General features: G+C 49.6%; 1 long non-coding RNA gene and 3 other non-coding genes across 4 annotated transcripts; 2 read left to right on the top strand and 2 right to left on the bottom strand.

Moving 5' to 3' along the window:
• Positions 1-25,681: 25,681 nt before the first annotated feature.
• LOC120384939 lies at positions 25,682-52,279 on the top strand. Its single transcript, XR_005589181.1, has 2 exons — positions 25,682-25,718; positions 52,132-52,279. It is a non-coding gene; the product is annotated as an uncharacterized LOC120384939 (long non-coding RNA).
• A 485-nt stretch (positions 52,280-52,764) lies between these two features.
• TRNAQ-CUG lies at positions 52,765-52,837 on the bottom strand. The gene has a single exon. It is a non-coding gene; the product is annotated as a tRNA-Gln (tRNA).
• A 13,642-nt stretch (positions 52,838-66,479) lies between these two features.
• On the bottom strand, positions 66,480-66,551 carry TRNAQ-CUG. The gene has a single exon. It is a non-coding gene; the product is annotated as a tRNA-Gln (tRNA).
• Positions 66,552-70,821: 4,270 nt separating this feature from the next.
• On the top strand, positions 70,822-70,895 carry TRNAT-UGU. Its single transcript has one exon. It is a non-coding gene; the product is annotated as a tRNA-Thr (tRNA).
• Positions 70,896-71,702: the final 807 nt, after the last annotated feature.

Here is a 71,702-nt window from a genome sequence, read left to right as displayed (position 1 = left end):
ACTCACTTTCCTGCTCAGCCCCAGCTCTTTCCCCCAGGTCTCTCCCCTCGACGGCAGGCTCCGGCTCAGCGGCTGACTCCAGCCACCGCAAAGAGTCCGAACCCTCCCTGCCCCCCAGAGCTGGGCACAAAGGGGGCTAATGCAGATCTCTCCCCCATACAGACCCGGCTGGGGCAGTAGCAGCAGCCCAGGCACCCACCGGCCCCCCAGCAGCCCCCACACTCCAAATGCCCTGCACCACACACACCCGCCGGCCTCACAGCTCCTCCCCACCCTCCCATGGTCTCATGGTCTCATAGACTCTAAGGTCAGAAGGGACCATAATGATCATCTAGTCCCACCTCCTTCACAATGCAGGCCACACAAACTCACCCATCCACTTCTAGATCAAACCCCTAACCTATGTCTCACTTACTGAACTCCTCAAATAGTGCTTCGAAGACCTCAAGCTGCAGAGAATCCTCCAGCAAGTGACCAGTGCCCCATGCTGCAGAGGAAGGCGAGAAACCTCCAGGGCCTCTGCCAATCTGCCCTGGAGGAAAATTCCTTCCTGACCCCAAAGATGCTGATCACTTAAACCCTGAGCATGTGGGCAAGACTCACCAGCCAGCACCCACGAGAGAATTCTCTGCAGGAACTCACATCCCCACCCATCTAACATCCCATCCAGACCACTGGGCATACTTACCTGCTGAGAATCAAAGATCAATTGCCAAATTCATTGCCAAAATTAGCCTATCCCATCATACCATCCCCTCCATAAACGCATTAAGCTTATTCTTGAAGCCAGATATGGCTTTTGTCCCCATTACTCCCCTTGGAAGGCAAGTCTAAACTCCCTAGTGTCCACTTGATAGCCACTGGTTCTTCTTCTTCTGCACATCATCACTCGTGGAGAACAGGGTCCTGCAAATCTACAGTCGTACTCTATCTTTGTTTCAAGAATAAAAAAAACTAGCGCCTCAGAGGACTGGAACAGATTTCAGCTGATGCACAGCTTTGCTCAGTGTTTGTACATTTTAACAGGAAAATGTTGAATGGTGAAATTAATTTCACCTCCCCATTCAGCGGAACTCCTGAACATACAGGAGATGGATATGAAAATATAGATCAATTAAAAAAAGGGGACATGTAAGAGAGCAGCTGGACTTGAACCAGAAACCTCTTGATCTGCCATCAAATGCACCACCACTGAGTTCCCTGAGGCAGCTGAGTGTTGGAGCCAGTGATCTTGAAGAGTATGAAGGGGACACTTATTTCAAAGAGCTTCTCTTCCATTCCCAGACATGAGTGGTTTTAAAAATGGAGTTTCATTACATTTTCTATGTGCATGTAAACACCACAGCTTGCACAATCCCCACAACTGCTCAGTCTCACCAGAGCACAATAACTTTGGAGGCCCCACACCCAGCTACCCAGCTCTGCGGCCTTTAACCTCTTCAGCAGTTCTCCAATGCCTTACAGCCACAGGGCACAGCATGGAATTTGACCCCATTAATCCTAAATCAATTTGGATGACAAATCTTTGCAAAAATATTTTGTTTTCCAAACCAAAAGCATCTCCCGTTTGTGGCGTCCCCTTAAACTGTCTCTTCGCACACAAAGAGGAGACACTTAATTTGGAAACGAGATAAGATGCTTCAGTCAGGGTAAGGAGTTGCTCCCCTTCATGATTGAAAGATCATAAAATGCCAGTCAAATTGACTTTCAGCCCTTACACAGCAGACCCCACTGACGGCATCTCCCCGGGGCCTGGTGGAGCCAGCTCACCTTCTCAAACCTTCCCATACCCGGGGAAACGGGAAAGTGCGAGGCTGCAGCGCCACCTAGCGGCCACAGGACAAATCGCCGGCTGCTGCACCTGTGGGCACTGGGAGTTCGCTTAACATGGAAAGCTGCCTAATGCAAGGTTGGCAAAACGGGGGTCTGCTGCACTACATCATCATCTGCAATGACTCAACCCGATAGGACACCTCCTGTGCTACGCTGCTACTAGTGACCCTCTCAAACAGGTCCCCACAGCTCCCCAGCCTCCCCCCAGCAGGAGGCAGCTAGGAGAGGCTTGTTACACTGCTCTACAGCCAAAATGCTTCTGAAATAAATGGAGTCCAACTTTACTAATTCTGGGTCACTGAGAACGAAAATGATGCTTAAAATTCTTGATTGGCTCTAGTTTTCAAGATATGCTATTGGGTCAGTATTTATGACCCTTGACTTGGGAATGGCGGAGAAGTGAGTTATAAAGGGACGGGATCTCAATTTAAACCAGTAATGACTGAAATCCATCTTTGACTGGACCCATGAATAAATCTATGAATGGGTTTGGACAGTACTTGCTTTTTAGGCAAAACAATGAAGGGTACAATCTGATGCTGATATTGCATCATACATGATATGAATTGCATCATGTTATTCCTAGAAGTCATGGATGATGCAATCATAATGAAGCTGAACCAATTGCCCTTTATCAGCTCTAGAAATCATACAGTGTCGTGCTGTCTTATTTGTCAGTGTTTGATTTTGCAAAGGGACCCTTTTCTTTTTAGCCAAAGTGAGCAGAGATGCCTCGTACTTGTGTGAACAGTGCAGATAACTTCTGCTATGTTTGTGGTGAAGTGACTTTTGCATCACAAAAGTGCAGTAGAACCACTATGGTTAAGAAAGCCTATCACTTTTCTTTTGGCTGCAAAATTGGAGATCAGGACAAGAGGTGGGCCCCACACTTATGCTGCAACACTTGTGCAACAAATCTTCGCCAGTGGTTGAACAGGAAAAGGAAATCTATGCCTTTTGCAGTGCCAATGATGTGGAGAGAGCCAACAGATCATACCAGCAAATGTTACTTCTACATGGTGCCTCCAGTTGGGAAAGGAGTGACAAAGAAGAAAACGTGGATGCTGCATTATCCAAACATTCCATCAGCTCTATGCCCAGTACCCCACGGAGAAGGACTGACACTTCCTGATGCACCAGAATCATTCTCACTTGAGTCAGACGAGGAAGAGGAAGAGGACGAAACTTCTGGTCCTGAACCATCAATGTCACAGGACCCACATTTTCTCCCATCCTTCTCCTCTGAACCACACCTCATAACACAAGGTGAAGGGAATGACCTTGTCAGGGATTCGAACTACCCAAGAGTAAAGCAGAGCTGTTGGGCTCCACACTACAGCAGTGGACTCTCCTGGCAGGTGATGTTAGGGTTTCCATGCTCCGTGACCGTCAAAAGGATCTAGTCCCATCTTCTTCACGGAAGGCCATCTTGTATCGTGTAACAACATTGATGGTGTGATGGCAGCCCTCAACATCATTCACAATGCACATGAGTGGAGACTGTTCATTGATTCATCGAAGACGAGCCTTAAAGCTGTTTTATTGTATAATGGCAATGTTTTGCCATCAATTCCACTTGGTCATGCAGTCCATATGAAGGAAACCTAGGACAACATGAAACAACTTTTGAGGTGCATAAAGCAGCTTTGTGGCGATTTGAAGGTTCTTGCTCTCTTGCTTGGTCTGCAGACTGGATACACAAAGTACTGCTGTTTTCTCTGCGAATGGGATAGTCGTGCAACAGATTCCCACTACATCAAGAAAGGTTGGCCACTCCGACAGTCATTGGAGCCTGGGAGGAACAGTGTTCAGCATGCACCACTTGTTGAATCAAGGAAGATTTTGTTAACACCCTTACACATAAAGCTGGGGCTGATGAAGAACTTTGTCAAAGCCATTGACAAAACACAAGCAGCTTTCAAGTACCTCCGTGGAAAATTCCCAAGGTTAAGTGAAGCTAAGATAAAGGAAGGTGACTTTGTTGGTCCTCAGATTCATGAACTTCGAGATGATGCATTTGACCATGCACTGCGTGGCAAGGAAAAGACGGCATGGAAAGCCTTCCACTTAGTGGCAATACATTTTCTCGGAAACAACAAGGCAGACAACTACAGGTTGTTGGTGGAAAACCTCCTCAAGGCTTACAAAAGCCTTGGTTGCAACATGTCACTAAAGAGACATTTTTTGCACTCTCATCTAGATTTTTTTCCACCCAACTGCGGAGCAGTGAGTGACGAGCACGGTGAGCGATTTCACCAGGACATTGCAACAATGGAGAACCGCTATCAGGTCAATTGGAGCCCATCAATGCTGGCAGACTATTGCTGGACAGTGACAGGAGATGCTCCATTTAATGAATACAAGAGACAAGCCAAGAAGTGCCGAGTAGAGACTGAATAGGACTAAAATATGTACAGAATAGTATTTGCCTTTTGTTTCATAATACATTTTAGCTAGATAACCCTTTTGCTGATTTTTAAATTGTTACATAAACAGGAGAGGTGAAATACTATCATGTAAAGCGACCATAAACACAAAAAAAGACCTAGGTTTAAAATTGATGATTAAAACTCTGCTATCTACACAATATACATAGACATAAAATGTAAAAACTTAAATATCTTAGAAACAGAAGCCAATCAGTTGTTTTGTCATATTTGAATTGAGCACATCAAAATACATTCTAAATAGCACATTTGATCTCTGAAGCAGACGACCTCTGAAAAATTGTAGCCCAGTGTAAGCCAAGCAACCCCCTCCCTTGCTTTGTGCTGGGTGCCCAGCTGTGGGCTTGTGTGTGTGTGTGTGTGTGTTGGAGGGGGGGGGGGTGTTGTGAGCACACTCCAGTCAGGGAAGGGGTGGAGTTGTCCAAAGGGGCAGGTTGAATCTTTAGCAGAGAATTCCTTTCTCCTTTGTGTTAGCTAAGCGTTGCTGTTAAATGTCAGTCGACGGATGCAGCATTTGAAACAATCTGACTCTAACCCCCCTCCCATCTCTGTTGCTGTAGTTCTCACACCCTCTGCTCTTGTCATGTCACCACAAAGCATGGTGTCTTATTCCCATAGCGTCCTGTAGGTTAGACAGGACTTAAGTTTAGAAGGGGAAAACTGAAGCATAACTTCCCAAACCCCTCATTCCCAGCCCCAACCCAGAGCCCGCATCCCTAGCCGGAGCCCTCACACCCCTGCACCCCAACCCTTTACTCCAGCTCTCAGCCTCTCATCCCCAACCCCACCCCACACACTGCTCCCCCAGACAGAGCCCTTTCACCCCACCCTCTGCCCTACCTCAGACCCCTCCACACTCCTAAGCCTTCAGCCTCACCCCGCCACACACGATCCATCTGCAGAATGAAGTTTGGAATGAGCACCAATAGACAGGTGAGGTGTCACACCTCACCTCCGTATTGGTGCACTCAGCAAAATTCATTCCGCACACGGACATAGCAAATTAGAGGAAACACTGCTCCTGACATTCAAACTCTCTCTCAGATCTTGAATTTCATACATTGACTCATCAGAAGAAAGTGCTCTCAAGTGAGCTACAGACCAACAGTGGTTCAGTGGAATTATTCAGCAAGTATTTTAGAAGACCTAGAACATTAGAGGAAATCATCACCTGCTAAGAGACAATTAATGGAGAGAAGCAGCAAGATTAATCCCGTACATTGGATCGGCTGTGACTTCTTTGCCTGATTTGAAAAAAGACCAAAAGGACCTGAGTCTCCTCACTCTCAATAGCCCCCTGCTCGGCCAATCACCACTGAGACTCTGAGGGGCAGGAGGCTGAGGGGTCTCACCAGATGTCCCAAAGGACGGCCCAGGTCACCATCACAGGGGATCACTCTCAGATCCAGCCCCACCTCTTGGTGAGGACCTCTGCAATGAGAGCAATACCCCTCCCCTGCCGCACTCCACACACATCCCTCTTCGGTAGAGGGAGGGAAGCTGGGAAAAGGGAAAAAAGAAGCAAGAGAAGAGGGGAAAGGAGGGAGGAAAGAGGAAAAGAGAAACCAAAAAGGACAAACCCCAATGTCCCCAGGGATTCCAACCATCAAAACCTAGGGAGGAAATCAAATTCTGCCACCTGAAGCCAGCGCTGTCTGTGCCTAGAATGCTGCCTGCGCCAGGTGGATCAGACTGAACAGGTTCCAAACCTCTCTGAGCCTCTTACCTTCTCAAAGGGAAGTTTCTTTTCAGCACAATCCATGGTAGGAAAGGAGAAAACTCCAGTGTTTCCTCCTCATGCTCACATCCATGAATCTGAATTCTCTCTCAGCCCTCGAGGAGAGACCTCCCGAAGGAGACTTGCGGCAGCAGAGCCGGGGGCTCTCAGAGACAGACCTGGCCCTGCACCTCTGTCCTGCCCGGCTGATGTCGGGGTCTCTGTGAGGTCACCCCCTCCCCATCACCTTTGCCCAATAGGCTGCGGTCCTGCAAAAGGCCTTTGTGATGTCACTGCCACACCCACCCCTCCCCTCAAAGCTGATGTCCTGCCCCTGGCCAGACTCATTGGGTGTTTGAGTTGTTTCCCCTGGATCTGGGGTTGCCAACTTTCTGACCCAACAAAACTGAACACCCTCATCCCGCCCCTTCGCAGAGATCCCGGACCGCTCAATCCATCTCCCTCAGTCGCTCGCTCTCCCCCACGCTCACTCACTCGCTCCTTTTCACCGGGCTGAGGAGGGCTGGGAGGGTCCTTTCAACTGGGTGTTGTTGGGACAGACCTGGGAAGGAGGCTGCCTGCCAAACACCTTTGAGAGGTGCTGTCCCTCCCTGTCAGAAAATCATCTCCCTCCTTCACTTCAGTGACGGCCTCAATTGTTCCTTATCCCGGCAGTGAGGGGTATGGGGTTGTTAAGGTAGACAATTGGGGAGGGGTTTCTTTTTTGGTGAACAGTAAGGGGGGTTCAATAGTGGGGTACAACACAGTAGGATACAATACAGTGGGTAATCAGTTAACACTGAGGTATAAATGTAACAGGTAGCTAGCGATTTCTATGTAAAAAGGTGTGTCACAGCAGCATATAACCAACTAACAGTTATGGGTAAAATGTGTTAAATAACAAACAATTTCAGGTAAAAATGTGTCACAGTGGTGTAAATGTAGAATGTGAGGGGTATCAGAGAGGAAGAAAGTAACCAATGGGGTTTTATGCTAGAGATTTAAACTTAGTGAGACAGAACAAACAGGCTGCAAGCTTAAGCAGCAGAGAGAGTGTAACAAGGTAAACAGACACAGAGAAGCTGGGCGGGGGGGATGTTTGCAGTGGGAAGACAGACAATTACAATTATACAGAACACAGCAAAATCTGATCTATGAGCTAACTTAACCAAGACTACACAAATTAAAACACAATGCAACAATTCTCTAAGCCTAACTTACAAAGTATAATGCTAAACTTAACTTAATGGGTGCACCTTATGCTAAGGATAGTTCCAGAGGGCTGAGTGGTGTGTGTCCAGGACACAGCTCCAAAGAGGGGGGGCGGTGACTGCAGCAGTGGATACAGCTGAAAACAGTCCAAGGCAAAGCCCACAGGAGCAGCACTTAGCAGCAGCACAAACTTATTTTCAGTGGCAGAGTGCCACGGGGTTTAAGAGAGAGATTTTAAAACACAGACCAAGGTTTAGCTTGAGTCTGTGTGCTGGGGAGACAGAGCCAGCAGCCAGGATGCGGGGGGGTTGTTTGTAAGAGAGGTTTTAGGACACAGACCAAGGTTTAGCTTGAGTCTGTGTGCTGGGGAGACAGAGCCAGCAGCTAAAATAATAAAATAAAAGTATAGAAAGTCTCACAGAGGGATTCTTACCATCCCCCAAGTCAGCAGCAGAGGCAGAAACAGCAAGCACATCAGAAGGCTCGGTACAGTCTTGATAATCAGGAGATCTCTCAGGCAGCCATTTGTTCTTCGTGGGGTTTAAAACGGGGATACGCTCAAAAATAAAACGAGAGCAGAGAAAGGACCCCCAGAACCCCTGGTTGATCAGACCAGGCAGCAATGCAAGAACCTTTCTGAAGTCTGTTCAAAAAATGTCTGTTTTTAAAGGCAAACCCTGGCAGCTTCCCGCCAGTAACTCTGATTGGCTCCCTCTTACAGGGAGGAGGGAGGCAGAGAAAAACTGCAGGCAGCCACAGAGGCATGTTTGGACTAGCCCTGAGCCCAGAGGTATGACTCATGCCCAGGATCCTAAAAACACAATAGGTCTTGCAGCTCTGGACAGTGGCCACCCTACACCAAGCCCAGGTTTTAACAAGGTGATACCAGGACTAACCCTTTGAACAGGGCAGTGGTCCCACTTAGCATAAGTGGCCATCCCTTTGAGACGGGCAATGGCTCTGGTTAGACAACTTAAGGGGCCCTCCTTTGAGAAGGGCAGAGGCCCTGGTAAACAACTTAACAGCCAGGGAGGGCGGCCATAGAGGAGAACAAGAACAAAATGGAGTAAGGGGACAGCTTTAAGAAACAAAATGGAGCTGTAACAGACAGGATATATTACAGGGGTAACAGTGTAATGGAGGACATGGCAGGGGCAGTGGCAACAAGGTGCCTTTGGTACTTGTCATTTAAAATCCAATTAGGGAGGGCAATACATGCTGAAGGATTTATCCAAAACACAGGGCACAGCCTGTAAAATAAACCCCAACATCCAATCAATACCACATTCCCAAGCACGGGTCCCACAAATTTCTTCCTGCTAGTGTATAATTCTTTGTTTCTTCACCAGGCTGAGTTCTTAATGTCCTTTCTAGTCAGGAATTCCTGGACTTTGGCAATTTCGGTGGAGCAAGTGTCCCTTCTTTTCCCGAAACAATCGTGGTAGGGCATCCTACAGGGGAGAGGTTACCAGCACATCACCCTGTCATGGTTTTGCTTCTTCTAGAAAAATCCAAAGGCACAGTAGGTCTGTCAGTGGACAAGGGAGAGGTTACTAGCACTTCACCTTGTCCTTTTCCCTGCTGTCCAGAAGGCACAGCAAAGCTAGAAGGAGAAATCGGCCAATCATCAGTAGGAGAATCCTCCCAAGGTGGAGGGTCTTTTGCAGTGAGAATCATGGGTCCAGGCAGGTAGTCCTTGGCACTTCATGGAAGTGTTGGTGGTTAACAGGACTCAGAAAGGGCCTTTCCAGTGTGGAGCCAGAGCAGTCTTTCGCTGATGGACCTTTACATAGATCCAGGCTCCTGGTTCCAAGGAGTGGCAGGGCTGCTAGGGTCTTTGGGCAGCGCTTCTTTACTTGTGAGAAAAGAAACCTAACTCATTTCATTGATGCCTGGCAGTGTTTTGCAGATCTCATAGCTGCTTGGGCACATTCAAGCCCCCCCTTTTCTTGGTTTTCAGCTAAGTCTTAGCTGCGAGCAGTGTCCTTGAATGGGGCCAATGTCTTATCTTTAGACTGAGCATACTAGCTATTTTTTCCCCAGTTAATTCGTTCTGTTCTTTTCCTTCTCCCTTCTTGGCTTCTTTTAACCTACAAAGGAAACTTCCACTCTTCACTCATACACCTTTTCCCAACAATGAACACATAAACATTGCCACTATACAGTACATTAGTCTTATTATTCAATGTATGCCACATATACCCTTCCAGTAAAATAACTTTATTACAGAGCTTTGGAGCAACAAGCCAGGACAAGCACACCCACTTTGAGGAGTCCACTCAGTACAACCTCTTGTGTCCAATGGCTTCCCACCCACCCCACCCCACAGGCTAGAAAACTGAGGTAGCCAGAAGGATCCCATGTGCAATATGGGGAGTGGGTTAACTTTTCATGTCCTTGCTTCCAACGACTGTTGGTATGCAAATTTTAACAAGAATTTTTCCAGTTAAAAGATCTGGCCAATGAAGTTTCTTTTTCTTACTTAAGTAAATGTATTAGACTTTAGTATATCACGTTCTCCTGATTTATCCAAACACTTTGTATTCCAAGTTGAATAAAACAAGTATCTGCTTTTTTTTTAATTTAACCCTCCTGTTTGATTTTAAACTAGACTATTTGATGAAAATATTAAACACAGCAATTCTGGCCACGAGACAAACCCCACAAGACAGGACATAGAACACAGAACATAATTCCTATTGTGCCAGTAAATGCATGGTACGTTGAATGCTGTTCAGCTGGCAGCAGTTTTCTCTGATTATCTGAAAGACAAAAAAAACAGAGGTCTACCCTTCTGGGCAGTCAGTCATTGCTTAAAAGATACAAATACCCTTGTTGATTTCAGGCAAAAGAGGGAATTACCCTGTATTTTCTTGTATATGTTTCATAGGCAGCCCAGGTTTCAGTGGCTTCTACCTTATCAGTTAGCTAATTTGCATTAATGGAGATGCTTTCTGGCTTGCTTCTGGATCCAAAGCTATTCACAGCTTAAAGATTCTTACCTTAAAAGGGACATAATTAACTTTACCAGAATTTTGATTGCTTTTTACTTTTAACTCCTGCTTTCAAACACTGAAAGAAAATATCACTACTTATAGTGGCCCCTTAGAGCCTAATAGGGTTTTAATTACATAGCACTATATACATTTCTTTAGCTAATTCGACTACATTGTTCATAGCCAAATAATTGCAATCAAATAATTTCTTGCCTGGATTTATTTACAAACATTTCAAAGACACCAAGAACTTTCCTCTTTAGCATTTTTACAAAGTTCAACTGCTGTTCCTCTAGCAACTACAGAGTTAACTTCTCACTTCTTCCTTAAATCACTTGCTTGTCTCCCAACAGCCAATTTTATCAACTCACATCACCATTTCAAGTATCATTTTCAAGTATTTCTCTTCCATTTTGGTGGCAAAGCCCACCAAACATCTCATTGAGATGGACGTGTTCCCAGGGAATGTCTCAATTACAAAGAATCAACATTTCCCAGCTGAAATAAATGTTCTGCTGGAAAACTTTCTTCTTTTTTTTCTTTCGAAAGGACTTTTGGCTTCAAATTTTATTTTATTTTTAGACTGTGGCTTTTATGTTTTGTGGCACACAAGCAGACAAGTTAGAGAAAATATAAAATACTGTTGCTGAAAGTTTGCAATATCTTGTCAATTTGTTTATTAAGACCAGAACAACAGTACATAGGAACCCCCAAATCAGAGGGAGAGAACATAGGCTACTGTCTATAACAGAGAGGCACAACTCACTGGGTACCTGCTGATTGACTGCTGCTAAGTCCCAATTTTGTTCTGCGTTACTGAGCTGCCTAGCATGCAAGCACTTACAGAAACCCTTCCCAACATGTAAAGTCACAGTATTCAATTTTAACACAACTGCAAATACACCAGAGCATCAATGGAATAAAATTGTCAGACACATAGAAAAACATAAACTCTTGAGCAATAGTCAACATGGTTTCTGTAAAGGGAAATCGTGTCTTACTAATCTATTAGAGTTCTTTGAAGGGGTCAACAAATGTGGACAAGGGGGATCCGGTGGACATAGTGTACTTAGATTTCCAGAAAGCCTTTGACAAGGTCCCTCACCAAAGGCTCTTATGTAAATTAAGCTGTCATGGGATAAAAGGAAAGGTCCTTTCATGGATTGAGAGCTAGGTAATAAATGGAGATATACCAATCTCCTAGAACTGGAAGGGACCTTGAAAGGTCATCAAGTCCAGCCCCCTGCCTTCACTAGCAGGACCAATTTTTGCCCTAGATTCCTAAGTGGCCTCCTCAAGGATTGAACTCACAACCCTGAGTTTAGCAGGCCAATGCTCAAACCACGGAGCTATCCCTCCCCTGGTTAAAGGACAGGGGACAAAGGGTAGGAATTAATGGTCAATTCTCAGAATGGAGAGGGGTAACTAGTGGTGTTCCCCAAGGGTCAGTCCTAGGACCAATCCTATTCAATTTATTCATAAATGACCTGGAGAAAGGGGTAAACAGTGAGGTGGCAAAGTTTGCAGATGATACTAAACTACTCACGATAGTTAAGACCAAAGCAGATTGTGAAGAACTTCAAAAAGATCTCACAAAACTAAGTGATTGGGCAACAAAATGGCAAATGAAATTTAATGTGGATAAATGTAAAGTAATGCACATTGGAAAACATAACCCCAACTATACATACAACATGATGGGGGCTAATTTAGCTACAACGAGTCAGGAAAAAGATCTTGGAGTTATCGTGGATAGTTCTCTGAAGATGTCCACGCAGTGTGCAGAGGCGGTCAAAAAAGCAAACAGGATGTTAGGAATCATTAAAAAGGGGATAGAGAATAAGACTGAGAATATATTATTGCCCTTATATAAATCCATGGTACGCCCACACCTCGAATACTGTGTACAGATGTGGTCTCCTCACCTCAAAAAAGATATTCTAGCACTAGAAAAGGTTCAGAAAAGAGCAACTAAAATGATTAGGGGTTTAGAGAGGGTCCCATATGAGGAAAGATTAAAGAGGCTAGGACTCTTCAGTTTGGAAAAGAGAAGACTAAGGGGGGACATGATAGAGTTATATAAAATCATGAGTGATGTTGAGAAAGTGGATAAGGAAAAGTTATTTACTTATTCCCATAATACAAGAACTAGGGGGTCACCAAATGAAATTAATAGGCAGCAGGTTTAAAACAAATAAAAGGAAGTTCTTCTTCACGCAGTGTACAGTCAACTTGTGGAACTCCTTACCTGAGGAGGTTGTGAAGGCTAGGACTATAACAATGTTTAAAAGGGGACTGGATAAATTCATGGTGGCTAAGTCCATAAATGGCTATTAGCCAGGATGGGTAAGAATGGTGTCCCTAGCCTCTGTTCGTCAGAGGATGGAGATGGATGGCAGGAGAGAGATCACTTGATCATTGCCTGTTAGGTTCACTCCCTCAGGGGCACCTGGCATTGGCCACTGTCGGTAGACAGATACTGGGCTAGATGGACCTTTGGTCTGACCTGCACGGCCTTTCTTATGTTCTTAACATTTTCTGTTGTACAAAGTCTCTCCTTTTTTGGAACCCTTGTTTCTAAAAAAGCCATGCGAGACTTGAATCAAATTTCAGTGACTAATTATCGTGTGTGGCATCATCATTAATGCGTGTTCTATGTAGTTAGGTTATTGTCTTCTTTAGGAAATTTGGGGAAACAGGAGCCCTGGGAAACCCTGTTCCCCTCCTCCCCTCATACACACTGCACATTTGCTGCTACCTGGTGCTGGCTGAGCAGTAGCATTGTGACATCAGAGAGGATCCACCACTCAGCACCCCGTCCCCTCCCGTTCATTTGCAGCCCAGCTCAGCCCCGGTCCCTCTCGCCAGGTGGGGCCGGGCAGCTCCCCTGCGCTGCGATCCAGCACCGGGCACCGCGGAGCACCGGGCAGGCTGGGCAGGGTGGGGAGGGATACTCGCATTGCTGACACCTGCCTGCCTCAGGGCTTTCTCCCTGCCCGCCGCGAGGATCGCCAGGGAGGGCAGCAGCGTGCCGCTGAGAGCCGTGTCCAATTGGCCGGGTGGCTGCCTGCAGACAACACGGGGAGAGAACCAGACAGCCCTGTAACGCCGCCGCTGCTCGGGACCAGGATCCACGCTGCTGTGCCACCGAGACCCATCAAGTGCCACGGGAGCGGGGGACACACCCCCACCCCAGGGAAGTGTCAGGGGCTGCTCGGGCTGGGAGCCCGGCGGAGAGTCCAGCTGGGGAGAGGCTCAAAGGGGGGGGGGTAAAAACGTTGCACCAAAAATATGAAAAAGTTGCCAGACAAAAACCCTTTAATTACAGCTCGGACGGGCCCCTCCGGAGCAGGGGGGCGGGGCCAGCCGCGGTCCCGCCGCCGGGCAGCAGCAGCAGCAGGGGGGGGCGGCGCGAGACGGCTCCCGGGGATTCCCTGCTCGCGCCGCTGCCGGGGGGAGCCGCTGCTGCTGCGAGCTGGTGCGCGAGGGGTGGAGGGGGGGTGTCCTCGCGGGCGGGGCTCGCGCCCAGAGCGCTGACACTGTCCGTTGGGAACTGGGACGCCGCGCGACCGGGCCGCCCCCTTGTGACGTCACCGCCCTCTGTCGCCGCGGCAACCACCAAAACAAACGTTCTCGGCACACGTGGGGGAGGGAAGGGGGGTAAGGGATGGGCCCTGACGCAGGCAAAGCAGCTGGCGGGGCGGGGCTGGGGGGATGAGGGGACGGAGGGGACGAAGGGGGCAGGGACGGATGGAGACAGGGGACGGGACGGAGGACAAGGATGGAGAGACGCAGGGAAGGGAGTGAAGGATGGACGGAGCGGGAGGGTGACCAGATCGCAAGCGTGAACTATCAGGCCACGTTGGTGGAGCTGGGGGGGAGACAGACAGACACAGGTGCGCAGCCCCGTTGGGAGCCAGAGGCACACTGGTCCGCCTGGCCGTGTGCTACCAGCGTGCCCTTTCCTATGTGCCCTAAGTCATTCCTATGTTATTCCATAACATTCCTATGTGCCATAACATTCTTATGTGCTGAATAAGAGCACATAACATTCCTGTGTTCCCCTCCCAACACCAGGAGGGGTGTGTGTGCCCTTTCCTATTCTTATGTGCTGATCAGTGCTGTGGTAGCAGAACTGAAACTGAAAAGGTAGCAGGCAGGACTATGCACAAAGAGAAAAGGGATGTAGACCTGCCCTTTGTACCCTGCAGGACCTGTGGTCACAGGCCCTTCCTAATTTGGGGGGAACCAAGGAATATAAAAAGTAATCTCTTGTAAATTGAACCAATGTTGTCTGACTGCTAGAGTTGGAATCTTGATACTAATTTTTCCTAATGATTGTAAGTTATTTGCAGTCACCTGGCTGGCCTTTGAGGACTGACAAATCACAGCCAGAAGCTCTTTGATTTTTGGGAAGGCCCCAGATCATTTTGCAGCTGGAGTGGGCAGCACCACTCAGGCTACCGTTGATACACTAGGACTATCACAAGTTCTTCTGCTGAGCATCCAGCATGACGTTTGACCACAAAAAGGGGCAGACAAATAGAAGAGGCAATATAGTATGTAGTGGGCTCAGGGATGAGAACAAAGGACTAATCCTAGCGTTGACACTGGCTCCCACTGTGGCCCTGGTCAAATCACATAGGCCAAAATTTCCATACTTGAGTGCCTATAGTTATGTACCTAAATCATTGACTTTAATAGGGTATTAGAGCAGTGGAAGCTACTCCAGCCATTGATCTTTTCCCATTTTGCATACTGAGGAGGGACAGTGCTTCCTTGTGTCCCCCCTTGCAGGATTCCCAGCACCCACGTGTTACTCATGTGGGTATTGAACATAAAATTTTCCCCATGCAAAAATACATTTTGTTTTCAAACAATCCAAGGACTTAGTTGACACGGAGAATTTTTTTAGAAAAAGGGCAAAATAGCTTGACATTTCAAAAGAAATCACTGTTTAATTTTCTTTATAGTTCAAACATTATTTTAAAGGAGTTGAACTCAGATGTTCCTGAGGTTTAACAATGACTTGTATACATAGCTCCCAGAATGGAACCTGTGCAAACAAAAAATAAACAATAATAGTGTCTTTTAAATTCACTGTATTTTTAAAGACACACAGAGGAGAATCAGCCAGGCTGATTCATTGTCTTTTCCCTGTGCTGATGAAGGAATTAGAGACAATAACAGAGCTTGACAAAACCAGCTAAAGCCACCAAACCAACTGGAGGGTTAAATCTATCAATCAGCAGTAAATATGAAATATAGGGGGGTGGGATCAGGGCGATGCCCTGGGGAGAATCCCAGAGAACTCCTCTTCCCCAATTGTCAGAAGAGGGAAGGTGCTAGGATTTTTATCCAAATGCCCTCCCTGAGTCCTATTTAGAGATTCAGGTTCTTTAACATTATAGCTGTCCCAAGTTCGCATAGTGCAATGCTTGAATTTACATGAAGAGAAAGTAGAGAGTAAGTAGGAAAGTTCTTCCAATTTTAAACTAGATGTATATTAAATTAAATCTGTGCTAATTAATCAGATGCATAAAGAGTATTTAAGACAACAGCTCAGCCCCTCTCACCCACCCTCTCTCCATCACCATTGTCAACTTTCTCTGGATGTGTTTTTATGAATAAACTGAACTGATCTGACTGGCTGAATCAAACAATAAGTTGTTCTAAACGAATCACGATGCTTCAGGGCAATAACTGTTTGGGAAACATCTGTTACTTTACTGCTTCAACATTCAGCTGAGAAAATTATTAGATATATATTCTGATAATTTGAACAGAAACAAAGTCATCGTAACAGAACATTGAGAGAGGATCAAAGCCTTAGGTTTTGAAAATAAATATCACACGTCAACATTTTTTCCATAAATGCTTCGCAGCGGAGACCATTATCCTAAGATAACATTCTCCAGCAGAGAGATGATCTCTTAATTAGAGCAATATGTAAACTACTTTAGGATGCTTGATATAAATCCTGCAAACTGATTCATTGATACTTTTACTAAGATGAATTTTGATATCATGGGATGAAATCCTGGCCCTATTGTAGTTTATAGAACGAGGAGTACTCGTGTCACCTTAGAGACTAACACATTTATTTGGGCATAAGCTTTCATGGCTAAAACCCACTTCATCAGATGCATGCAGTGGAAAATACAGTAAGAAGATATATATACAGAGAACATGAAAAAATGGGGTTGCCATACCAACTCTAACAAGATTAATCAATTAAGGTGGGATATTATCAGCAGGAGAAAAAAACTTTTGTAGTGATAATCAGGATAGCAAACAGTTGACAAGAAGGTGTGAGTAACACTAGGGGAAAAATTAGCATGGGGAAATTTTTTTGGAAAAGTTATTTTGTTGAAGAATTGCGACTTTTAGGTCTGTAATCAAGCGTCCAGGGAGGTTGAAGTGTTCTCCGACTGGTTTTTGAATGTTATAAATCTTGACGTCTGATTTGTGTCCTTTTATTCTTTTATGTAGAGACTGTCTGGGTTGGCCAATGTATATGGCAGAGGGGCATTGCTGGCACATGATGGCATATATCACGTTGGTAGATGTGCAGGTGAAGGAGCCCTGATGGTGGGGCTGATGTGATTAGGTCCTATGATGGTGTCCCTGAATAGATATGTGGACTGAGTTGGCAACTGGCTTTGTTGCAAGGATAGGTTCCTTGGTTATTATTGTTGTTGTGTGGTGTGTGCTTGCTTCAGGTTGGGGGGCTGTCTGTAAGCGAGGACTGTCCTGTCTCCCAAGGTCTGCGAGAGTGAGGGATCATCCTTCAGGATAGGTTGTAGATCCTTGATGATGCGCTGGAGAGGTTTTAGTTGGGGGCTGAAGGTGACGGCTAGTGGCGTTCTGTTATTTTCTTTGTTGGGCCTGTCCTGTGGTAGGTCACTTCAGGGTACCCTTCTGGCTCTGGAGCACCTGGCATTGGCCACTGTCAGTAGACAGATACTGGGCTAGATGGACCTTTGGTCTGAGCTGTACGGCCGTTCTTATGTTCTTATACTTGGGGAAAATGACTAGCAACCTGGCTACCATGGCATGAGCTACCTTTGACAACTGATTGCCTCCTTATTACCAGAACATCATTACAGAAAGGAAGCTTGTAATGAAACAGGGCCAGGGCCAGATGTGGATAGCCGGGATAGCCTCCTGCTGTGCTCATTTGGGTTTGTACTGTAGTACGGTGCAGTGTTTCTTTACAAAGGGCAATTGTTTGCTACTTTCCTTAGTAGGGACTAGGTGAAAATAAGATGAAAAATTCCAGCTTTTTGTTGGATATTGTTTATCTGCTCCTTGCACATTCAGGGTAATAGCTTAGAACTTTCACTGAAACTGAAGTTGCATAAAATGAGTTTTGTTTTAATACAGTTTAATTTAATTACTTTCAATTCTCTGATAAACACAGCATTGAGTGGTGAAAAAGGGACTGTCACAAAGATAAGAATGGCAATAAAATATATACTGAAAACAACAGATGAGTAAGAGCTTCATTGTTTAAACAGTACATAGAAAGAAAAAACTATTATATATTAAGAAAAAAATAGGGAAATTAACAAACCAAAAAAACCTTCATTTAACGTTACTTACGTTTGCTTTCATCAATAAAATAAACCATAAAATAATTAGGAAATACAAAGTCAAAATTTTCAAAAACGATTAAAAGGTTACGAAATTTTACGTTCTCTTGTTAGCAAATGTCCAAATAAGTGTTGCCCTGGGCACCCTTAATTCAGTCCTCTTGTGCATTTCCATGATGATGCAGACTTTCATTACCTGATCCCAGGAAGAAGATCAGCAGGAAGAAATGGAATAAGAGGAAAGAGAAGATGAGAAAAGAGGAAAGGAGGAAGAGGGAAGCCCAAAAGGACAAATTTCAAACACCCGCAGCGAGTCACAGATTCATAAATTCCAAGGCCAAAAGGAACAACTCTGGTCTGACTTTCTGTTTAACATCGGCCATTGAATTTCCCTGAAAATAATTCCCACAGAAATTAAAGCAGATTGTTTAGAAAATCACACAATCTTGATTTTTTTTAAAAAAGGCCAGTTGTGGAGGATCCAGCACAACCCTCGGTGAATGGCTCCAAACCCTGAGGTTAAAAATGCGCTTTCTCTCTAGTGTGAATTGGTCTAGGCTTCAACTTTCAGCCATTGTCTGCTCTTAACCTTTATCTGCTAAAGTGAAGAGCTCATTAGTAAATATTTCTTCCCTTATGCTCACCGCTTACCCTTCTCTTTGAATGAGCTCCTGTACTCTGTCAGCACAAGGAGGGTTTTCTAATCCTTTCATCATTCATGTGGCTCTTCTGTGAACCCTGTCCAATGTGAGAGCATCTGTCTCAAACTGTGGACACCAGAAGTGGACACAATTTTCCAGGAGTGGTTGCACCAGTGCTCAGTACACAAATATGGAACCTCTCTATTTCTACTTGAGATTCTGCTCTTTGTATGGCTCCAAGAGTCACATTTGCCCTTTGGCCACTGGGAACTCATGGGGAGCTGATTATCCCCCATGACCCCAAGTCTTTTTCAGAGCTGGTGGTTCCCAGGTTTGAATCCTCTATCTTGTACACAGAGCCTATATTTTGTCTTACTTTCTACACAGGTGATGACTTCTTTCGACAAAATCTAAACACAGAAATGAAAAAAACTCACAAAGTATCTCCTCCCCACCAATCCCCTTGGTCCTCACAGAGAGACAGCAAAGATGGAGGCTTGCTGCAACCAGGCTACAGGGGTCTCCGAGCTTCCCCCTGCCCCATCCCTGTCCTGCCTGGCTGTTGTCAAGGGAGCTGTGTGAGGTCACATCCGCCTCATCGTCTTTGCCCAATAGGCTGAATTCCTGCCAAAGGCCTTTGTGAAGTCACTGCCACACTCACCTTTCCCTTGCAGGCCTGATGTCTGCCCCTGGCCAGCCCGGTTCGATGTTTGAGTTGCACCCCAAGATCTCCCCACTTGGTCATTATTGATTCTGGGGAGCAAGCAGGCTACCCAGTAAAACAGCAGAGTCTGTTCCTCACCCCACAATGAGTTTTTCACAGAGGTGTCAGTTGAGAAACAATGTGATGGCCTAATCCGGCCTCTATTTCTCAGGCTATGAAATTTCACACACTTAGCACCATATTAAGCCCAATCGCTTGTAGGAATTCACTAAAAGGCACCTTCCAGAATGATAACAAGTTGTGATGTGAGGATAGCTGGAAACAGAGAATCCACCTTTCCCCTAGGTAATTTGTTCCAGTGGCTAGTGTCTCTCACTGTCAAAAATGTGTGCCTTACATTTCATTTGAATTTCTCAGGCTTCAGCTGACAGCCATTGGTTCTTGTTGTGCCTTTCTTGGCTAGATTGAATTAGCCCTGCCCCATGAAATCCGATCTCCTGTCCTGCTGGGAGCCCTCAGGCAGGAGCACCCCAGTAGGTGCCTCCTAGCTGTTTGTCTTCTGGATTTGGGACAGGACTTCCCTGTATGGATGCTCTCCGTAGGGATATCAGATGCACCTCCAGAGGCAGTGCAGAAGCAAGTGCACTGCATCAGCCTGTCATTGGGATCAGGGCTTTGGCCTTGGCAGCTTCTGCTTCAGCCACATCTCTGGGTGCCCAGGCTCAGGGCTTCTGACCCTGTGGCCACCTCCACATTTGGGAATGTCTTGTAGTTTCAGAACGGTTGGTGGCTCCTTCCCTCCAAGCCCAGGTCTGAAGGCAGGACGGCAGTGAGGGTGGCAAGGCTGTGACTCTCCTACAACAACCTTTGAACTCTTCCACTCTTCCATTTTGGTGGGGAAGCCCACCAAACAACATCTCATTGAGATGGACGTGTTCCCAGGGAATGTCTCAATTACAAGGAATCAACATTTCCCAGCTGAAATAAATGTTGTGCTGGAAAACGTTCTTTTGGTGCTAAGTCCCAAGTTTGTTCTGCCTTACTGAGCTGCCTAGCATGCAATCACATACAGAAACACTGCCCAACATGTAACGTCACAGTATTCAATTTTAACACAACTGCAAATACATCAGAGCATCAACATTTTCTGTTTTATAAGGTCTCTCCTTTTTTGGAACCCTTGTTTCTAAAAAAGCCATGCGAGACTTGAATCAAATTTCAGTGACTAATTATCATGTGTGTGGCATCATCATTAATGCGTGTTCTATGTAGTTAGGTTATTGTCTTCTTTAGGAAATTTGGGGAAACAGGAGCCCTGGGAAACCCTCCTCCTCATACACACTGCACATTTGCTGCTACCTGGTGCTGGCTGAGCAGTAGCATTGTGACATGAGAGAGGATCCACCACTCAGCACCCCGTCCCTCCAGTTCATTTGCATACTTGCGGAGAATGAATAGCAACCTGGCTACCATGGCAAGAGCTACCTTTGATGACTGATTGCCCCATTATTACCAGAGCATCATTACACAAAGGAAGTTTGTAAAGAAACAGGGCCAGATGTGGATAGCCGCGATAGCCTCCTGCTGTGCTCATTTGAGTTCCTTGAAAAAGGGACCTTCACAAAAATAAGAATGGCAATAAAATATATATTGAAAAGAACAGATGAGTAAGAGCTTCATTGTTTAAACAGTACATAGAAAGAAAAACTATTATATATTAAGAAAAAATAAGGAAAGTAACAAACCAAAACCCCTTCATTTAACGTTACTTAAGTTTGCTTTCATTAATAAAATAAACCACAAAATAATTAGGAAAAGAAAGTCAGGATTTTCAAAAATGATTAAAAGGTTACGAAATTTTTACGCTTCAGCTGACAGCCATTGGTTCTTGTTGTGCCATTTTGGCTAGATCGAATTAGCCCTGCCCCGTGAAATCCGATCTCCTGTCCTGTTGGACCCCCAGCCAGGAGAACCCAGTAGGGGCCTCCTAGCTGTTTCTCTGCCCGGCTGGGGACAGGACTTCCTCTCCGTGGGGATATCAGACGCACTTGCAGAGGCAATGCAGAAGTGAGTGTGCTGCATCAGCCCGGTGTTGGGCTCAGGGCTTTGGCCTTGGCAGCTTCTGCTCCAGTCACATCTCTGGGTGCCCGGACTCAGAGCTTCTGGCCCCCTGTGGCTGCAGCCAGGGCTGGGGCACTGGGCTCAGGACTTTCATGCCCTTCCCAACTCCTGACGGCACTCTGGGTACCTGGGCTCAGGGCTTCTGCCTGGCATCTGAAGTGAGAGCTCTGGGCTTCCCTTGCAGTTCCTTCTGGGGCTCAGGGGTCCATTTCTCTGAATGCCCCGAAAATGGTAGGAGCCGAGCTGTTCCCAAGTAATAGGTAGGAGCTGAGGTGCTACAACATGAAACCTCTCTGAGGCTCTTATCTGCTCCACAGGGACATCTGTCTTCTCACCAATTAGCAGTGGAAAGGGAAAACCCCAAGGAGGCTCCTCCTCGCGCTCACAGGCTGTCGGGGGCAGAGAATTCACCCCAAGCCCACGCTTGTGAGTCTGTATCATAACACGCATGCACAACAGCACTGCACAAAGTTTATAAACGTCACCTTAACTCTGATGGTTCCTAACGTTTAAAGGCCCCCCGGGGTGCAACTTGGAGCTGGGGTACCGCTGAGCTCTCTGTCTCCCCAGCCTGGGCTCCCTCTCACACTGCTGCTGGGAGAAGATGCAGCTCGCTCCCGTCCCTGCACTCACACAAACCTTTGCACAGGCAGGGACACACCCAGCTGCAGGGACCAGGAAGTTTCTCCCCAGCTCCCCAGCCTAGGTCCCCAGTGCTGCAGCGACTTGCCCTGGCCAAAAGCCTGACGGGATCACTTTATTACCCAGTCTGCTCCTCCCTCTGCTTTGGCCTCAGCGGCAGATCTGGGGCGGTGAGAGCTGAAGCTCCAGACTCACTTTCCTGCTCAGCTGCAGCTGTTTCCCCCAGGTCTCTCCCCTCGCCGCCAGGCTCCGGCTCAGGGGCTGGCTCCAGCCACCGCAGAGTCCGAACCCTCCCTGCCCCCCAGAGCTGGGCACAAAGGGGCCTAATGCAGATCTCTCCCCCATACAGACCCGGCTGGGGCAGCAGCAGCAGCAGCATCCCAGGCACCCACCGGCCCCCCAGCAGCTCCCACACTCCAAATGCCCTGCACCGCACACACCCGCTGGCCTCACAGCTCCTCCCCACCCTCCCATGGTCTCATGGGCTCATAGACTCATAGACTCGAAGGTCAGAAGGGACCATAATGATCATCTAGTCCCACCTCCTTCACAACGCAGGCCACACAATCTCACCCATCCACTTCTATAGCAAACCCCTAACCTATGTCTGACTTACTGAACTCCTCAAATTGTGCTTTGAAGACCTCAAGCTGCAGAGAATCCTCTAGCAAGTGACCAGTGCCCCATGCTGCGGAGGAAGGCAAGAAACCTCCAGGGCCTCTGCCAATCTGCCCTGGAGGAAAATTCCTTCCCGACCCCAAAGATGCTGATCACTTAAACCCTTAGCATGTGGGCAAGACTCACCAGCCAGCACCCACGAGAGAATTCTCTGCAGTAACTCACATCCCAACCCATCTAACATCCCATCCAGACCACTGGGCATACTTACCTGCTGAGAATCAAAGATCAATTGCCAAATTCATTGCCAAAATTAGGCTAGCCCATCATACCATCCCCTCCATAAACGTATTAAGCGTAGTCTTGAAGCCAGATATGTCTTTTGCCCCCAATACTCCCCTTGGAAGGCAAGTCTAAACTCCATAGTGTCCACTTGATAGCCACTGGTTCTTCTTCTTCTGCACAGCATCGCTCGTGGAGAACAAGGACCTGCAAATCTACAGTCGTACTCTATCTTTGTTTCAAGAATGAAAACAAACTACCGCCTCAGAGGACCAGAACGGATTTCAGCTGATGGACAGCTTTCCTCAGTGTTTGTACATTTTAATAGGAATATATTGAATGATTAAATTCATTTCACGTCCCCGTTCAGCGGAACTCCTGAACATACAGGAGATGGATATGAAAATATAGATCACTTAAAAAAGAGGACATGTAAGAGAGCAGCTGGACTTGAACCAGAAACCTCTTGATCTGCCATCAAATGCACCACCACTGAGTTCCCTGAGGCAGCTGAGTGTTGGAGCCAGTGATCTTGAAGAGTATGAAGGGGACACTTATTTCAAAGAGCTTCTCTTCCATTCCCAGACATGAGTGGTTTTAAAAATGGAGTTTCATTACATTTTCTATGTGCATGTAAACACCACAGCTTGCACAATCCCCACAACTGCTCAGTCTCACCAGAGCACAATAACTTTGGAGGCCCCACACCCAGCTCCCCAGCTCTGCGGCCTTTAACCTCTTCAGCAGTTCTCCAATGCCTTAAAGCCACAGGGCACAGCATGGAATTTGACCCCATTAATCCTAAATCAATTTGGATGAAAAATCTTTGCAAAAATATTTTGTTTTCCAAACCAAAAGCATCTCCCGTTTGTGGCGTCCCCTTAAACTGTCTCTTCGCACACAAAGAGGAGACACTTCAATTTGGAAACGAGATAAGATGCTTCAGTCAGGGTAAGCAGTTGCTCCCCTTCATGATTGAAAGATCATAAAATGCCAGTCAAATTGACTTTCAGCCCTTACACAGCAGACCCCACTGACGGCATCTCCCCGGGGCCGGGTGGAGCCAGCTCACCTTATCAAACCTTCCCATACCCGGGGGAATGGGACAGTGCGAGGCTGCAGCGCCACCTAGCGGCCACAGGACAAATCGCCGGCTGCTGCACCTGTGGGCACTGGGAGTTCGCTTAACATGGAAAGCTGCCTAATGCAAGGTTGGCAAAACGGGGGTCTGCTGCACTACATCATCATCTGCAATGACTCAACCCGATAGGACACCTCCTGTGCTACGCTGCTACTAGTGACCCTCTCAAACAGGTCCCCACAGCTCCCAGCCTCCCCACCAGGATGCAGCTAGGAGAGGCTTGTTACACTGCTCTACAGCCAAAATGCTTCTGAAATAAATGGAGTCCAACTTTACTAATTCTGGGTCACTGAGAACGAAAATGATGCTTAAAATTCTTGATTGGCTCTAGTTTTCAAGATATGCTATTGGGTCAGTATTTATGACCCTTGACTTGGGAATGGGGGAGGATAAGTGAGTTATAAAGGGACGGGATCTCAATTTAAACCAGTAATGGCTATAATACATCTTTGACTGGATCTATGAATAAATCTATGAATGGCTTTGGACAGTACTTGCTTTAGGCAAAACAATGAAGGATACAATCTGAAGCTGGTATTGCCTCATACATGATATGAATTGCATCATGTTATTCCTAGAAGTCATGGATGATGCAATCATAATGAAGCTGAACCAATTGCCCTATATCAGCTCTAGAAATCATACAGTGTCTTGCTCTCTTATTTGTCAGTGTTTGATTTTGCAAAGGGACCCATTTCTCTTTAGCCAAAGTGAGCAGAGATGCCTCGTACTTGTGTGAACAGTGCAGATAACTTGTGCTATGTTTGTGGTGAAGTGACTTTTGCATCACAAAAGTGCAGTATAAACACTATGGTTAAGAAAGCCTATCACTTTTCTTTTGGCTGCAAAATTGGAGATCAGGTGTGTGTTGGAAGCAATGAGTGTGGCAATCTCAGTGAACCGACGGAGGGTGACGGTGGTCAGAGAGAGACAACGGAAGGTTAAAGGGGCAACGATGGGCATAACGATGATGATTGTGTTGTATTTCATTCCTTAGATCTGGTGCCACGGCCGGCCCTTTAGCCTTGTAGTTTACCAAGAGTAAAACTAAATATCTGTTGAGATACAAGGGAGAGTCTGTGTCCATTCCTGCTAGCTGCACAGGGGTTTGACATTGCTGCTTTCAATCCTCCGGCTCTGCCGAGACAAGGAACAATTCAGGCGGTCACTGAACTGAAGGAGGGAGATGATTTTCTGACAGGAGGGACGGCTCCTCTTAAAGGTGTTTGGCAGGCAGCCTCCTTCCCAGGTCTGTCCCGACAACACCCAGTTGAAAAGGGACTCTCCTCAGCCCTCCTCAGCCCGGTGAAAACGAGCGAGTGAGTGAGCGTGGGGGAGAGCGAGCGACGGAGGGAGATGGATTGAGGGGGCTGGGACCTCGGTGAAGGGGCAGGATGAGGGTGTTCAGTTTTGTTGGGTCAGAAAGTTGGCAACCTCAGATCCAGGGGAAACAACTCAAACACCCAACGAGTCTGGCCAGGGGCAGGACATCAGCTTTGAGGGGAGGGGTGGGTGTGGCAGTGACATCACAAAGGCATTTTGCAGGAACTCGGCCTATTGGGCAAAGGTGGTGGGGAGGGGGTGACCTCACAGAGAGACCCCGACATCAGCCGGGCAGGACAGAGGTGCAGGGCCAGGCCAGTCTCTGAGACCTCCCGGCTTTGCTGCCGCAAGTCACCTTCGCGAGGTCTCTCCTCGAGGGCTGAGAGAGTATTAGGATTCAGAGTTGTGAGCATGAGGAGGAACCTCTGTGGAGTTTTCTCCTTTCCTACCACTGATTGTGCCGAAAACAAACTTCCCTTTGAGAAGGTAAGAGGCTCAGAGAGCTTTGGAACCTGTTCCGTCTGGTCCACCTGGCGCAGGCAGCATTCTAGGCCCAGACAGCGCTGGCTTCAGGTGGCAGAATTTGATTTCCTCCCTAGGTTTTGATGATTGGAATCCCTGGGGACATTGGGGTGTATCCTTTTTGGTTTATCTTTTCCTCTTTCCTCCTTCCTTTCTCCTCTTCTCTTGCTTCTTTTTCCCTTTTCCAGCTTCCTCCTCTACCTAGGAGGGACGGGTCTGGAGTGCGGGCAGGGGAGGGGTATTGGTCTCATTGCGGGAGGTCCTCACCAAGAGTTGGGTCTGGGTCTGAGAGTGGTCCCCTCTGATGGTGTCCTGGGCCGTCCTTTGGGACATCTGGTGAGACCCCTCAGCCTCCTGCCCCTCAGAGTCTCAGTGCTGATTGGCTGAGCAGGGGGCTATCGACACCAAGGAGACTCAGGTCAGTTTGGTCTCTTTTCAAATCAGGCAAATAAGTCACAACCAATCCAATGTATGGAATTAATCTGGCTGCTTCTCTCCATTAATTGTCTCTTGGCAGGTCATGATTTTCAATAATGTCCTAGGTCTTCTAAAATACTTGCTGAATAATTACTATGAACCACTGTTGGTCTCTAGCTCACTTGAGGGCACTTTATTCTGATCACTCAATGTGTGAAATTCAAGATGTGAGAGAGAGGCTGAAAGTCAGGAGCAGTGTTTCCTCTAATTTGTTATGTCCATGTGTGGAATGAATTTTGTTTTGGGCACAAATATGGAGGTGAGGTGTGACACATCACCTGCATATTGCGCTCCTTACAAAATTCATTCTGCACATGGATGGTGTGTGGCAGGGGTGAGGCTGAAAGGTTTGGAGTGTGGGAGAGGTTCGGGGGGGGGGGTTGGGGCGCTGTGATGTGAGGGCTCCGGCTGGGGGTGCAGACTCTGGAGTGGGGCTAGCGATGAGGGTCTCAGCATTGGAGCAGAGGGTAGGGGCGCAGGGGGTGAGGGCTCTGGGGTGGGGCTGGGAATGAGGAGATTGGGGAGCAGGTTGGCCCAGGGAGAAAGAACTGCCCCCTCCAGCCCTCTCTCCCCACAGCAGCTCAGGGCCAGATGAGAGGGTACCTGTCTCCAAGCCGCAGCAGCACCGGTGGGGCTGGGTTGGGACTGAGGGAGGCGACAGGATTTATTTTTCCGAAGTCAAAAGGAGGAAGGGATATAGTTATGCTTCAGTTTTTACCTCATAACCTTATTCCTGTCTAACCTACAGGACACTATGGGAATAAGACACTATGTCATGTGGTGACATCACAAGAGCAGAGGATGTGAGAACTACAGCAACTGAGAGGGTGGGGGATTTAGAGTCGGATTGTTTCAAATGCTGCATTTGTCGGCTGACATTTAACAGCAACGCTTAGCTAACACAATGGAGAAAGGAATTCTCTGCTAAAGATTCAACTTGCCCCTTTGGCCAACTCTGCCCCTTCCCTGACCGGAGTGTGCTCAGAACAGCCCCACCTCCCCCCGCACACACACACACACACACAAGCCCACAGCTGGGCACCCAGCACAAAGCCAGGGAAGTGGTTGCTTGGCTTGTTTTACTTTTTGCTTTGCAGAAGGTTTTTTCAAAAGCATTTTCTGCTCCTGTTCCCCATGGTGAGGAAGCAGATGGTTGTGGGGAAGGGAACCTGACAGCGGTGGAGCCGGGGCAGTGGGGGAGGGGAGTTGGGGGAGGCTGAGGAGGGCAACAGGAGGCTGGAGGTGACTGGGGCGATGGGGGAAAGGGAACAGTTTGGAGGAGGCTGAAGGGGGAGATGGGGAACAGGACATTTGGGGCGCTAAAGGGGGCAATTGGGGCAGTTGTGGGAGGCTGAAGAGGCTGATGGGGAAGTTGGGGAGGCTGAAGAGGGCAACGGGAGGCTGGAGGTGACTGGGGCGATGGGGAAGGGAACAGTTTGGAGGAGGCTGAAGGGGAGATGGGGAACAGGACATTTGGGGGCTAAAGGGGGCAATTGGGGCAGTTGTGGGAGGCTGAAGAGGGTGATGGGGAAGTTGGGGAGGCTAAAGGAGCAATGGGGAAGTTGGGGGAGGCTGAAGGGGGCAATGGGTTGAAGGAGGCCGGGGCAGAGAGGCTGTTGGGGGGCTGCTCGTCCCCACGGGAGGGGAGGAGGAAGAGGAGCTGCCCTTCTTTCTGAAGCTGTTTCCTGTTAGATCTTGCAACTTCACTGTTCCTGAGCAGGGTCCTGTGATGAAAAGGAAACTAGAGAGATTCGTGGTCCTGCTTTCAGCAGGGGCTTAGGCTGGATGACCTCCTGGGGTCTCTTCCAACCCTCATTGTCTAGGATTCTGTGTTTCTGTGGAGGACAGGTCCATCAGTGGCTATGGGCCAGGGTGGGCAGGGATGGTGCCCCTAACCTCTGTCTGTCAGAAGGTGGGAATTGGGCGACAGGGAATGGCTCCCTGGATGATTCCTGTCTGTTCATTCCCTCTGGGGCACCTGGCACCTGCCGCTATCGGCCGACAGGACACTGGGCTAGATGGAGCTTTGGTGTGACCCAGTCTGGCCGTTCTTCTCTTCTAATGCTCTTCTCACATGCTCAGTAACAGCTGCAAGCTGCTGCCCTCACGCACCATCAGAATCTGCTCCCTGCAATCAAAGGCCGGAAAATCCCCCTGAAGGGGGGAATCGGAGGGGTGGGATGGGCAGAGGGACAAAACTGGGAGAGGATCAGGGGTTCAGACGGGGGCTGCCCTGCCAGGTAGGTGCAGAAGGGAAAACCCCCAGCTAGAGGGAGGCAGAGGGGATAGAAGTCCCCACAGATGGGGTGAGCCGGCAGCAGCAGTTCCAAACCAGGGTGTGGTGGATGGTAGAAGGACTCGTGTTCCTCGCAGGATGGTCCATCTCAGCCCCCCCTCCCCAGGGCTGTGGTGTTAAAGGCCCCGAGTGGCCCAGTGCCCAGGCTCCACCGCTCTGCTCTAGCTGAAATGGTGACTGAGCTGCCAAGGAGATGTGATTCAGGAAATAGTTTAAACCTCCCTCCCCCCATCCCCTCATCATAAAGCAAACTGATACTTTTAGACGTGTTTACGCCGTTTCAAAGAATTCCTGGCCAGTTTCCGTCTCGGTAACATGTCTGCTTGGAGCCTCAGAGTAGCTCAAGATTTGTCTTATCTGCTGCTCTGATTGCCTGAGTTAGTCTCCCTGTCCTGAGCTCCTGGAGTTCTGCACCTTTTCATTGTTTATTTCTAGCAATGGTATTTGGATGACAGTGTCCAGTAGTTCAGGCACCCAGCTGAGAGGCAGGAATTAGGACACACCGGGGAGCTGATCCCCCTGCCCCACTCGCGCTCATTAGTTAGCCCCAATGAACCCCCTTCAAAGGGAGAGCTGGACAGAGCCCCACCACGGCACACTGCTTCGTGCACTGACCTGAAACATGGGGGACCCTGGTTCAAATCCTTTCTCCCTTGTGGATAGTGGCGGGGGGCGGGGGTGATGCTGGCAGCCCCAGCTCATGCCTGTGGCCTCAGGCCTCCCTGAGGCACAGATCTAGCCCAAAGGCAGACTTGCCTAGGTGGCAGGATAGCCCCGAGTGCCCAAGGGGACTGTCTGTGACTCCTGCTCAGGCTGTTCGTGTGCCTGGGAGTTCGCTCTCAGGGGTGGAAGCTCCCAGTCCCCATGGGGGTGCCCTGGTGTGTAACAGTCTGCCCTGAGCTTGGTACTCACGTCCCTGAGCTACTCTCTGCAGCTGGACAGAGGAATTGAACCTGGCTCTCCCACATGGCAGGTGAGTGCTGGGAGCACAGGACCTATCTGTGAGAGAGGGCAGGGCTAGGACACCTCCCGTTGTCAGTGTCTCCTGGGCGGGCTTGGCTGGCTCCCTGCCTGGGAGCTGGTGGCTGTGAGTTGTGTTGTAAGGTGCCTGTGTCGCCCGTGCATCGTACAGGAGTTCAGGCCCCTAACTCCGCTTAGTGGATCACTGGGTTGTTCCTGTAAAAGCAGCAAAGAATCCTGTGGCACCTTATAGACTAACAGACGTTTTTGCAGCATGAGCTTTCGTGGGTGAAACAACAATTCGGTTGTTCCTGGATTTTCTCGCTGCTGAAACCAGGTCCTGTGACGCTCAGCACTGCCCCCCCTCAGTCCCGTCACGGGGTGTAGCCAGTCCGGTCTCTGCAGAACCCAGCTGAGCAATGCCTGATTGACATGGGTGTGCACAGGAGAAGAGACAGAGCACAGGCTGGAAAGTGACACATCACAGCAAAGCCCAAACGCTCCTCCTAGGGGCACGATATTCCCTGTGGGTGCTGGGGGGACACGCTGTGATGGGATCCGCTGTGCCCCCGAACCCTCTCCAGCCTGGGCTGTCTCCCACAATGCCCTGCTAGTGACCAGCAGCAACCCCTCCAGGCGCTGTTATCCCTCGGCACAACGGCATGTGGAGCGGCTTGATTGCATGGATGCTCCCGGAGCCACTCGTGAATCCCACAGTGAGGTGCCCGCCAGATCCCCCCAGCTCCCAGCACTGCGCCTCAGGAATATGCTGTGTGTGTTAGTAATTGGTTCCCCACTTCCCCACTGGAAGGTGGAGCTACACCAGGAACGTGGGGTCTGTGGTGTCGTGGTTTGGGTGGGTTATTGGAAGAGCGGGGAGGACTAGTCTATGGCAGAAGCCTGCGATTTGCCTTGCCTGCCCGGCTTGCGCTTTTGGCTTCACTTTTGGTTGTTGATTTTTCCTCCACTGTCATCAGTTCATCCCTTCCCACTGAACTGCCCAGTGCCTGGCTTGGAGGTGGAGGCAGGAGGAGAGAGACAAGAGTGAGATTTCAGCATCTCCAGTAGCCCCAACAAACACTGTGGGGTTTTAATTCATAGCTGTTGTCGGTCTGGGGGAGACCCTGGTGCACCAGCGGGGGAGGGTGTCTGATGGGGTTGGTGGTCTGGCTGGGGGCAGACATTGCATCCCCTTTCCCACTGCTAATTGAATGAGAAGACAGACGTCCCTGTGGAGCAGATAAGAGCCTCAGAGAGGTTTCATGTTGTTGTTTCATGTTGTCCTAGGTTTCCTTCCTATGGACTGCATCACCAAGTGGAATTCATGGCAAACCATTGCCATTATGCAGTAAAACATCTTTAAGACTTTGTCTTCGATGAATCAATGAACAGTCTCTACTCATGTGGATTGTGAAAGATGTTGCAATGTCCTGGTGAAATCGCTCGCCCAAAACTGTGGAGCTGCAGTAGTGCTGGGGCAGTGATCCCCACCAGTGACCTGGGCCACCCTTTGAGCTCTCTGGTGAGACCCCTCAGCCTCCCATCCTCAGTCTCTACCCTGATTGGCTGAGCAGGGCGTTAATGACAGGGGGGAGACTCAAGGCCTTTTTGTTCTCTTTTAAGACCAAGTAAATAAGTCATAACCAGTTATATGTTTCATGGATTGTGCTGCTTCTCTGCATTAATTGTCAATTCTCCTTTTTCAGCCTGAGCGTCTCCCTCTTTCAAGTAGGGATAATAATGATCTGCTCCTACCTACCTCAACACACTCACTCTTCCCCAACACACACACACTGTCTCGCCCCACACACAAACAGTCTCCACACTGCAGCTGAAAAGCAGCTGGCAATCTAGTAGGATGACCCTGGAACAATGGGATAGAGAAACCTGCATCACTGAAAGTGCAGCCACAAAGACACCACACACCAGCTTCCCCTAGCTGGCAAGAATCAAACCTCCACAGAAAGATCCCTATGGTATCGTAGGCCAGCTTCCTAAGGCCTCAGCCTCAAGCACTTAACACAGGGAACTTTCTACACTCTGGTTCTGTTCTAACGGGAGGATCTTTTCCAAGTGTTCGCTCAGACCAGCTTGCCCAGCACCCTCACTGCTGTGCAGCTCTGGATGTGTGGCCATGGCTGAACAGCAAGAATTCCTGCCCATTTCCATTCTGGCTGGAGCATGGTTAGAGTGTGTTTGTGGTTAATGATTTTGCTGTAGATTGTTGGCTTCCTGCTTTGGCAATTCAGACAGTCCCTTTTCCCAACATATCTCCAGCACATCAGTCCCTGGCTGAGTCTCCTGGGCAATGGAAAACATCCCTTGTTTGGTGCTGCCAAGGGGATCATGCAGAGCTGAGATGTCTCTCGGCTTGGATCAAAGGGGAATATTGGATGGAATTTATCACACAACCCTCCCTGCTCCTCAGAGCCCCATGGGGAGAATGTAGAGAAGGGGGAGTCATTCCTCCCCTGCACTCCCAGAAGAGTTGCTAGGACTCCTTCCTGCCAACTACTCACCCCTGGATTCATGCTTAGCTCCTAGGATCTTTCTGCTCCAAAGGCTCCATAGTCCTGGGGTGGGGAGGGTGTCACTGCACAGTCTGAAAAACAAGGGAGGTTTCTGAAATTGAAGGAAGGAGCAGAAAACGGAGAGGAAAGAAACAGAGAGAAAACGCCTCGTCTCTCGCCCCTCCCCCTGCCTCCCTCATCAAGAAATGTTACCAAGGACCAGCGTTAGGGGAAATAGTGTCCTGGGCAAAACTTGTATTTTGGCAAAGTTCTTGGTTCAGGCTTGTAGCAGTGATGGAATAAACTGCAGGTTCAAATCAAGTCTCTGGAGTACATCCACAACTGGGATGGGCCATTCAGTCCTTTGTACAGAGCTTCAGTTTGTAGCAAAGTCCCTCCAGAGGTAGGAAGCAGGACTGAAGACAAGATGGAGATGAGGCATCAGTCTTTTATAGTCTCTTGCCATGTGGTCTTTACTTTCTTTGTCCCAAGGACACTCTATCCAGCACGTGACATCGAAAAACCTTAGATTTCTGTCCATAGGCAGGTCCCTGCACACCTTGCTGAGCCACAAGGCATATCTGCCTTCTCTCAATGGGTCAGTTGTGTAGCTGATGGTCCTTAATGGGCCATCAAGCTGGCAAGGCAGAACTGACACCAATTTGTCTGGCTGGGGTGTTCCCCAGAAGCATAGCACAAGTTGGAAATACAGGCAGCATAGAGCCAATATTCATAATGTCAACTACAAAAATGATACATATCTAGAGATAGCATAATTATAATCAGCCAATCATAACCTCTCCCTAGACCCTTTATGTGACCACCTTTATGCAATATTGGCTGCAAATATAGAACAGTGGTCGCAACGGTGATCTATACAGTTACAGATTATGTCAAGAAGGTCACAGGAGGTGACATGGTATCAGTGAGACTGATACTGGAATACTGCCTCCAGTTTTGGTGTCCTCATTTGGAAAAGTTGGTGTGAAACTGGAGTTGAGGCATAAAAGAGTCACCAAATATTCTGAGGGCTGGAGAAAAATGCCTTCTAGTGAGCTATTGAAAGAGCTCAATCTGTTTCGCTTATCCAAAGAAGATTGAAAGGTGACTTAACTGAAATGTTGAAGTGCCTTACTGGAGAGAAAAGATTGACTATTAAAGGGCTCTTTAATGTAGCAGAGAAAGACATAAAAAACCCCAATGGCTGGAAGGTGAAAAGAGACAAATTCATATTACAATTAAGGCACAAATATTCAACAGCGAGGATGATTCACCACAGGAACAAGCTACCAAGGAAAGTGGTGGATTCTCCGTCTCGTGACGTCATTTCATGAAGACTAGAGGCCTTTCTTGAATGTGTTTACCCGAAAGTAGCTAGTGTGTCATACAGGAGGCCTGTGATATGCAGGTGTCAGATTAGATGCTCTAATGGTCTCTTCTGGCAATAAAGTCGACTAATTTCTTTAGAACTGAATGTAGCATTGGGAGCAGCGTCTGATGTTTTCCTGTCTAGCCGGCTTGCTTCCTAGAACGAATGCTCCTTGAGTGGGGTGATGCACAGGGAGTAGCTCAAACCTCCAAAGTGCCTGGCCAGGGGCAGGGCATTAGCACAGCAAGGGAGGGGTGTGGCAGTGACATCACAAAGGCCTTTTGCAGGACCTCAGACTATTGGTCAAAGGTGGTGGGGAGGTGGTGACCTCACAGAGAGATGCTGACATCAGCCAGGCAGGACAGGGGCGAGGGGCCAGGGAAACCTCAGAGACCCTGTGGCTTTGCTTCAGCAAGTCTCCTTCTCCAGGTCTCTCTTTGAGGACTGGGGGAATATTGGGGTTCCCGTACCTGAGCGCCAGGAGGAACCTCTTTCGAGTTTTCTCCTTCCCTTTTAGTGATTTTACTTGATAACAGCCGACCCTGTCTAGAGGGTAAGAGCCTCCTCGAAGTTTGAAACTGTTCAGTCTGATCCATCTGGTGACAGTTGAATTCATGGAAAACATGATCTTAAGGAGGCAGAATTTTATTCCAAACCTGGGATCTTGTCCCTTAGAATCACTGAGGACATTAGGGTTTGTCCTTTTTGTTTCACCTTTTCCTCCATCCATCCCTCCTTTCTCTTCCTCTCTTGCTTCTTTTGTCCTTTCTCCTGTTCCCCTCCTAACACCAGGAGAGGGTGTGTGTGTGTGTGTGTGTGTGTGTGTGTGTGTTTGTGTGTGTTGCGGGGGAGTGCTCGGCAGCTCTCACTGTGGGAGGTCCACCCCAAACTGTGGAGCTGCAGTAGTGCTGGGGCAGTGATCCTCGCCAGTGACCTGGGCCATCCTTTGAGCTCTCTGGTGAGACCCCTCAGCCTCCCATCCTCAGTCTATATCCTGATTGTCTGAGCAGGGGGTTAATGACAGGGAGGAGACTCAAGGCCTTTTTGTTCTCTTTTAAGTCCAAGTAAATAAGTCATAACCACTTATATGTTTGATGGATTTTGCTGCTTCTCTGCATTAATTGTCTCTGAGCAGTTCATGATTCTCTCTAACATTGCAGTTCTCCTAAAACACTGGCTGAATAATTACTGTGCATACTTGTTGGTCTGGAGCTCATCTGAGAGCACTTTATTGAGGTCATTCAATGTATGAAATTCAAGATCTGATGTCAAGTATCAGAGGGGTAGCCGTGTTAGTCTGGATCTGTAAAAGCAACAAAGAATCTTGTGGCACCTTATAGACTAACAGACGTTTTGCAGCATGAGCTTTCGTGGGTGAATACCCACTTCTTCAGATGCAAGATCTGATGGTTAATATGAAAATCAGTGTTAGGGTAAATGGTGCCCTGGGCTAAACTTGTACTTTGGCAAAGTTCTTGGTTCAGGCTTGTAGCAGTGATGGAATAAACTGCAGGTTCAAATCAAGTCTCTGCAGTACATCCACAACTGGGATGGGCCATTCAGTCTTTGTACAGTGCAGGGGGTTAATGACAGGGAGGAGACTCAAGGCCTTTTTGTTCTCTTTTAAGACCAAGTAAATAAGTCATAACCACTTATATGTTTGGATTTTGCTGCTTCTCTGCATTAATGAGGCAAGTATGAAGCCTCATTCAAAGACCAGGGGTCACTATATTACTGCACAGTCAATCAATGCAGTCAATCAATGCAGTTGTAGATAAATCTCTGTATTATGCATTTTTGTATAACTTGTATATGACTTTGTATTGAACCTTGGTAATATGTTATAGCGGGCCCCTAAGGTAGTGTAATTAAGGTAAAAGAAAAGTGTCTTTTTGCTAGAAGTAGAATAAGATCTCCCCCCCCCCCACTTGGTAATCAACTGCCCTATTGCATGAATGAGGTGTGACTGAGGAAGGCGTGGAGGGCAGTACCTCCAGACAGCTGCAATCCTTGGAGAGGGGCTGGCAGCCCAACCAAGGACAATCAAGCTTGGCAAGTGGGCCAAGACAGAGCAGACATACTGATGGCCTCGGGGATAAGAAGCAAACACCTTCCTGTGGGAACAACTCCCAGCCCAGAGAAAAGCAGCTAGAAGGACCAACAGACACAGTCACAGATTTTGAATCTGGGAGATTTGCCCCTCTCCATCCACCGACTCGCTGCTTGCCTCCTCACCCCCCCACCCCAAGTATAAAGCCTCATTCAAAGACCCAAGGAGTCACTATATTACTGCACAGAGCCCTCCCCCCCCGACGAACTCTGCCCCTCACCTGCCTCAGGCTCTGCAAGGGAGTTTGGGTTGGGCGAGGAGGTCTGGGGTGCAGGCCCTGGGTTGGGGCAGGGGTTTGGGGTGTGGGATGGTTGAGAGGTTGGGCTCTGGAATGGAGTTTGGGTGCTGGGTGCAGGCTCCAGGCTGGGGCACAGGGTGGGGGTGCAGGATGGGTGGAGGCAGGGGCGACTCTAGGCACCAGCAAAGCAAGCACGTGCTTGGAGCAGCCCATTTGCAGGGGTGGCAGCCAGCAGGGATCCAGCCTGGGAGCTGAGAACCAACAGGGGGCCCTGGGAGCTGTAGTTCCTGGTTAGCTCCTGCCTATAGAGCCAGCTCTGGAGCAGGAAAAAAACTACATTTCTCAGCATTCCCTTGGCCGCTATCAACAGGAAAGGGAGGGGGAGGGAGTACGGTAGCTGAAACCTCAAGCTGCAGCTTGCTGTCAATGGAGAGCTCACTGCTAGAGCGGGGTGGCACTGTGAATGGGGAACGAGTGTGCCCAAGTTGTAGAAGGCTTTGCCCTAGATATCCCCTTCAGAAGACATCCCCAGACTGGATTAGAGATACTGGTGTGACCTCACCTTGCAGCCCCAAGGAAGGAATTGGGTGGACTAAATGGACAGTTCCCCTCTTTATCTGAATCCTAGCAAGGGAGGTACGTGGATCCCACTAGAATTTAAGAGTAAGGGAGGAGAGGCTCTACTGGACCTGGGCAGCTTTAGATACAGTACCAGGCACGTAGAGGATTTCCACTTCTGAGCCATCGAAGCAGAAATTGACTTTTCCTTTCCAGATTTAGCTAATATTCAGAAAGGGAATCTAGCACCTGCCTTCCAGATTTGAACACCCTCAAAATTCAGGAGTGCTGAAGCTCAATTTGGGCAGCTGTTACTTCATTTCTCCCAAATCAAATATACTGATTCACTGTAATTTGCTGTAGAAAAAGTTGGATAAACTTGAGCAAGAAATGCTTCCCAGTGGTTTTTAGGACTGGAATTGCTATTTTCAACAGACATTGCCTTTGTTTGGTTGTTTTATAGTTTTATTTGTTTAAAAGGAAGACAGGGATATTGCATTGGCAAATTGCCCATAGAAACAAAGAATGGAACATAAGAATAATAAAGGCACCTCAACGTTTCCTCATTTCTGTAGGACAGTCTTATAATATGCATCCAGATATCCTTTAATCACACAAGCTGGAAATTGTTCCATGTTACTGCAGTTCTGTAAGCATATGGGAACCAATCCTGTCTGTGTTCTGTGCACATCCAAAATTCCTGCTGAATGACCCACTCTGGGAGCAAGTTACCAGTGACCCAGGGCTGGGGTGGAAGGAGGGTGCAAGTGGGCAGGGGGAGCCCAGAGCTGGGGCAGCACGGGGTGCATGTGTGGGGAAGATCCCAAGGCTGGGGTGGCAGAGGGTGCTGGTGTGTGTGGGGGAGAGCCCAGGGCTGGGATGGCATGGGGTGCGGGTGTGTGGGGGAGAGCCCATGGCTGGCAGCAGGGGGGTACAGGTTGGGGGGGGGAGGCCCAGAACAGGGGCAGCAGGGGGTGTGGGTGGAGGGGGCAGAGCCCAGGACTGGGGCAGCAGGGAGATTCAGGGAGGAGCCCAGGGCTGGGGTGGGGGCAGTCAATTTTTTTTTTGCTTGGGACAGCAAAAAACCTAGAGTTGGCCCTATATCCACCCACCGTGAGATAGGTAGGAGCGGATCATTATTATCCCTACTTGAAATAGGGAGAAGATAAGGCTGAGAAAGGATAATTAACTTGTCTTAGGTCGCATAATCAGTGGCAGAGTTGGGAATAAGACCCAAGAGCTCTGATTTTCAAACTAAGCATCGGATCTTAAATTTCCTACATTGAATGATCTGAGTAAAGTGCTCTCAGGTGAGCTCCAGACCAGCAACAGTGCACAGTAAATATTCAGCTGGTATTTTAGGAGAACTGCAATGTCAGAGAGAATCATGAACTGCTCAGAGACAATTAGTGCAGAGAAGCAGCAAAATTCATCAAACATACAACTGCTTATGACTTATTTACTTGGTCTTAAAAAAGAACAACAAGACCTGAGTCTCCTCTCTGGCAATAACCCCCTACTCAGCCAATCAGGGTAGAAACTGAGGATGGGAGGCTGAGAGTTCTCACCAGAGAGCCCAAAGGATGGCCCAGGTCACTGGTGGGGATCACTGCCCCGCAACACACACACACACACACACAACCCTCTCCTGGTTTTGGGAGGGGAACAGAAGAAAGGATAAAAGAAGCAAGAGACGAAGAGAAAGGAGGGAGGGAGGGATGGATGAAAAGGTGAAACAAAGGACAAACCCCAATGTCCCCAGTGAATCTAATGGACAAAATCCCAGGTACACAATAAAATTCTGCCTCCTTAAGCTCGTTTTTTTCCATGCCTAGAATTCAACTCTCACCAGATGACTGAGACTGAACAGGTTTCAAACCTCGAGGGGGCTTCTGGCTGTGATTTGTCAGTCCTCAAAGGCAGCCAGGTGACTGTAAATAACTTACAATCATTAGGAAAAATTAGTATGAAGATTCCAACTCTAGCAGTCAGACAACATTGGTTCAATTTACAAGAGATTACTTTTTATATTCCTTGGTTCCCCCCAAATTAGGAAGGGCCTGTGACCACAGGTCCTGCAGGGTACAAAGGGCAGGTCTACATCCCTTTTCTCTTTGTACATAGTCCTGCCTGCTCCCTTTTCAGTTTCAGTTCTGCTACCACAGTACTGATCAGCACATTCTTCAGTAGCATAGGGAAGGGCAGGCACCATCACACAAGGACTATTACACAGAGACCTGCCAAATGCACACAGCAAACAAATGAAAACAAGAGATGAAAATGTTATTTTGTCATTAATCCCTTTCAGTGACAGCAACCTCCGTGGCTAATTGTAACAATAGTAGATGCAGCATTTTCTGATTGAAATGATTTTCAAGTTGTGGGTGCCCCTTTATGAACAGTAATTGCCTACATCTGTGACACAAGTACTTTTCAATTCCATTAAACCTGGGGTTTTGCTCAATTACACACGATATCTTGGAATTTTTCTGGCATATTCATCATCACATACATCACCTACAAGACTCCTGCCATAACAAGGGGTTCTTTATAGGGGTTTGAAATTATTAAAGTGACCCAGCACTTTTCAATTGTAACAGCTCAGGACAAAGTAGATCTCCCTGATCCCACTTATGTAGCTATTTAAATGTAACCTAGTTATAAGGTGGCCTAACTTACTGATATTTTTGACACGTTTTCAAAAAGTGGCCTCTATTTAAATCCATGCAAATATCTGTATGCACACTTTCTGAGCACTGCAAGTCTGAATCTATCACCTGTGCATGCATCTGCTGTTACCTGAAACATGCACATGCTGCTATTTGCATGAAAACTTCTACACGCCTGAATAGAGGAGGATCCTTTGAAAATGTGGCCTTTTAATTATATTTCATACTCCACAAGAGTAGCCTAAAAACAACAGCGGGATATAATAAGGCCCTGGCATCAAATGAATAAGGAACAATATAAAAATCAGCAGCACTTTATAAAGAGGACAGGAACAAAATATACAGTAACCATAAAACCAACAGATAAAACAAAACCCAGATTTCCCCAGGTGCAATCTAACAGGACAATTTTGCCTTCATAACTCTAGCAATACTCATCTATTTCAGCATGTAATGATCCTGTTTAAAGTATCCAGGAAACAATAAACTCTGGCCCCGGTGCTTGTACATGTTCACTTTGTTGAGTGTGGCTCACATATCTGGACCTCCCAGCTGTTAACAGCTTCACCAACCACCCCTCTGTCTTTGCTTCTGTGTATGTCACTTCATTGTGGCTCTGCAAGGTGTCTGAAGTCCCAAATGCCACTTGTCCTTCTGTAAACCTATCCCAGCGGTATCCCTCCCCCAACTGCCTCCTTTGGGGTTCAATTCTACACCATTGAAATCAATGGAATTTTTTCCATTGACTTCAATTAGAGCAAGATCGGGCCCTTCAGCAATTTCCACCCAGTTCTTTCTATTATGATTTGTACCATTCAGGGTTCGGGGCCTCATTGTTCTAGGCACTGTCTAACAAAACAATGGTCCCGTGCCCCAAATATTCTTCAGCATCATGCAAAAGATGCCAGAAATGCAGTCCAGTGAATTACCTTGATAACCTCTGGTGTAATCTTTCTTAATATCTGTGGTTTCTAATTCTATCAATTACTAGACAATTAAATTAAGGGGGTTAAGTTACACAGTGGTTTCTGAGAGCAACTGTTTTGAAAATCCAGTTAAAATGTATTTTAAAGGTAAATAAATGCCTAATCTTTGCCTGAAACACAAGCAATATGAAATTTTTTTTAAATGTGTGCTACCATCTCCAAGCCTCATCCTCTCTCCAGTGAAATCCCTCTTCAAATGCCTGCACTTTTCATTTCCACCCATGCCCTTTCCCTTTTGCCTTTACAGAGCTATTAAATTTGTTAGTCTCTAAGGTGCCACAAGTACTCCTCATTCTTTATGCTTAATGATGTACTTCTAATAAAGAATTTAATTCTATTTTTGCCTAGAGTGACTCTGACTTTCAAATTATATTTAAACATAGGAACTTATGGAATGGTTTAGGAATAAAAATAAATTAACATGTACAGAAATATGAAATAGAAAAACAAATAGGACAATTTCACTGCTCTACATGGGAAAAACCCACACAGAGCTTATTTCATCTTGTGAATTTTTCTGCAGACTAAGCTAAGGGGGGGAAAAGAAAGAGTTTCTCTAATTGTTTTAAACCACGGATGAAAAGAACCTAACATGATCACCCTTGATTAACATGCTTATTATATAATATATAAACAGGGAAACCAGGAGACAACCCTGGGCCACGAAAATAAATAAGGAAGCTTTCACAAGAATCAAAACAAAGCATCATTCAGAATCTGTAAACAACTGAGCCCGCTGATCCTAAAACTCATAGTATAGGTAGACATGTACCTCTTTCTCTCTATTTGAAATATTTAGATAACATCCTTAATGTTTTATTATTCTTCATGTCTCCACATTAATCCTTTTATATTGATAGTTCCCAATGTATCCTCTGCCAAGAAATGGACTTTGTGCAGAGAAAATCCATTTTCTAGTGCCAAAGATATTGATAATTAACATTTATGTCATGAAACTTGTAATACCAGTTTGCTAAAATAAAGCTAAGCTTTTCATTATTATTTTAGAGTTTAATTTAGTCATCCAAGGTTACTCAGCTTCATGTTTATAAATTATACAGGGCAGGGACTTAACTCCTCTTGATCGACCTGTTTTGGAATTATGACTGTACAAGTAAGGAGGTTCATAACCTTGTTTGAATATCTGATCCGGCCTTGAAAGAAGGTGATTTATGGGATCGACAAACCCTCATCATTTCAAGAATCGGCATCTGAGAACAAGATTTTCCTCTATAACACAAAGAGCGGAGCAAATCAGTTAAGTCTCTACTAGAAGCTACAACTTTGTTTATGTAAGAGTCATACAAGGTTACAAGGTCTGAGAATAGTCTGCCAGTAAGAGTATGGATTTTAGAACAAATAAATAGCTACATACTGCATAAAAAATTGGAAGTTTTGAAACTACTTCTCTGATAATTCAGCACTAGCCATGCTACAGCATGTTCTAATTTACCATTTGTTATATGCTTTTGAAAATACTGAAAGTACATGCCAGTGGTCAACTAAATCATAGAAAATTCAAGCCCTATTTTACATGATGGGTGAGACATTGAAAACTGCATGACTTAGAAATGCCAGTCCCATTAAAAGTTAATGAGACTTATGTTCCTAAATCACTTACTCTCTTTTGAAAATCTCACCCATTTCCGTTTCCAGTGCTACTGCTGCCAATCACCAGTATTTTTAAGATAGTACATTTTTTGTAATTATCTGGCATAATAAAAGCACCAAAATTGTTTCCTGGAGAAAAACAAATCCAGAAACCCTAAAATACTGCAGCACTTCTGTTTCACTTTCTGTACCAATGATGAGAGGATTCTGCGAAGACAGACTTTTTTTTACAGGATCTGAAAAATTTCTATAGTAATCAAACATATATGCCCATATTAAGCACCATAGACTGCCAAATTCCAGAGAAACAGAAAACACTCTAGACTTGTGCATGGAATTGCTTTTATGTGTTATTTCAAATGCCCTTCCTGAAGTTCTTATGGTGATCTGCGGAGGGAGGGGGGAAGAATTCTGAAGATAAAAGTCAATTCCAGTGCCATTTCTATGATTGTGGAACCATGGGAATAGGGCACTGAATTTATCACAGTATTTACATTACTGTTACAAATCCAAATGTTTCACCTATTTTCTAGGAATACTTCACCTTGGTTAAAAAGAACCAAGCAAAATCACGGTGCAACGGTAATACAATTAGGGCATTACCGATGCACCCAAACTTGTAGATTGTGCAAGGAATATCAGGTTGCAACCTGTATAAGTGCAGGTAACTGTGCAAAAAGGGGCTAAAACTGTTTTTCTTTAATAATTGTATTCTCCGCCATGCATTGTCAGGGACTGAAGAAAGCACATGCCCAGCTTTCATTATCTGAAGATAACCTTCCAAATGTAAACCAGTGCAGACCTGTCTTCCTGAGTCTGCAAACTGGCAGTTCCAGAGCTTCTATTCCGCCTCACAATGCTGCCAAGCACTAGCAGCTTTGGTCAGTTTCACTGCTGTTATTCAGAACCCCAGGGTGACGGTAAAACTGAGAAAAATGGTGCCTCTTTCAGGAAAAGTAAGTTCAAGCAGAATCAGGCACTGGAGCTATTCATAGAGAAGCTCAATCCCCTTCCCTCCTCCCATGGAGTAGGAGGAGGGAGGATTTCTCCCTTTGGGTCTTGAAAAACAAGTGTGAAAAACAGGGTGCTGGGCTATGGGGGAGATCTGTGTGTGTCAGGGCACTGCGGGTCTGTGTGGGGCATTGTGCAGTTATGGTGTGGGGCTGTGGGGAAGGGCACTGGGAGGGAGGAAGGAAGGGAGGGGAAATCTGTGTGTATTGGGAAACTAGAGAGTGGGGGTTTCTGTGTGGGGTGCTGGGCAGCTGTGGTGGGGCTGTGGGCAGGGGTGTGCTGGGCGAGGTGTGTGTGCACAGCACTGTGCATTTGTGGTGGAAGAGTTGTAGGGGGGTGCTGGGCAGGGGAGCTCTGTGGCACAGCATGGGCGCACCCCAATAGGAAAGGGCACGCTGGTAACACACGGCCAGGCGGACCAGTGTGCCTCTGGCTCCCAACGGGGCTGCGCACCTGTGTCTGTCTGTCTCCCCCCCAGCTCCACCACCGTGGCCTGATAGTTCACGCTTGCGATCTGGTCACCCTCCCGCTCCCTCCATCCTTCACTCCCTTCCCTGCGTCCCCCCAGCCCTGTCCTCTGTCCCGTCCCCTGTCTCTGTCCGTCCCCTCCCGTTCATTTGCAGCCCAGCTCAGCCCCGGTCAGCTCCAGGGGTGATTTAAAGGGCCTGGCTCCTAGCTTCAGCCAAATCCGCAAGCCCTTTAAATCCTAATTTAAAAGCCCCAGAATTTAAAGGCCCCACCTCTTCCAATAGAGGCCGCACCTCCTCCGGTTGAGGAACCATCCCCTCCACTGGACTCTGGAGTACTGCCAAGTCCTTTAAGTCACTTTTATCCCTGATCACTGCACACATCTGCTATACCATATTCTGAGCTGATTCCTGACTTGTATGCTCAATACAGCCTTACTGATCTGTGGTGCAGTGGGTCAGTATGTTTGTTAACGGAAAGGATGGTGGTTCAAGCCCCTGCAGGGACAGTAGTAAGCCTGTGCTACTTCCTTGCTCCCTGAGGCCTGCTGGGAGCCTCAAAGGCCCCATTTTGCTTCCTCTTGGCCTCAGTGCTTTCAGCTGGTGGCCCGAAGAGCGGGCTGGATGCCGTTCAGAAACCCATCTCCCAGCAGCCGTGCCGGAGGCTCAGGCTTAATCCTCAAGGCCGAGCCCAAAAACTTTCAGCCGGGAACATTTCGCTCCCCTCCTGCCTCCACCCAAGCGGCAAGGGAGAAGCGGACGAGACACGCTGGCTTGAAGACGCCTCCCTCCCACTTCCCTGTAGGCTGTGCAAAGCTCTTGGCCTGCTTCATGCCTCGTCAGGAAAGTGCGGCCATGTGGCCCAAGCCTGAGTCACGTCCGCAGCCTGGCCCACCGCGGCTGACGGCGCAGAGCCACGTGCAAGGAGCAGATAAACAATCTCCAAGGAAAAGAGCTGGAATTTTTCATCTTATTTTCACCTAGTCCTTACTAAGGAAACTAGCAAACAATTGCCCTTTGTAAAGAAACACTGCACCGTACTACAGTACAAACCCAAATGAGCACAGCAGGAGGCTATCCCGGCTATCCACATCTGGCCCTGTTTCATTACAAACTTCCTTTCTGTAATGATGTTCTGGTAATAACGGGACAATCAGTTGTCAAAGGTAGCTCTTGCCATGGTAGCCAGGTTGCTAGTCATTCTCCCCAAGTGTAAGAACATAAGAAAGGCCGTACCGGGTCAGACCAAAGGTCCATCTAGCCCAGTATCTGTCTACCGACAGTGGCCAATGCCAGGTGCCCCAGAGGGAGTGAACCTAACAGGCAATGATCAAGTGATCTTCCTCCTGCCATCCATCTCCATTCTCTGACGAACAGAGGTTAGGGACACCATTCTTACCCATCCTGGCTAATAGCCATTTATGGACTTAGCCACCATGAATTTATCCAGTCCCCTTTTAAACATTGTTATAGTCCTAGCCTTCACAACCTCCTCAGGTAAGGAGTTCTACAAGTTGACTGTGCGCTGCGTGAAGAAGAACTTCCTTTTATTTGTTTTAAACCTGCTGCCTATTAATTTCATTTGGTGACCCCTAGTTCTTGTATTATGGGAATAAGTAAATAACTTTTCCTTATCCACTTTCTCAACATCACTCATGATTTTATATACCTCTATCATGTCCCCCCTTAGTCTTCTCTTTTCCAAACTGAAGAGTCCTAGCCTCTTTAATCTTTCCTCATATGGGACCCTCTCTAAACCCCTAATCATTTTAGTTGCTCTTTTCTGAACCTTTTCTAGTGCTAGAATATCTTTTTTGAGGTGAGGAGACGACATCTGTACACAGTATTCGAGGTGTGGGCGTACCATGGATTTATATAAGGGCAATAATATATTCTCAGTCTTATTCTCTATCCCCTTTTTAATGATTCCTAACATCCTGTTTGCTTTTTGACCGCCTCTGCACACTGCGTGGACATCTTCAGAGAACTATCCACGATAACTCCAAGATCTTTTCCTGACTCGTTGTAGCTAAATTAGCCCCCATCATGTTGTATGTATAGTTGGGGTTATTTTTTCCAATGTGCATTACTTTACATTTATCCACATTAAATTTCATTTGCCATTTTGTTGCCCAATCACTTAGTTTTGTGAGATCTTTTTGAAGTTCTTCACAATCTGCTTTGGTCTTAACTATCTTGAGTAGTTTAGTATCATCTGCAAACTTTGCCACCTCACTGTTTACCCCTTTCTCCAGATCATGTATGAATAAATTGAATAGGATTGGTCCCAGGACTGACCCTTGGGAACACCACTAGTTACCCTCTCTCCATTCTGAGAATTTACCATTAATTCCTACCCTTTGTTCCCTGTCCTTTAACCAGTTCTCAATCCATGAAAGGACCTTTCCTTTTATACCATGACAGCTTAATTTACGTAAGAGCCTTTGGTGAGGGACCTTGTCAAAGGCTTTCTGGAAATCTACGTACACTATGTCCACGGATCCCCTTGTCCACATGTTTGTTGACCCTTCAAAGAACTCTAATAGATTAGTAAGACACGATTTCCCTTTACAGAAACCATGTTGACTATTGCTCAAGAGTTTATGTTTTTCTATGTGTCTGAAAATTTTATTCTTTACTATTGTTTCAACTAATTTGCCCGTTACCGACGTTAGACTTACTGGTCTGTAACTGCTGGGATCACCCCTAGAGCCCTTTTTAAATATTGGCGTTACATTAGCTAACTTCCAGTCATCGGGTACCGAAGCCGATTTAAAGGACAGGTTACAAACCTTAGTTAATAGTTCCGCAACTTCACATTTGAGTTCTTTCAGAACTCTTGGGTGAATGCCATCTGGTCCCGGTGACTTGTTAATGTTGAAATCACTGAGAGCTGGTGGAACCTCAAGAGACCAAATCGCAGAGGTCACAGTGGTAGGTGACAGCAGAAGGTGACTGTGCAGGGCCATTGGCAACAGAGTGGTGGAGTGAACAGTGGCACAATGAACAGCCGTTGCCAGAGCAAACTTTGCCTTTTTGTCCCCCACCTGGAAGGTGTACTCACGTGAAAGCACCTCTGAACTCTGAGTCTCCACTGACCGAGGACAACACCAGTGAGCGGAGTGCAGTGGAGGGAAAAGTGAGGGGCACGTTAAATAAACATTTGTTTGTTGGACTATATTTTAGTCACTTTGCTCCAGAATGCTAGATTTGTGACTGGGAATGGAAACTTATATAAATATGTTTCCCAGTAGGCCAAGATTTTTAAAATGCAGTATTTGCCAAGGTTGTTATCTCACATTGTTGCTATCTTGGGAGGTCATTATGTTGGGGAGTTTCTGTACTAAACATTTTTATTATAATTAATTTTTACATAAGAATGGTCATACTGGGTCAGACCCATGGTCCATATAGCCCAGTGCCCTGTCTTACAACAGTGGTCAAGGCCAGGTGCTTCAGAGGGAATGAACAGAACAGGGAATCATCAAGTGATCCATCCCCTGTTGCCCACTCCCAGCTTCTGGCAAACAGGCTAGGGACACTCAGAGCATGGTGTTGCATCCCTCTCATCCTGGCTAATAGCCACAGATGGACCTGTTCTCCAGGAATTTATCTAGTTCTTTTTAAAATCCTGTTATAGTTTTGGTCTTCACAGCATCCCCTGGCAAAGAGTTCCCTGGGTTGACTTTATATTGTGTGAAGAAATACTTCCTTTTGGTTTTTTAAAATCTGCTGCCTATTAATTTCATTGGGTGACTGCTAGTTCTTGTGTTATGTGAAGGATTAAATAAAATTTCCTTATTCACTTTCTTCGCACCAGTCAAGATTTTATAGACCTCTATCATATCCCCATTAGTCATCTCTTTTCGAAGCTGAAAATTCCCAGTCGCTTTAATCTCTCCTCCTGTTTCATACCCCTCATCATTTTAGTTGCCCATCTCTGTACCTTTTCCAATTCCAATATATATATTTTTAGGATGGGTGACCAGATCTGCACACACTATTCAGGGTGAGCACGTACCATAGATTTATATAGAGGCAATATGATATTTTCTGTCTTATTATCTATCCCTTTCATAATGATTCCCAACATTGTTTGCTTTTGTGACTGTTGCTGCACGTGGAGTGGATGTTTTCAGAGAACTATCCACAATGACTCCAAGATCTCTTCCTTGAGTGTTAACAGCTAATTCAGATGCCATCATTTTGTATGTATAGCTGAGATTGCTTTCCAATGTGCATTACTTTGCATTTATCAGCATTGAATTTAATTTGCCATTTTGTTGCCCAGCCACCCAGTTTCATGGGATCCCTTTGTAGCTCTTCGCAGTCTGCCTGGGACTTAACTATCTTGAATAGTTTTGTATCATCTGTAAATTTTGCCACCTCACTGTTTACCCATTTTTCCAGATGAATATGTTGAATAGGACCCCTTGAGGGGTCCCAGTACTGAGCCCTCAAGGATACCCCTTGTATCTCTCTCCATTCTGAAAACTGATAATTTATTCCTACCCTTTGTTTCCCATCTTTTAACCAGTTACTGATCCATGAGAGGATCTTCCCTCTTACCCCATGATGGCTTACTTTTCAAAAGTCAATTTAAATTAAATACTTTGTTTTAAATTATATATTTTTTTAGAAATCTAGATCTGTTATGTGTTTTGGTGTAACTTGCATTTTCCTTATGTTAAATTTCCATTATCCTAACAAAACATTTACTTTATTCACTTTCTTCACATCAGTCAAGATTTTATAGACTTTTAGCATATCTCCCCTTAGTCGTCTCTTTTCTAAGCTGAAAATTCCCAGTCATTGTGGGGGACTGTATCAAAAGCTTTGCTAAAGTCCAGAAATAGCACATCCACTGCTTTCCCCTCATCCACAGAGCCGGTTATCTCATCATAGAAGGCAATTAGGTTAGTCAGGCATGACTTGCCCTTGGTGAATCCATGCTGACTGTTCCTGATCACTTTCCCTCCTTTAAGTGGTTCAGATTTGATTCCTTGAGGACCTGTTCCATGATTTTTCCAGGGACTGAGGTGAGACTGACTGGCCTGTAGTTCCCTGGATCTTCCTTCTTCCCTTTTTTAAAGATGGGCACTACATTAGCTCTTTTCCAGTCATCCGGGACCTCCCCCAATCGTCATGATTTTTCAAAGATAATGGCCAATGGCTCTGCAATCTCATCGGCCAACTCCTTTATCACCCTCGGATGCAGTGCATCCGGCCCCATGGACTTGTGCTCGTCCAGCTTTTCTAAATAGTCCCGAACTACTTCTTTCTCCACAGAGAGCTGGTCACCTCCTCCCCATACCGTGCTGCAGAGTGCAGCTGTCTGGGAGCTGACCTTGTCTGTGAGGACAGAGGCAAAAAAAGCATTGAGTACACTAGCTTTCTCCACATCCTCTGTCACTAGGTTCCCTCCTTCATTCAGCAAGGAGCCCACACTTTCCTTGACTTTCTTCTTGTTGCTAACATACCTAAAGAAACCCTTCTTGTTACTCCTAACATCTCCGGCTAGCTGCAACTCCAAGGCTACGTCTACACTACCCGCCGTATCGGCGGGTAGCGATCATCTAGATCATCTAGACGCGATATATCGATCCCCGAACGCGCTTCTATCGATTCCGGAACTCCAACGCCGGCGGTGGAGCGCCGACATCGATCCGATCCATCGATCTGAGGGTGAGGGAAAATCGATATAAGATAGACTCTTCTTCAGCTATATATTCACGTAGCTGAAGTTGCGTATCTTATATCGATTTTTCCCCTTAGTGTAGACCAGCCCCAAGTGTGATTTGGCCTTCCTAATTTCACTCCTGCATGCCTGAGCAATACTTTTATACTCCTCCCTGGTTATTTGTCCAATCTTCCACTTCTTGTAAGCTGTTTTTTTGTGTTTAAGACGAGCAAGGATTTCACTGTTAAGCCAAGCTGGTCGCCTGCCATATTTACTTTTCTTCCTACACATCGGGATGGTTTGTTCCTGCAACCTCAATAAGGTTTCTTTAAAATACAGCCAGCTTTCCTCGACTCCTTTCCCCATCATGTTATTCTCCCAGGGGACCTTGCCCATCAGTTCCCTGAGGGAGTTGAAGTCTGCTTTTCTGAAGTCCAGGGTCTCTGTTCTACTGCTCTCCTTTCTTCCTTGTGTCAGGATCCTGAACTCGACCATCTCATGGTCACTGCCTCCCCTTTCTTAAAAAAGCGAAGGTTTCAGAGTAGCAGCCGTGTTAGTCTGTACTGCAAAAAGAACATAAGCTTTCGTGGGCTACATCCGATGAAGTGGACTGTAGCCCGCGAAAGCTTATGCTCAAATAAATTTGTTAGGGCATGGCTACACTTGCAAATTTGCAGCGCTGCAGCAGGGTGTGAAAACACACCCTCTCCAGCACTGCAAATTGCGGCGCTGCAAGGCGCCAGTGTGGTCAAAGCCCCAGCGCTGGGAGCGCGGCTCCCAGCGCTGTACGTTATTCCCCACAGGGAGGTGGAGTATGGACAGCGCTGGCAGAGCTCTCTCCCAGCACTGGCGCTTTGACTACACTTAGCGCTTCAAAGCGGCAGCGCTTTGAAGTGCAAGTGTAACCATAGCCTTAGTCTCTAAGGTGCCACAAGTGCTCCTGTTCTTTTTTAAAAAGCAAACAGAATGTTGGGAATCACTGACTGCCGCTGCACACTGAGAGGATGTTTTCAGAGAACTATCCACAATGACTGCAAGATCTTTCTTGAGTGTTAACAGCTAATTCAGACTCCTTCATTTTGTATGTATAGTTGAGATTGTTTTCCAATGTACATTACTTTGCATTTATCAACATTAAATTTCATCTGCCATTTTTGTTGCCCAGTCACCCAGTTTTATGAGATCCCTTTGTAATTCTTCTCAGTCTGCCTGGGACTTACCTATCTTGAATAGTTTTGTATCATCTGCAAATGTTGCCACCTCACTGTTTACCCATTTTTCCAGATCATTTATGAATATGTTGAACAGCACTGGTCCGAGTACCGACCACTCAGGGATACCACTATTTATCTCTCTCCATTCTGAAAACTGATAATTTATACCTACCCTTTGTTTCCCATCTTTTAACCAGTTACTGATCCATGAGAGGACTTTCCTCTTTCACCATGATGGCTTACTTTTCAAAAGTCAATTTAAATTAAATCCTTTTTAAAAAAAAATTATATTTTTTTAGAAATCTAGACCTGTTATGTGTTTTGGTGTAACTTGCATTATTCTTATGTTAAATTTGCATAATCCTAACAAAACATTTACTTTATTCATATCTCTTTTATATATCTCATTGGTCCTGACACCCCCCCTGTAAATTCGAACACCCCCCCTAATTTCAATTCCTGGGGAAACCACTGCCTCTGGCAGTGGTTAGACAAGCAACAGCAAGGCACTGGACTGGTCTGGAGTGAAAGTTCTGTGGGAAGGAACTGAAAAGAGTATTGGGGCTGCGGTGCAGCGCTTGCAGACACTTTCTTTGGCCTGTTTTCCTGGAAGAGTTAGCAGCGAGAGATTGTTAGTCACAGGTCAGTGGGTGGGTTTGTGCAAACTAGGAGTGTACAGGGAACTGTCTTTGAACAGAAGGAAGGAGAGAAACCGGCAAGAGGAAGGAGGCTGAAAGACTTCTCTGGCTTTGAACAGAATTCTGTGTTAATAGTTCTTGCTTTTAGCTGATCTCACTGAGGTCAGTTGGGGCGCATGGACAGACATGGGAGTGACTCAGCCAGGTCATTCCCATCTTCTGCCAAGCAACCAGGAGATGACAATGGCTAGCAGTTGTACTGTACTGTTTGCTACCAGCCTAAGATGTAAAACTAGATGAATCAAAACAAGAAATTGACCTGTTTTGTTTTGTGAAATCAACAGCCTGCTAAACCCAGGGTTTTGAGTTCAATCCTTGAGAGGGCCATTCTGTGTGACAAAGTTGTTTGTGTTTCTCCTTGATGCAAAGCCACCCCTTTTGTTGATTTTAATTTCCTGTATGCCATGCCATCAGTCGCCCTCCTCCTCCATCAGAGCAATGGCAGACAATTGTTTCACGCCTTTTCTCAGTGCAGAACCAGAATCTGCAAAAGCGAAAGCAGGCAAGGAGGTGACAGCAGTGCGGTGACAAGAGTGATGAGGACATAGACATGGTCATAGACTTCTCACAGAGTACAGGCCGGGCAATGTGCCCTGGCAATGTGCACATCATGCTGATGAGCTCTGCATGAGCTCTGCATGGTCAACTGTGCTGATCAGCACGCCACACTGGCCAAACAGGAAATGAAATTAAAAAGTTTGCGACCCTTTTCCTGTCTACCTGGACAGTGCATCTGAGTTGAAAACGCTGTCCAGAGTGGTCACAATGGAGCACTCTGGGATAGCTCCTGGAGGCCAATACCATCGAATTGCGTCCACACTACCCTAAATTTGACCCAGCAAGGCTGATTTCAGTGCTAATCCCCTCGTCGGAGGTGGAGTAAAGAAATCGATTTAAAGAGCCCTTTAAGTTGAAAAAAAGGGCTTTGTCGTGTGCATAGGTCTCGGTTAAATGGCGGTAACGCTGCTAAATTCGACCTAAAGTCATAGTGTAGACAAGGCCTCAGAGGAATTTTATAGCTACTGGCTGGGTGTCCAAAAAAGGGAGCTACCCACCTACCCTTTCATTGATCACACTTGGTAACTACTAAGCAGAAGCACAGAATCTAGATGGATTTGCTGCGTCTCCTGCAGGCCTTCCTAATGGCACAGCAGGGCTGCTCTTGGCTCTGCACAAGGTTGTTTTGTTTAGCAGTGACTGTGAAGGGACTTCCAGCTATTTGGCTGTGGGAACTCTGGTATTAAGTGGACACCCTGTCTTAACTGTGTATGGCTGTATTGCTTGTAGATTTCTATATTCTGTACTGATGTTACCAAATGGAGTATTTTGTAGCGGTCTGCTATAATTTAACTTATACAAACTATGAATATGCTCCTCAGACTTAACCACCCGCCTTTCACACACTCCCTGCTTCTCACTCTCTGGGCTGGGAACAAGCCACCGGCATGTGCGTCCATTGGATTATTTTTATTTAATTACTTCTCATTGTTAAATTATTTATGTTTTTTTAAATTTCATTGCAGTGCATTTTCTTCCTGCCACTGTCACCTGGCAGCTAAGGGATGTGAGATTCTCCTCCATTGCGTTTCTGCCCACGGAAATAGACGAGACCCCACACTTCAGTACCTTTGGAAATAAAAGCAACCTGGAAACAAACCAGCTGTCTCCTCAGTGTGCAGTTTGTGTCTCTTTTGGTGCAGTTGATGTGTGTGCAGCATGTGTGGTGGACAGGGGCACTGTGTGCTCACATGGGAATTCACCATCCTTGGTGCAGCATTTGACTTGTTCTGGGAGTGAACATAGCACTTGTGGAGTTTCAGGCACAGGCTGCATGACCCCCTCCATTTATCTTTGGTGCAGATACAGCCCAGGCAGCACTAGTGCAACCTCCTCTCCTGCTGCCCTCCACCATCATCTGCACAGCCCACCTGTCAGGGCAGGAGGGGAATGTTGCTCCATGGATCCTGGTTCTCAGATGGGACTACCCTGGGATGGGGAGGTGTGGTTGCATCCATTAGGTCACCAGACTGAGCCTTCTAATATCCCTTGGTGATTGTTCCCAAGATCCAGGACTTTGTGCTCAAACATCTCCCAGCTTCCTTGTTTAATATAAAGGCCAACGTTTCCTTGCAATATACAGGAAGAAAGTAGATTTTCACCCCAGATGGGACTTGAACCCACAATCTCTGGCTTCAGAAGCCAATGCCTTATCCATTAGGCCACTGGGGCCCTGATGGACAGCTACTGAAGAGATGGAAATTCCTCTCATAAATGCACATTCCTCGCATTTGCTTCAACACCAAATAGCCCCTTTATGTGCCTTACAGAAATGTCTGCATCCTGGCAGCGAGGCAACTGGGCAGGTTGCTGACACAATTACAACACAGAATACAAAGTGTACAGTGCTGACTATATATAGTTTTATTACAAATATTTACACTGTAAAATATAAAGTACTATAGTGCAATCTCTTTATCATTAAAGTGCAACTTGCATATGTAGATTTTTTTTAGTTGCATAAGTGCACTCAAAAAGAAAACAATGTAAAACTTTAGAGTCCAGTCAGTCCTACTTTGGGTTCAGCCAATCGCTGAGACAAACAAGTTTGTTTACATTTACTGGAGATAATGCTGCCCGTGTCTTATATACGTCACCTAAAAGTGAGAACAGGCTCTCTCATGGCACTTTTGTAGCCAGCGTTGCAAGGTATTAACGTGCCAGATATGCTAACATCCATATGCCTTCATACTTCAACCACCATTCCAGAGGACATGCTTCCATGCTGATAATGCTCGTTAAAAAAATAACGTGTTAATTTGTGACTGAAGACCTTGATGAAGAACTGTATGTCTCCTGCTCCATGGTTCTATCCGCATTCTGCCATATATTTCATTTTATGGCAGTCTTGGGTGATGACCCAGCACATGTTGTTCACTTTAAGAACACTTTCACTGCAAATTTGACAAAACGCAAAGAAGGTATAACGTGAGATTTCTAGAGACAGCTACAGCGCCGAGCCAAAGTTTAAGAATCTGAAGAGCCTTCCAAAATCCAAGAGGGACGAGGTGTGAAACGTTGTCAGAAGTCCTCAAAGAGCAACACTCTGATGCAGACACTACAGAACCTGAACCACTAGACAGGAAAATCAATCTTCGGTTGGTGGCATCGTTATCGAGCAGTACCTGTCATCAGCATGGAAGCATGTCCCTGGCCTCTGATTGCTAGCAGCTCGGAGAGGAGAACAGGGGCTGGACCTCTCCATGGCCGCCTGGTCTGCTCACTCCCTCTGAAGCCCATAGCCAGGGCCAGCCTTTGGGGTGGGTGCCACCAGGGAATTGCCCAGGGGTACCATGGTCAAGGGCGGTGCTGTACGGTAGCAGAGAGGTGTGTGCTGCTGGTGTAAAGTCAGAAACTGCTCCCGGCTGGCAGGGGAGTGCTGCTTGGGTGGTGCCCAGATTTTCCCTGCTCCCTCCCGGCACAGGAGCATGGGGGGAGGGAGGGGAAGAGAAGGGGGAGATAGCGGTGATGAGCGGATACTGCTCCCCCCAATGTTCCTCCGTGCCCCCCTCTCACAGCCCCCTAGCGATGTGCGGAGGAGCAGTGTTCAGGGGCGGGGGAGCGAGCAGCAATGCCAGCTACTCTGTGCATCCAGGTCAGTTTCCCAAGTGGGCACAGGAGGGGTGCAGGGGTTAGGGAAAAGGGGGCACAGTGCAGGGATTACGGGTGCGGAGGAGGCAGGGGTTAGGGGAACTGGAGGGGCACAGGGTTAGGGGTGCAGAGCTTCAGGGGTGTGTGCCAGCGGGGGGGGAGCAGGGATTAGGGGGACAGTAGCCCAGACCCCACCTACTCCTCCTGCTTTCTCCTGACACCAGCACCACCCTTCCCAGCATCGCCTCATGGCAGCATCTGCTTCCGGACTCGCACCAGAAACGGGAAGTCTGGGCCCTGCCTGGCAGCGGCTGTCAGGAAATGGAAGCAGGAGACACGACCACTCCCATGGTGCTGTGGGGCCTGTCCTGGCTGGTGGGAGATGGAGGCAGTGGATACTACCACTCCCATGGTGCCATAGGGTTTTCAGGTGGTGCCTCCCTGGGTTGGGCTCCAGGAGGTTTGGCATCTTAAGAGACTGGGGGGGGGGTTGCTTGGAGGAGGTTTGAGGACCAACAGCGAAGGGGAAGTTGGACACTGGCCAGAATACCAGGGAGACAAGGCAGGTGAGGTGATACCTGTTACTGGACCAGCTTTGGAGCCACACAGGGTCTTCTTCATGCAGGGGAAAGGTGCTCAGAGCATCACAGTTCAATAGAAGGTGGAACGCTCTGCCCTGAACACCAGACATTCCCTGCTTCCTGGAACGGGGGGGCCTGTCCCCACTGTCCTGTAAACAGCCCCACCATGTACCCCAGAGGTGGCTGCATCTTAGCACCAAGACACCAGTGGTCACTGCTCCAGAGGAGATGGTACATACAGGCCACTGCCCTACGTGGCCCCACACGTTACTGCCCCAAGAGATGAGGTACACACAGGCTACTACTCAAACTGGGCACCTGGGGTCACTGCAGCAATGGTTGTGGGGGATACATGCAGGGCACTGCCGCACATGGCCACCAGGGGCCACTGCTGCAATGGTGGTGGTTTGGGGCAGGGGGGATGATAAACAGGCCACTGACTGAAGTGGCCACTACCACAATGGTGTGGGGAGAGAGGAGGGAGATATCAATAGGGCACTGCCACACCAGGGCACCACAGGAGGTCACTGCTCCAATTAGTAGAGATACACATCGGGTAGTGCCCCAACTGGGGCCCTACCCCAGAGAGAGGGGGCTGGGGAGAGAAGAGGAAATCAAAGGCCACTGCCTCACTTAGCCACCAGGGTCACTACCTAAATAGGGGGGGACAAACACACAGGGCACTGCCCCACCTGACCAACAGGGGTCACTGCCCCAATTGGGGGATATACAGAGGGTATTGCCCCACAGAGATGCCAGGGATCAGTGCCTGCCATACCTGGCTCAGGGGTAGAAGGGATAGGGTGACCAGATGTCCCAATTTTATAGGGACAGTCCCAATATTTGGGGCTTTTTCTTATGTAGGTGCCTATTACCCTCCACCCCATCCCGATTCTTCACACTTTCTATCTGGTCACCCTGGGGGGCAGGGGCAGGGAGAGAGGGGGCTACACACAGGGCACTGCCATACTTGGCCACCAGTGCACATCCCTAGTGGGGGAGTGACACACACCAGGAGCAGGGCTCACTGCCACAAAGGGGTTGGAAGATACTGAGGGCACTGCCTGACATGGCGACCCAGGCACCCTGCCACCTTGGGGGAGGTGAAAACACACCTCAGGCACTGATTCCTCTGGCTACCAGTGGTCACTGGCCCAAGGCAGGGGTTGGGGGGACTAAATACACAGGGGACTGCCCCACTGGGACAACACGAGTCACCGAGATGAGAGTGGGCTATGCAGAGGGCACTGCCCCAATGGCTCATATACATACAGGGCGCTGCCTCACCTACCCACCAGCGCTCACAGGCACAATGGCAATGGTGGGGTCACATAGGCAACTGCCCTCAGTGGCCAGCAGGGTCGCTGCAGCAATGCTAGGGGGGATACATGCCAGGCATTGCTGCCCCTCACCACCAGGAGTCACTGCTCCTACAAGGAGGCCCCCTACAGGACACTCTCGTGCCTGGCCAGCAGGGGTCACTATCACTGGGGAGGGGCTATGGGGAAGCAGAGAAAGAGCAACTAACTGCAGTGGGGAAAATCGTCATCTACCGGGGAGAAAGAACGGACTCCGCTAGGACATCGCACCAACTCCGGCCAGGCTGGATACCAGCAATGGGCTGGAGCAGCTCCAGCTAGAGGCTGGGCGGAGGCAGGTGACCTCGGTCTCTGTGCTGAGCAGGATGCGTTGGCAGCGAGGAGGGACAGGGAACCCCAGCCAGGGTCTTGCTGCCCAAGGAGGGGAGATCTGTGGCAGTTTTGGAGTAGCTGGTTCAGCAGCCGTGAGCCGCATGCTTGTCCCCGCCTGAGCTCTCCAGGAGCACATAACACACAGGTGTACACTGGATGTAGGCACCAGTGTAACGACAGGGCCAGACTCTGCTGAGTGCTGCCTGCGAGAGACAGGGGCAGAGTCAGACGGGCAGATGGGGGCAGGAGATGACAGGGCCAGCGGCCATGAGCTGAACCCATCACAAGTCCAGCCTGTGACGTCACCATCCGTCCCTGCAGCTCTTCATCTGTCCCGCTGTCCGTCCAACTCTCAACCCCATCCGTCCCCAATGTATGCCACACACCCCTTTCACCCATCTGCCTCACACACTCATCTATTTCCTCATGCATCCTGCTGTCCTCTGATTGTCCCTGCAGTGCCCAGCACAAGGAGGCATAGTGGACCCTGAGTGAGGCTTTGGGTGATGCAGTAATGGAGCTAGCGGGTGATAAGGAGGGTTCTGGGAATCTCTAATCCCAGCCCCACTTCTCCTGTGCCCAAAGCCATGACCACGAGCCCACCCCTCTCAGTCTCAGACCCCACAGCCCCAAAGACATGACTGGCCACTCATGCTGTGACCCAGTTACACCAATGAGGTCTCCTGAAGATAGAGGATTGGAAGAGCAACCCCTTATCCTGGCAGGCAGGACACATCCTTTCCAATATGGCAGAGACCTTGCCCGGGGCAGATGGATCCAGCTGAGCCCATGGGAGACTGGGGAGGGGAGCAGAGGAAGAGGATGCAGGCAACTGAACATGACAGGTGTCCATGAAAGGGGAGAGAGAGTTTGAGTGTAAGTTGGCCAACATAGAGAAACCTCGGAGGAAGAAAGAAACTCAGAACAGGGAGTCACCCTCATGGATCCAACTTTCTGCTAGGGAGCACACACCATTCCTGGCCAGAGATGATCAGCCCTCGCAAATGGCAACATCATCTCCCTTGAAGCCACAGCTAGTCTGGAAACCCACACCCAGGTAACGGGAAGTCCCTGCCTGGAGCCAGGAGGACTGTGACCAGAGCCCTTCCCAAACCAGATACATATCTCACCAACAGAGACAGCTACTCTGATCCCAGCTGGGCAGGTCTTGCCTGGCATCAACAGGATTCACGCAGTCACTGCTCTCGCTCACTTTCCATCTCACCTCAGGGCTGGACTCCGTCCCCGCGATTTATTTTCTCTTGGTATGAAACACAACACAAAAGAAAAAGCAACGGTGGCGAGGCTCCTCTTCTCACTACTCCCACACCCCAGGGCTCCGGCTTCAACCCTCCTCCCATTCTGCCATCACAGCTACAATTAGAAATCTGCAGCCTGGGCTCACACCTGGTTGTCTCCCCAATCCTTGGCGCTGTCCAGCACGTCTCCCTCCACAGAAGTCACCTGGCCTCGTCTTAGACTCCATCTTCATATTGCTCTTCTCCTTCCCAGAGCTCCTGCTCTGCCCCTCAGGCCTGTCTGTGCTCAGCTCTGCAGGCAGAGGAAGGGGCACGATGGGAACACACACGCCCCATTCCAGACACCCCGCAGCATCCACCGGGCTACCAAACCACGTCACCTGTGGCCAAAACCACCCCCCACCCCGAGGGAGCAAACAGCCTTGGTGAGCCCAGCACACACAAGGCAGGAAAAGAGTCACACCCACCCCCAGCCCAGCCCAAGGGGGAGCTTCCCCCACTTCCCGGCCACAGGCCCACGGGGCTCCTGGATGGGCAGTGGGGCCCCTGAAGAACTAGCTCAGCGTGTGATGAGTGACTGGGGGGTATGTGGGGCAGGGCCCGGGGGCAGGCGGGGCAGTTTGCCCCAGGCCCCACAGGGGCCCCCACTGAGTTTTCGGGGCCCCTGGAGCAGGGTCCTTCACTCTCCCGGGGCCTGGAAACCCTTGCGGGCCGGGCCCAGGAGCTTCTCCGCTCCGGGCGGAAGGACCCCTCGCTGGCGAGTTACCGCCGCAGCGGCACCCGCCGCCGAAGTGCCCCGGGACCGAATGCCTCTGCCCCGAGCCCCGCCCGGATCCCACGGATCCCAACGGCCGCAGCGCCAAAGGGGGAGCCTCGGGCGAGGGAACCGGGCCTCCCCGCGCGCCGAGTCTCTGTCCCGCGCCTCTCCGCCAATCAGGAGCGGGAGGGGCGCGGCGAAGGGATGAGTTACGGCCCCTCCTGCAATAGAGGCCGCCCGTGAGAGAGACAGAGAACTACGCTTCCCAGAGTGCACCGGGAGGGAGCGCGTTGTCCGAGCAACCGGCGCACTTCCGCTCTGAGACGAGCCAGGAACTACAACTCCCAGCCTGCCCTGGGCACCTCCGTCCTCTCGAGCCCAGGAAGGGCGGGTCCCTGGGTCAACACTCCCCTCTCCTCCCCCCCCCCCCCCCCCCCCCCCCCGCCCCCTCCTCTCCCGCGACGCGAACTCCGCGTGTCCGCCCGGCCCTGCCCCCCCCGCCTGCCTCTCTCTCCCTTGGCCTCTCCCCCCACGGGGGGCCTTGGATGGGAGCCATATGGAAATATGGGAGCCAGGACTCCTGGGTTCTCCCCAGTCTGGGAGGGGGGGGAGGGCAGGGCTGGGAGCCAGGACTCCTGGGTTCTCCCCAGCTCTGGGAGGGGAACTGGCGTGAGGCAGGGCTGGAAGCCAGGACTCCTGGGTTCTCCCCAGCCCGGGAGGGGAGTGGGGAGGGGCAGGGCTGGGAGCCAGGACTCCTGGGTTCTCCCCAGCCTGGGAGGGGGCAGAGTGGGGAGGGGCAGGGCTGGGAGCCAGGACTCCTGGGTTCTCCCCAGCCCGGGAGGGGGCAGAGTGGGGAGGGGCAGGGCTGGGAGCCAGGACTCCTGGGTTCTCCCCAGCTCTGGGAGGGGGCAGAGTGGGGAGGGGCAGGGCTGGGAGCCAGGACTCCTGGGTTCTCCCCAGCTCTGGGAGGGGGTGGAGTGGGGAGGGGCAGGGCTGGGAGCCAGGACTCCTGGGTTCTCCCCAGCTCTGGGAGGGGGTGGAGTGGGGAGGGGCAGGGCTGGGAGCCAGGACTCCTGGGTTCTCCCCAGCTCTGGGAGGGGGTGGGGTAGAGTGGGGAGGGGCAGAGCTGGGAGCCAGGACTCCTGGGTTCTCCCCAGCTCCGGGAGGGGGGCAGAGTGGGGGAGGGGCTGAGGTGCCTGCTGCCCTCGCAGCGAACAGCAGAGCGCCCCTGCAGCTTGCCGCCCCAACCACGTGCTTGGTGTGCTGGTGCCTGGAGCTGCCCCTGGTTCCAGCCCCTCTGCCCAGGCAGCTCCCCCAGCCTGACACACACACACACACACACACACACACACACACACACAGAGCCCCTGTACCCGCCCCACCCCAGGGCTCCTCATCCCAGAGGGGAGCCCCCCGGCTGAGTGGGGAATCAGACCCCCCCGAAATTACCCTGGGACCAGCTTGATCTTCCTCCGCCCTGCCCTGCTCTGCATGTATTCAGAGTGAGTCAGTTTCCCTGTCCTGCCATGTGTCTCTTCTCCTCCCCAGTTCCTTCCAAACCGCCCCATTGCCCCTGCACCCCGGGCTGGGTCTCTGCCAACCCTCCTGCCCCCAATATCTCCCTGCCCCTACAGGTCTATAGGGCTGGATCCCTCCCTCCCCCCCGCGCCCCGCCGTTCCGGCCGCTGGGGGTCTATGGAGATGGGTGTCTCCTCTGCCATCTCCTCCCCTGCCTCCAATATCCCTCTGGGGCTCTCTGGGGCTGGGGCTCTCTCCCTGCCCCTGTGCTCTCCCCTGCACACGATGTCCTGGGAGTGACTCAGTTTCCCTGGACCAACATTTCACACACCCCCCCCCCCCCCCGACATGCCTCCCCCCACCCCCCCCCCTTCCTCCTGCACGCCCGGCTGGGTCTCTGCCAATCCCCCTTCTCCCCTCCTGACCCCAAGATCTCCTGCCCCTACAGGTCTATGGGTTGGGTCTCTCCCGTGCCCCGGCCCCCCATCCTCCCCAATATCTCCCTGCCCCAGGCCGTCTATGGGGCTGGGTCTCTCCCTGAAGCCCCGCCCCCAGCACGGGGCTCACGGACAATCCCCGCCCGGCGGCTGTGACGTGCTCACTCCCTGCAGACAACTCAGTCCCTGGAGACTAAAAGGACAGAAGGTGTCACGTGTCCATGGGCGGGGCTATGCAGATGAGCAGTGTCTGGAGGCAGGACGGAGAGCAGCGAGATGAACCGAAGGAGACCGGTGGAGAGAATTCTCTCCGTGTGGACAGAATCCGGTGTGGGGAGTTCGTGCTGTGGGTGCCTGCACCGAGTCACTTCGGGGCAGTGTTTGCCACTGAGCTGCATATTGACCAAAGGTGTGTGAATGGAGTGTGGTGCCTGGCGGGAGCAGCTCATGGTGAAAAAGAAAGCAGTGGGAGCAGCAGATCCTGTCCTAGCAGTGGTTTGTGCGGTTTCTTTGCAACCATGAGTGGGATTGTTGTGGGTGCAACTAGACCCCACCTTCTCTGATGGGGTGGGGCTTCTACTGTCTGCCTGGGGGGGGGTCCATGATGTCACAGCCCATGGGGGGGGGGTTGAATCATGTTTCTGAAGTGGGAGAGCAACTTCCCCTGTTCCCACTCATTCTCCACTAGGGGGCTGGGATCTCTAGGGAGGGGAGCCCAGGAAAAAACCGTCTCCCTATGGAACCAGGAGTCCTGTCTCCCAGTCCTCCTGCTCTAGACCCTCCACTCCCAGAGCCAGGATAGAACCCAGGGGTCCTGGTGCCCAGCCCTCCCTGCTCTGACCACTGACCCCACTCCTCCCAGGGTGGTGCAGGGGTCACTGGGTCTGTGTCTCAGCTCTGCTAAGGGCCTTGACTGATTTTCTCAAAAGTGCTTCCTTCTGTATCCAGCATATCTGCCCCCCCCCGCCCAGTCGCTGCCCACCCCCATGTGGGGGCACCAGCAGTGTGCCGGGTCGAGATGGGAAATTGTCCAAGCTGGCCCAGGAGAGACAAGTGTGTCCCAGCGGGTGGGGCTGAGCCCCGCTGTGTGTGTGTGTGTGTTGGCTTTGCAGGATTTTGTATCCTGCAGCAAGTGACACACACATTGATGCACAAAGGGACTCACACAGTCCCAAGAACACTCACACACAACACACCCAGAGGGGCATGCTAGCTCCATCCCCAAAGAGAGAAACAATCACACCCCCCAGCCATGCTCACAATCACACACACACTGGAATATTCACAATTGTGCTCAGAGACACAACCGCACACAGTTCACTCCCACTGCTCCCAACACAAGGACCTCCTGCCCCATACAGCATGTGCCAAGGCCTGTGGAACTCACTGCCACTGGACAGCTACCAATGAGAATGGACCTTTCCAGGAGACCAATAGACATAGCCGTGGCGACAGAGGGGGCTGGGCTTCCAGGGCCTGACCCTGGCTGAGACTGGTTCTGACCATAGGGGTCTATCCAGCCGGGGGCAGCGTGACCCACACACAAACCCACCAGAAGCGCCTTTCTTAGCAGGTCTCCCAGGCCATCCCCCACCCTGCCCCGGGCTGGGTAACAAAGGGGCAGTATGAGACTCTGGGCCATGTGTGAGGAAGTGGGACTGGTCTTACTGGGGTCTGTGAAGCTTCAGTGTCCCCAGTGCAGTTCTTAAGTATCTAGCAAAGCAAAAGGCCAGTGCAACGGAATGCCTGACACTCTGTCTCCTAGCAACTGATGGCCTGGGCCCCTCCCCTGCAAAGGTGCAATTGAAGGTGTTGGAGACAAAGGGGTCAGGTGACCTCCTGGCCCAGGAAAGAAGCTGAGCAGAGAGGAGGGGCTGGAGGGGGTTGGGCAGACTGGAGCTGGCTGGGGAAAGAAGGGAAGCACAGACAGGGCTCTGATCCCCAATGGGGGCTATAGGGCTCCTGGGGCCCCAAGATGGACCTAACAGGGGGGATCCTGTTATCTGTGCCTGCAAGACCTGTGTTGGACTGTGTTCCTGTCGTCTAAATAAACCTTCTGCTTTACTGGCTGGCTGAGAGTCACTGTGATCGCAGGAAGCTGGGGGTGCAGGACCCTGACTCCCCCACACTCCGTGACACCATGTCGCAACTCGGCCCCAGCCCCCCACTCACACACGCTGGTGACTTGGGTAACTGCCGAGGGATTGCACAAGAGAGAGTCAGAGCCAGGGAGAGAACCCAGGAGTCCTGGCTACCCCCCGACACACACTCTAACCACTGGACCCCACTCTGCTCCCAGGGCTGGAGATAGAACCCAGGAATTCTGACCACCAACCCCCACTCTGACCACCAGACCTCACACTCCCTTTTAGATTTTAGTCTCGCTGCCTCTTCTATCCACCCACCCCACCTGTCCATCCCTTTGCTGCAGGTTTTGGGGTGTCACCCTGCTCTGCATTCCCAGTGCAGCCCAAGGCTTTTCCTCCTCAACCACACATCCTCACCCCTCTCGTGCTGGATCATCTGCTTGGCCCCCTGCCCCCTCTCGGGATGCGCTGTGCGGCTGGGGATTGTGCAACGGCCCAGCACCAGGCAACACAGAACGGACACCACGTGCCCTGCCCCACCTCATGTGAGCTGCTCTCCAGGTGCATCGGAGCCCGGTGCCCCACATCTTGGCACTCCTGCCCCACAGGGGGTGAGCTGCAGCCCCACCACACTCCGCAGAGGGGAGAAGGGTCAGGCCAGCCAGCCCTTGTAAGATGGGGAAATCACCACCAGGGTGAATGGTATGGGGGCTGTGACATACAGAGAAACGGTTGTTGCGCCGGCAGAGGGCAGCAGAGCATGCACACACACACAATTGCAAACATACACAAACACATGCATGAATCCAGACACACACACGCACAGAATTGCTAATATACACAAACATCCGCACAAATCCAGCCAACATCAACACAACTGCTAACAGATGCAAACACATGCACAAATCCAGCCACATGAACACACAGACTTGCACAGCCACAAACACCCCCTCCCCACACACAAAACCCCATGCAGAAATCAATCAATCAATCAATACACCCGCACACTCCCCATTCTATGCACACACCTTGGTTCAGTGTGACACTGAATACTTCATTTGGATGGGGGGCCCAGCACCATGGCTATTCCCTGCCCCCCAGGGCTTGCTGGGGTGGTTTGGGGGCACAGGGGGCACGATCCATTGCCAGACAAGGGGTGGGGGGGTAGAGATGGGGATGGAACCGTGGCACCACCCAGTTCCTGGCACAGGCTCCTTCCAGGATTTGCATTTCTTGGTAGTTTTCACCCCATCACCACTTCCTGCCCAGCCCCCTCCTGCTGTGCAAGACGGTTCTGGGGGGACGGGAAGAACCCAGGAGTCCTGGCTCCCAGCCTCACCTGTGCTAAGGTACGAGACTCTACTCTAACCCCAGTGCTGGGACTGGACCCTAGGAGTCCTGACACCCATCTTCCTTTCCTCTAACCACTAGACTCCACTCCTGCCCTTTTGGGGAGCCAGGACTCCTGGGTTCTGTCTCCAACTCTGGGAGCAGAGTGGGGTCTAGTGGTTAGAGCAGGAGGAGCCAGGACTCCTGGGTTCTACTCTCAGTGCTACTGTGTGACACTGGGCCTCTGTTTCTCCTCCCACTTTTGGGTGTGGAGCCTGTAAACTCTCTGGGGCATGGCCTGTCTCTCGCTGTGTCTGGCAGCGCCTGGCCCAACGGGGCCTGATCTCAGCTGGGGCAGGGACTGTCTCTGTGTCTGTGCAGCCCCGGCACAACAGGGGCCTTGATTCTGCCCCGGTCTCTGTAGGTGCTGCTGTTGTACAGATAAGTAGTCGTGATACTAAAAGGCGTGGCAGTGCGTGAGTGCACCACCATTGCCATGCAAGGGCTAAATGTGATTCTTATCCCTGTGACCCCCTGTGAACCCTTCCCCTGATTCTCCACCCTGAGCCCCTTGTACCGCTGCCTTTGTCAACGGCAACGCAGAAAGCCACCCAGCTCTAGCCCTAAAACAAGAAGATGACCAAAAACCTCACACCAACAGGAAACCAGCCCAGCAGTTTGTGACTTCACTTCCCAAAATTATATACACAAACACACACACACAGAGCCCGCTCAAACAGCCCCTTTGCCAATGCACCACCTCACCTCGTCCAGAGAGGTCTAGGTGGGAAGCTTCACGTGGGAGCAGTGATGGACAGCACCATCAAGGTAGGTTCTGGAGATGGTCCTCCAGATGCAGGCGTCTGGGCTCCAACTGGCACTGGGCTCACACTGGGCTGTGTTCAGTTCCTCTCTGGTGTGCGCCTGCTCCACAAACGCCCCGCCCCTGCTCTTTCCTTCTGGTACAAAAAATATCCTCTTCCTTCGCCCCAGAGAGAGACACCCACGGTGCTGCTCAGCACACGCCGTCCCCCCACCGTCCCCCCCCAGTCCCCGGCGCGTGCCGGACGGGAGGCCTGATTGGGGAGCGCCCGGGTCCCGAGGGGAGGGTATTTTGGGGCTTGCCCTCCACAGAGCATGGGGTGCCAATAGGCACCTATGGATGGTCCCGCCAAGCAGGGCCAGGATGGAAATGGGGGGCCTGTTCCCCCAACATGGAGAATCTGGGTGCAACCTTGCTTAACGGGTCAGTCTGTCCTTTCTCTGACTCTCTCATTCCAGCTTCAGCTAGCACTTGTGGTTCATTTGCTCTTTTTCATTCCTTTCCTTCTCTAGCTTGTATGTCCTTGCTTTCTTTTTTCCCCTCTACCTTTCACGCTCTTGCTTTCTTTCCTTCTTTTTCTAATATTTTTTCTCTCCCTTTATTTCTTTCTCTGCCTTTCACATTCTTTTCGCTTGCTCTCTCTCTTGCTGGTTATTTTTTTCACTCTTTTTCCTCGCTCCCTTCCGACCCAAGCGGTTCTCCTCACACAGATTTTGACAGGTTTTCCCCTGATCAGCAAGTGGATTAAGCACGACTTCAGTGGGTGTTTGCCAGGCCAGGAAGCAGGCTGGCCGGGTGTCTTCATGGCCATCTGCTGTCCATGCATAGGCATGGTCCTCCTCCTCTGGCCCTGACCTCAGTCGCTCTGTGGCTTATAAGCCTTCCCTCAGAGCTGTCAGCACCAGCCGCCTCTGCTCTAGGTGCCCAGAGGAGGAGAGGTGCTGGGCTCCAGCCTGGGACTCTTCCTCAGGGCCGCCCAGAGGGGGCAAGAGGGGCAATTTGCCCCAGGCCCTGAGCCCACAGGGGCCCCCACGAGAGTTTTTCGGGGCCCCTGAGCGGGTCCTCACTGCCCGGGGGCCTGGAAAACTCTTGCGGGCCGGGCGCAGGAGCTTCTTCGCTCCTGGTTCGCCGGCGGGGGTCCTTCCGCCCGGGGCAGAAGGACCCCGCTGGCGAATTACCGCAAGACGGAGCCGGACCCGCCGCTGAAGTTCAGCTCGGTCTTCGGCGGTAATTCGGCGGCGGGGGGCCCTTCCCTTCCGGGACCCCCCGCCGGAGTGCCCCGAAGGCCCGCGGCGGGACCTCCTGCCGCCGAATTTCCGCTGAAGACCGGACTGCGCCGGGCGCGGGTCCCCTTCGGCGGTAATTCGGCAGCGGGGGCCCCACCGCAGGTCTTCAGGCACTTTGGCAGCGGGTCCCGAACGGAAGGGCCCCCCGCCGCCGAAGACCCCAGGCCCCCGGAATCCTCTGGGCGGCCCTGCTCTTCCTCCCTCCTGCCTACCAAGCCTGGCCCTGCTTTCTTCAAGTGCCATGTGGGCAAGAGGACAAGTGTGGCCACAAGCACCACACTTGTGGGCATCAGGTCAAGCAGTGAGAATCCCAACCCCAGAGCCACTTCTAGACCCCACCAAAGACCTGACTCCAGGAGGGAGGAGTCACCCAGCAGGAGGGAAATGATTCACTCTTACATAGCTGGAGACAGGAAAGCACTTTGAGCACCAGATCTTTACCACCAGCTAACACAAGGTCCCACTGAGATTTGAACTCAGATTGCAGGATTCAGAGTCCTGAGTGCTGCCCGTTACACCATGGGACCAGCTCATACTGCCTTCTCTGCACATTGGTGACTCTCACAGGGCTGGCTTGTGTAAGGGACTGTTGGCCCTTTACTAAAACTTAGTGGGGTTTTTGGTTGGCTAGTTTCCAGTGCCAATAGAAGGGGAAGGGTCAATGGGAAATCAGGACCCTGAGACTGACATGCCCCTGGTGCAATGGTCACCAACTGGTAGGGAACAAGTGAGAATTTGTTAATGGAGAAAATTCCTGGTGAAAATTGGCAAAGCTGTGGAGAGTTTGAAAAGTTCCAGTGAATTTACACATGGGTCTTTACACATGGGTCTCAACCTCAATTTACCTTAGGGCCAGTGCCAGTCCTCCCAGTGGGCCAATAATGTCACTCACACCGCCCAGAACCCGCCCCAAAACTCTGCCCTCACCTGCCTAAGGCTCTGGGAGGGAGTTTGGGTGGGGAGGGGTTCTGGGGGGCAGGCGCTGGGAGGGAGTTTGGGTGGGGGAGGGGTGCTGGGGGGCAGGTGCTGGGAGGGAGTTTGGGTGGGGGAGGGGTTCTGGGGGGCAGGCTCTGGGAGGGAGTTTGGGTGGGGGAGGGGTTCTGGGGGGCAGGCTCTGGGAGGGAGTTTGCAGCGCCGTAACATGGGCGAGGCGAGTGAGGCACTTGCCTCAGCTGCAGAAAGTGGAGGGGCGCAGCTCTACCACGATCAGCGGCGCTTCGGCGGCAGCTCTACCACTGCCACTTCTTCGGTGGCAGTTCGTCAGTGGGTCCTTCTCTCCGAGAGGGACTCAGGGACCCGCTGCTGAATTGCCACCGAAGGATGAGTGAAGCGACGGTGGCAATTCAGAGGCAGGTCCTTCCCTCCGACAGGGACTCAAGGACCCGCAGCCAAAGAGCCTGGAGCCGGCCCTGGCCTTGAGTACAAAAATTCCTTGTAGGGCTCTGGGAGTTTGGGTGCTGGGTGCAGGCTCTGGGCTGGGGCAGGGAGTAGGGGGAACAGGAGGAGGGGTGGGGGTGCAGGCTCTGGGAGGGAGATTAGGGTGGGCAGGAGGGTGTGTGTGGAGGGAGAGGGAGTTGGGGGCAGGTGTGTGTGGAGAGGGGTGCAGGCTCTGGGAGGGAGTTTGCGGGGAGGAGGAGGGGTATGTGGGGAGGGGATGGTGGTGCAGGCTCTGGGAGGGAGTAAGGGGTGCGGTGCTTACCGGGGTGTCCAAGGTGGGGTGGGCTGGGGGGCCTCCACGTTCTGCTGCCCCCAGGCATCACCCCCGCAGCATCCCATTGGCTGCAGGGGCTCGGGGTGGGGGAAGCGCACGGAGGCACAGACCCACCCTGCCCTGCCATGCAGAGGGGCCGGCAGCCATTGGAGTGAGCAGGCAGATGCTGCTCAGCTCCGCTGCACTGCTGGGGCTCCTGGGGGGGAGCGCCTGGGGGCAGCAGGTGGGGCCAAGGGAGTGACCCGGTCCCAAAACTGCTGGAGCCCCACGGGTGAGACCTGGGGACCAGGACTGCCAGCCAAACTCCTTGAAGAGGAGGTGTCCCTCTCCTGTCAAAAACTGATCTTCCTCCTTCAGTTCAGTGACAGCTTGAATTGTTCCTTATCCCGGCAGAGCCAGAGGATTGAAAGCAGCAACATCAAACCCCTGTGTAGCTCGCAGGAATGGACATAAACACTCCCTGGTATCTGAGGAGATGTTTAGCTTTGCCCTTGGTCAACTACAAGGCCAAAGGGAAAGGAGGTGGCACCAAAGGGAAAGGAGAGTGAAACATGGCACATCATTGTTATGCCCATGGTGGCTGCAAAATCTTTTTATGTACTTCTTCTTATCAGCAGTGCATTATTTTCTCTGGCGTCTAGACCTTGACTATACCTTGGCCAAGAAATTTGTACCTTGATAAAATAATTGACTGCCCCTGGTGAAGGCAATGGACTTGACACCCACTGGGATGTCCCAACACCGGTACAAGTGCTAACAACATGGCTGCCTTTTAGCCATCGATTTTAATCGGGGCAATACATTGAAACAAACCCCTGTTAAATCATTTCTCAGCCCGAGTCCTTCACCCACATTCCTAGAGCATTGGGCCACCACGTGGACTTTTCATTTCCCACCTCAATTTCACAGAGACACAATTTCCTTTGCACAGATCCATGAACAGTGAAATCTTCCTGTGTCTCTGGTCTGAACCAGGGCATCTGATTCCAGTGAACCCTTCTCTCCTGCAATGGCAATGGTCAGACAGAGGGGTTGTGGCACCTGCATCCCTGGCAGGAAGCTATTGGCTCAGCTCTTTCTTTCTGCTGCTGCTGTTAGTCCATGTAACATCAAGGGTGGAATGCAAGGCTGAGTTCACGCACCAGCCCCCTGAAATATTTCAGTGCCCCAGAGAAATCCTGCCCTGGAACAATGTGCTGGAGATTTGACTAGGAAAGGGACTGTCTGAATTGTCAGAGTGGGGAATGAACAACAATCTACAGCAATGTCGTTCACACAAACACACTCTCATCCTGCTCCAGCTGGAAGGGAAATGGGCAGGAATTCTCACTGTTCACCCAAGGGCACACTTACACTGATGCGCAGTCATGAGCGTGCTGGGGAAGCTGGTCTGAGTAATTTGAAGTGACAATTCAGTGAGAACAGAATCATCATGTAGTGGAATAATTGTATGTCAAGTAGTTGTGGCCGAGTGGTTAAGGCGATGGACTAGAAATCTATTGGCGTCACCCTGCACAGGTTCAAATCCTGCCAACTACACAAGCACTGTGCTGTTGTTATTATCACTCTAATCTTAGTGCCTGAGCATCCACAGTGCAAACTGGAGCCAGATCTACTTTCACTCTGTGGACACCTAAAATGCTGCTGTGGCATTGCTATAGCACTTTGGAGTAAACAGTGATTGGAGGGGTTTTCCCATCCCTGTAATAGCTGCATTGACAGAACAATTCTTCCTTTTCTTTACCACTATCTAACCAGGGCTTAGGTCACCTTAACTCTATGGGTTGGGTTGGGTTGGGGGGTTCACACCCTGAGAGACGTCACTCTGTCAGTTCAGTGCCCAGCGTACACCAGCCCTTAGATCCCTCTTGGTATTTCAATGCAGGCACTGACCTGTGAGAGGAAAACATCAGCTCACAAACACACAGACTGAATTCCCCACATTTCATCTCGCTGCACTTTCCAGAAAGTCACGAAATTCAATTCATTCTTGATAGGACAGAAAAAATAAGTGACACTAAGTTTTTGGCTTGGGTAAATAAAATTAAGTGTTTAATTAATATAGTACAAATCTGTACTGATTCCTCTAACTAACACCACAGTGTGAAACAGGAACAGAGACAAAGCTTGTCAGTGACGACTAATTTCGCAAATGATCTTCCCATTATTAATTTCCACGCTGCCCCCATTGGAGGTCTGGGCACCTCCAGTGTCATTGCTCTGCATTCACCTGCCCCTAGAATTGTTCTCGGACATTCGCCTTCCTCTGCAGCGTGGGGCCTGGGTCACTTGCTGGAGGATTCCTGCACCTTGAGGTCTTTAAGCCACGATTTGAGGACTTCAGTAACTCAGACATAGGTTAGGGTTTTGTTACAGGAGTGGATGGGTGAGATAATGGTCCCTTCTGACCTTAAGTCTATGAATCTAGTCCCAAATTTTAGTCCTGCTTTGGGACAGTGTCTGTCATGCAAGAAACTGCCCAGTCTGCGCTAGCAGTGAGGCTCCTCACTAACAGCTGAAATCAGGAGAGCTGTGTGAAGTGCAGGGCCCCAGGGTGCCTGAACAGGGGAGAACAACACCCCAGGACTTTTAAAAATGGGAGGGCTCTGAAAGGAGGGGCCCAGCCTCTGTAGCAGGAATGCAGGGCAGGCGAGTTCACGGCGGGCATTATGGGATACTGGTGGAGGCCATTATAGTGATATAATGACCAGCAGCATTTACACTGAAAATTTGTCACTTTAAGTTTGCTGCACAAAGCTCTAGGCCTCTCGTCAAGGTGGTTTTATTTTGTCACCAAAACAGGGCAATTTTGTCGCCAGACGTGGCATTGCAGTGTGTGCACCAGCCAAAAGCTGCCAACCGAGGGAGCGTTGTGTGTTTTTCACACACCTGAGCAATATAATGATGCTGAAATAACTTTGCAGTGCAGACCTGGCCAAAGATTCACACACACACACAGAGCTTGCAAGGAAAACGTCACCTGCTCCTCTGCTTTGCAGAATTCAAACACAAGCAAAGCTTGTCAGGCCCCAGTGGGGATGGCAGAGAGTCAGGTGTGGGCAGACAGTGTGTTTTAGCCACAGGCAGGCACCATGGCTTAGCTGGCTAAAGCACCTGTCTTGTAAACAGCAGATCCTGGGTTCAACTCCCAGTGGTGCCTTGTTGGTTAACTTTTAGGACACCTGGTATTGGCTACTGACAGAGGAAAAAACACAGAGCTAGGTGGGCCTTTGGTCCAGCCCAGTGTGGCTGTTTAAACTGGGATTGAGGAGAAGGGTGAAGAGGAGCAGGCTCTGGTTGGGAGTGAGGAGCAGTGAGCATAGGAGGGACTGAGGGTTGGGTCTGAGGGGCACTGGGAAAAGAGGGGACGTGGGTTTAGGCTGAAGAGCATCTTCATTTGGGGATCCAGCAGGACAGGGGAAGGCAGCAGGTGATTCTAATTCCTTAGGGATATTCTGTGTGTGTGTGTGTGTGTGTGTGTGTGCAGGGGAGGAACATGCTCTATGCCCAGAGGCCTTTATTCCTTCAGGCTGCAAGGACAGAGGGGCTGTCAGGAAGTTGCCCCTTCAAACCCAACAACACAAAAAGGCCCTTCTGAGGAAAGGAAAAATCCTGCAGAGAAAAAGTAACCTCCAAGAGGACTCCAGCAAGACAGTGTAAGATCTTGGGGAGTAGTTTATCACCTGACCAGGGACTTGAACCCTGGACCTCAGATTAAAAGTCTGATGTTCTGCCAACTGAGCTAACCAGGCTCCCAAAGTGAAATAGCAAGTTGGTGCAGAGGAGAAACTAGTCAAGAAAACAAGAGCGGGAAACAATAGGGGAAACCTGCTGCTCTCTCTGGCCTGGTCAACACTACGAGTTTATATCGAATTTAACAGCATTAAATCACATTAACCCTGCACCCGTCCACACAACGAACCCCTTTAAATCAATATAATGGGCTCTTAAAACAGATATCTGTACT

The sequence above is a fragment of the Mauremys reevesii genome, linkage group 17 (genome assembly GCF_016161935.1).
Source record: "Mauremys reevesii isolate NIE-2019 linkage group 17, ASM1616193v1, whole genome shotgun sequence".
NCBI lineage: Eukaryota > Metazoa > Chordata > Testudines > Geoemydidae > Mauremys > Mauremys reevesii.
The sequence above is the reverse complement of the archived record's forward strand: the minus strand, read 5'-3'. Positions and strand labels throughout refer to the sequence as shown.